At 40.1% G+C, this 72,089-nt stretch overlaps 1 protein-coding gene across 1 annotated transcript; it reads left to right on the top strand.

Annotated features, from left to right (window-relative positions):
• Positions 1-19,503: 19,503 nt before the first annotated feature.
• Positions 19,504-70,981, top strand: PDK3 (pyruvate dehydrogenase kinase 3). Its single transcript, XM_030943169.1, has 11 exons — positions 19,504-19,707; positions 38,338-38,479; positions 45,560-45,631; positions 53,145-53,329; positions 55,422-55,511; positions 58,798-58,875; positions 61,003-61,079; positions 62,291-62,392; positions 62,997-63,107; positions 68,112-68,225; positions 69,252-70,981. Exons 1-11 carry the CDS (start codon positions 19,602-19,604, stop codon positions 69,393-69,395), a joined length of 1,221 nt encoding a protein of 406 aa, XP_030799029.1. The 5' UTR covers positions 19,504-19,601; the 3' UTR covers positions 69,396-70,981.
• The last annotated feature ends 1,108 nt before the right edge of the window (positions 70,982-72,089 follow it).

Genomic DNA, 72,089 nt, shown 5'->3' with positions numbered 1-72,089 from the left:
CCTCCAAGCAGAGCCTCCCACAAAAAAGAAAGCCACCAAAGGCAGGGAAGATTTAAAAGACACCTGATCTCCCAAAGCTTTGTTAAGCAGCATTCTTTAGCCAGAAAGGCTGCCTCAAGAAGCCCTGGGACAGAAATGCGTTTCTTTCTGGGCAGCTCTGTCCTCTTGCTGGTCCACAGATATCTATGGCAACTGTTTGCACTGAGATAGGAATTGTGTTCCAGGTAGTTGTGAGTCAGCTCTCAGGAATTCCCTAACTGGACTAGTATCTCTGGCATTTAGGTAATGTGTTTTGAACATTTCCAGTACCATAATGGTTTGGAGATTTCTCTTCTTAATGCATTTTTTGATGAATGTAAATAGAGTTTGCTTTTCTTCTTTCACAGAGGAAGTGTTTGTGATGTGTCCATGCCCATTCACACTGCCAGAAGTGCTACACAGAGGTGGTAGGGATTTGCATTTTCATGCAAACAGATGGCTCCCTTTCTTGGTCAGTTTTGCTTATGAACTACTATTGCTTGTGAAATTCTGGGGTGCAAGTCTCATCCCTTTCTCTATTGCTCTGTTTCTGTTCAGTGTCTACTTTTGTTCATTACATCAGCTGCTGTGGCTTCTGTGCTTCAAAGGAAATTGTTCACCTCTGATGTGGTTGCTTTGGTTATGGGCAATATCTCCTAAGTCAAACACCCAGAGCTGTGAGACCACCTTCTTTCCCCCCTCTTGCATCAAGCATTCCCCCACACTGCTTGTATTTAATGTGGTAAAGAGAGCACGGTCAAGTGAGTGAGAGGGGCTAATACATTAACACTCATGACTTAGATTGCAGATGATTGCTTATTTTCCTGAAGCTATTTGTTTGCCCTATGTACCTTAGCTTCTACTTTTAAAAAAGAGTTAAATTCAAGTTCTGGTGAAGCAATGCTGCCCATTTCACTCTGGTTTTTACTGAGCAGCTATTGTGTTACAAAAGACTCACCTGGCAACTTGAATGCTGGCTTTTGGCTTCCTTTCTGCCTCTGTCAAGGCTGGGATTGAAGCACTAGAGACAGTATTTCGTGTTTGGGTGCAAAAGTCTGTTATTTCCTGTCTATATTACAGTCTTACAAGTGGTAAATCTTACAACTTATAAGACTTCTACAGCAGTCTACTAACAAGCTACAAAATGGCTTGCTATCCTTCTCTACAAGGTCTTTTAAGGCTAAACTATCCAATTAAGAAATGGTACATAAATTATTTTCACTTTTAACCCAAAAACTAACCACTCATGTCTCACAATGCGGACTTTTTTGTCCAATTACAAAATACCACCCAAACCCATGAAGAAGAAGGTGAAGAAAAACAAGCAGCCACCACCCTAAAACCTCCATCTTCCTTTATACACACTGCTATATTCTAAAACCTTAAACTCTAAGTTTTCCACCCTGTGATATTACACACTCCTATTCAAACTACACACCTGCAATCCCAGTTCCATCAATCAGTTTTGGAGGCCTTCTCCACAGCCCCAGGTTCAAATGCAGTGTTCTCTTGCAGGTCTTTGCACAGAAAGTTTAAAATTCTCAGCATCCAGGGTTCCAGCACTTGGGGATCATTTTTCCTGCAGTGCCAGCTGCCTTGGGAGTTGCTGAAGAACACACACTGTATAAGCAAAGGAGGATCAAAGCCTTTAGGTCATCTGGCAGATGAAGTCCTGCCTGTTGTCTGCCTGGGAAATGATGTTAAGGACATGAAATTTAACCAATAGTTTTCTTTGTCTCTTATCCTTTGGGTTACATGCTGCTTTCCACTAGGCAACCTCTTCTCTCGTGCTCCTTTCCTCCCTTTGAAATTCTCTTATTGGAGGCCCAAAGATGACAGTCTGCTGCCCCAGACCACCTGGGGAGAATGGCCTTTACTGAAATGGAAGATATCTGCCAGTTCCCTTGTGAGATGCTACATTGATTGGCTGCCGGCAGGGAGCCCAGGGCAGCTCTGAGCCCCAGGTAAGTAACTGTGAGTTTAAGATGGCCTTTGCTGTTAGTGTAATTGTGTCAGAAAACCAGATGTCTTCTGGAAGCTGATAGCAGTCTCAAGCCACTCTCTGCTTTTAATATAAATTGCTCAGTTGTTTGGGGCTGTCCCAGCAGACAGCATCCCTTGGAAGGCCAGAGGGAGGTGTGTGTGTTTTGCTCAGATCCTGAACAGCCAAAGTGGCTCCTCACATTGCAAGGCAGCAACCAGCAGCAGCCAGGTGCCACAAGGAACCAGCTCTGAGCCTCACTGCTGCCCTGTGCTACAGCTTCTTCAGCAAAGCTGCATGCATGCATCCTTCGCAAAGGAATGAAATAAAATTGTTCTTGTAATGAATTTAGTGGAGTTTTGAATTGCTTTTGTAACATTAAAAAAGAGACAATCTTTTGCCAGCAACCCATCATCAATTTTAGCCCGTCCCTCCCTGAAGGAAAAGAATGCTGATAAATGGAGAGAGATTAAAAGGATTTCATTTGGATTTATCATTCTTAATTTTCTAGACTTAAACCCTCTCTTTGAGTGGCTCTTTTTGAGGAAGCAATCTGAATCCTTTATTAGTTTAATAGAATTTGGCTAATATTACTGACCTTATCCCATCCTCAAGCAGGATTTCCACCAACAGATTAAACAGATTTCCCTGGCACTACAGCAAATCCTCTCTGTAAGCAGTTGTGGCTGAGATGAGACTTGCTATCAGTGCTCTTCCTCCACGTGAGTAAGCAATCCTATTGAAGCTCTCTCCTAAAGAGCGGTGAGACAAGTGTGACTAAGTGTCAGATGGCTGTTTGTTTTTTGCTTTAAAATCATGTGATTAATTACTTTGAAGTTATCTTATTTCTGTACTCTTCTGCCACCTGAATCTGGATGAAGAAACCCCTGCAATCGTGTGGCATGAATTAAATTGCAGTGAGAGATGATTAGTATCATTAGCTTCTGAGGTCACTGGGATTGCAAAAGAGGCTGAAGTTTCTTTGTGCCATGATGGAAAATACACTTCATCCCCATTTAATTTCTTTTTATTCCACAGTGTCTCCAGGGGTTTCAGTACTATACCATGAAAAGAAACTTAATTCTGCTAATGAAGTCAAAATCATTGAATTTGGGATAATTCCCTGCCCCTGTTAGAATAGAGAGAGAGAAAAAAAAGGAATATGATAAAATAATTGTGTTGCACACACACCCACCCACCCCTTGGTTTCCACATTTCTTCCCAGATGAGGAATTCACTGCAGCAGCCACAGGGTAAGATATGTCACAGATTAGAGAGCAAATCTCCCTGTGCAATGCTCAAGGACTCCACCTAAGGATAAGTGGTCCCTACAGGCTGAGCCCACTCCCTCTTACCTTCTCCAATAACCAGGTTACCAGCAGCCACAGGCTGAAACACTGGCCCAACATCTGGCAGGCCCAGATGTGCAATGGGAGAGGCGAGGCTCCGGTGCCCGCGGGCACTAGGTGGCACACTGAGAACGCGCCCTGTGCTCCGGCACCCAGCCAGCCCCACGGCCACGCCGTTCTCCCGCCAGCGGCCGGCTCTGCTCGGATCGGGCTCCTATTGCTGGTTCCTGCCTTCACTGCCAGGCTTGCGATTTATTATCAGCGCACGAATTTCTTTGCCTTAAGTAAAATATAATGTAATGTAATGCAATATAATGTAATATAATATGATAGGATAGGATATGATATGATTATATAATAATATATAATAATATATAAAAAATAATATTGCCGTCTTTGATTTTGGAGGGTGTATTGTTTCAGCTGCTTTAAGGAATGTCTGTCTGCAGGCGGTGATAGGACCCTGCTGACTCCAGCAGCAGTCACACATCTGGAAGGTTTGGGGGATCTGTGATTTATTGGGGGGGAATAATGCATGGTGCAGCCCCTCCTGGGTACTGATTTGAAAGAAGAATTTTTACAGAATATTTTTGCCACTTCCATCCTTTCACTTGTAGTCCCCAACAGGATTTAAGATTGCTATCACCAATATTATAAACAGTAAGAATCAAGGCTTGTTTGCCTCTTAACCATCCCTGTAGACAAAAAATGTAAATCAAAGCAGGTGATGGCTGCCATTCTCAGTTCTTGCTCAGATCCTACACTATTAGTCCTGCCAGGTGGACACTCCATCTCCTTCAGCATACAGTGCTCCTGTGTGTTGCATAATCACAATTTCAGTGGAATTACTCCTATTGTACCTTTTGCTTTGAATTTCGTCCTTGTCAACACAAGTGAACGGCATGTGAGGCTATATACACACGCAGCTCTTGAGCCCTGCCTCTCCACGTGGAGACACCGTGCTGGGACCTTGGGCTGGTTCTCTAGCTTGTGTTCAAGTCCACTCCCCGCCTGGCACAAAGCAAACAGCTCCTCAGGGATGCATTTTTACAGCTTGTCGGTCTGATTGTGTCTACAGCAACGGTTTAAATTGGATTACTGGGTGTGAAGCAAATCTCCTAATCGCGTTTCTAATGATGCCTTGAGCTGCCCAGGGGGGCTGACCTCCGAGCACTCCAGCAGGATGCCGACAACTACAAGGGGAGATGTGGTCTAGAAGAACACCTGGAACTCCCCCCAGCTGCCAGCAGGCTGCCTGTGCCCACGGGACTAGCCTAGAGCTAGCCCAAAATGTGAACAATTGGAAACACCTATCCTCAAAACAAACCCCTGCACTGTATAGACACAGCCCTGTGGTGCAACTCAGGTGGTCAAATGCATGTGGAGATACTGTTCCTGATGGTTAATGTGAAATTTCTCCCAGTCTTCATGTAGGAGCAGTTCTTGAATTTCTGTCAGTGATCTCTATACTGTATGCTGTTTCCTTTAAATTAAAGCTTGTGGAGAATTTTCCCATCATTCAGTAAGAACAGGCATGCTGTGGGATGCTTTTCTTCCCTCCTTTCTCCTTGGGTCTCTATGAAGTACCAGTCAGCACTGTCCCAGGGGTTTGTTCTTCTGCAGTGTTGGTGGACATGGTACCAGACACCAGAAAAATTCTATTTCATACAGAGAAGTAACACAACCCCCTGCCCTACCCCGTAGTCTGTGATGCCAAGGGGATGAAGCATTTTAAAAGCATGCTGCAAGATGGCTTTAGGAGAATTCAGTCACACAGGGTAGCTGTTTTCAAACTTGCTGGTTTTCACCTTTCACCTTATCATTCTGATTTGTAACAGAATGTATAAAATCCAAGCTCAATGTGCCCTCTAGTGAGAGCCGATTCCTTCCTTCTTCTGACTAAAGAAGTCCTGTCAGGATTTAATGCCCTGGTTTAATCTGCCTTTAAATATGGATAGAGAAAGCCTGTTGATACCACTCAGTCATGGAAAAAAGTTCTTCACAGCAATCCCTTCTGTTAGACAGCAACACTAGCTAGAGATGCCTGTTATCCAGCTCTGTTTTAGTTGGTGGTATCTGGTAACTTTAGGCCTTGCAGTGTGACTGGGTGGCAAGAAGAGGAGGAGGGAGAGAGCCAGGACTAGTACTCACACCTGCAACCTTTCCTCAATGGGTCATTTTCCCTTGGGTACCTTCTCCTATGCTAAAGGATTGCAAGATTTAGAAACACAGCAAGTATTTGTATCAACTAAGGCATACATTACACAGGTACAACTAAGAGGCTGCTCAGCTAAGCAGTACTCAAGTATCAACTATGACTTAAGCTCTTAAATACAGGCTACTTCAGCTAATTACTACAAGTATTACCAAGCATGTAGGCAGCTGTTTGTTGGAGGGGAGTTTTCATTTCCATGACTCTTGGGAGAGGATCATGACCCCTCATCTGGCCAAGTTGCTATTTGCTGAGTCTCTGTCTTCTTTCGGAGGGTGTTGCACCTTTTGCCCCTCCTCAGTATTTCCCTAATTGTAAAGGCAGGAACAGCTAACTGTTACTGCCTTTACAATTTCACTTCTGCCTGTGAATTTACTGTCATATGGTGTTAGCCTACACTCCTTCTTGCAGATGAACAAGAGTGTTCTAAGCAAGACTCAGCCAAGGCCTCACACTGTGCCACAGCAAAAGCAAGCCTTGTGTCACGGCTGAACATCTGGGCTGGTGTTCAGCATCTGAAAGTTAGCTGCATGTTTGTACCAGAACCAAGGTAAAGGCATACTATTGCTCTTTGTTGTGGCACCCAGACTGATGTTATACTGATCATTAACATTCAGGGCCAGGGACAAATTATCATTAGGGCAGATTAGAACACTGGCTCTGGGGAGTTTGGTACCATTATGAAGTTCAGGCTGGACAGCTCATCGTGACACCAGCAGCAGAGTCCTTGAAGTAACCATTCACTATATCACAGGTGGTCTATCAGATAGACATACTGGTTTTGATTGCTGAAAAAATCTAGTGATATAAAATGTCCCACTGGCTCAGACATATTGTCCTGGGGGTTGTGTTAACACCTTAAGAAGGACCAAGTGCACCAGAATGCTTTCAGCAGGACTGCTGGGTTTGAAACAGGCTGTAACAGATCTGAACAACAAATTTTGTGGTGGAGTCTTTTAAGGAGAACAAAGAGAATATTAGAATCTACTTTATGAAAGTTCAGACAGAAAGGAAGAAGACCAAGCTTTTTGGATAGCAGAGCAGAAAAACCCTCACATATCTGATAACTGAAAGAATCACTTACATACCAGGAGATACACATGCAGAGATTGAAGAGTGTGATCTGTGTGGAGCAGCTGGAAAAAAAAATCTTTGATTTGCTGGTTAAAAAGAATGTACTGCAGAGAAATCAATTTAAGGATAATCTCATTTGCTCTTTATTTCTGACTTATATTTCCACAGGCCTGGATATATGCATTTCATCAGCCATCTACTTTAGAGAGGAATGGCATAAATTTCAACACATCTGCTATTTTTGCCTGCAAAATATTCAAAATTGTTTCTGCAGAAGCTATGGGCATCAGTGGGGGACATTTATTTCAAGAAACTTGGAACAATGGATCACTAGTGATTAAAATAAAAATGGAAATTACATTCTGGATGTAGGAGGCAAATGAGTATTGCATTTACAATACTCTGGCATTTGGCATGTATGAACCATCATTGAATAGTTGCATTTTGGAAATTTTGAAACCTGGTTGTCTTTTGAAAAATGCAGATTCAAGCTTCTCATTTTATGCTAATGTGAGGAGAGGTGAAGGAGAACACCAGTTTGTTGAAACAAGTGAATTAGCATGTGAATGGGGCGTATTGGACTTCTCCCTCTTGAAATGGAGGCTTTCAAAGTACAAAGTAGGATTTAAATCTCACACTGTGATTTTTCCCTTCTCAGAGCCCCAAATCATGTTACTTGTAGTGCATTAATAGGCTTTGAGCCTGTACCCCATCGACTAGAGATGCTGTCATTTTTACTAATAGCCATAATCTACAAATCTTACAATCAATGAAACAACCTGTTTTCTCTCCCCCTTCCTAATTCTTCTTTTGGATCTCACTTTCAGTTTTCAGGACTGATGGTTATGAAAACATTTCCAAAGTAAGAATGTGAATGGCAAACCAGCCTGGACTCTCTCCTTCCTCATCAAATCCTTTTTTTTCTGAGGACTGCACTGTCAGCCCTGCCAGAGAGGTTTGCCTTCAGTGCTGATTTACTCCTTGCAAATAAGATGGGCTTGCAGCAATATATTGCTGACAAAGCTAGACTGCAGTGACACAGGAGAATTAGTGCTGCTAAAGGCAAGAGACTTCAGGAGGTAATTTCAGGAATGTTTCACAGCTCAAACAACCTAATCCCATACTGCAACAAGTCAAGCCACCTTCAGCAGACTCTATGACATTTTTTGCTCATGTGAAGTAAAAACTCAGGAATCTCTGCTCTGATTGAAATTCCCCAATGAAAGCAAATTTTTGCCTTCCAAGATCCTCTCCTTCCTCTTCCCCACCTCCATTCCCCCAAATTAGCCATGGTAACATGCCCTGCTTTTCAAATACCTGCTTGTATTTGTGTGATGGAGTGCACATTTGCCTTCTTTCATTGCATTTTACTTGTCTCTGATTAATGATTAAAGCAAAGCAAAACCATGGTAGCTGGTTCTAAGTGCCTCTGTTAGCAAAGAAAGGAGCTTGCAGTAAGTGATGACACCAGAGCTGGACCACTCTGGGCTGCTCTCAAGCCAAGTCCTGCAAATATCACTTGGCAAGATGTTCCTGCCTCACCCAGCCTGCTTTTATTTGCAATTATATTCACATTATCTTTAACATAACATCGTATTTGACAATAACATGGAGATGCTTTGGTTTTAGTTCTCTTATCTTTTGGGGCTAATGGCTGTCTTCCTCATGAAGTGACACTAGTCTGAGCTCTGCAGCAACTGGATGTGCCTACTGCAATATCAGAGAGTGGTGGCTAACATCCCCTGGTGCTGCACTTGCAGTTGGAAAGGTAGCAGGAGGTGCAGTTATATCAGGCTGCTTTAAAGGCTATAAGACTCTTCTTTTGGCTGGCAATGCCAGTGTTTGCCCTTCTGACTAAATCACTGACTCTTCGATGCAATAGCTGCTTTGCTCGCGTAGGGGGAAGGTAAGTCACTCAGTAAAACAAGTGTTTGCAGTCATAAGATTACAAAGGTTGTTTATTTTTGTTTGTTTTTAAAATGGATGTATACTTGTCTTACTGCTCTACTGGGCAATAAAGGTTTCCTAAGCAGTTCAGCGAAAACCTTGATTCATACAGGATTGGTGTTGGTGCTGCCTTGTATTGAGATGTAGTGTCTCCCAAAAGGATTTATCATAAGACACCTGTAATCTTCTCAAGAGAAGGCAATTCAGGTGGTAGCTGGTGGAAAAGACCATGCCATTTTTCAGTTGAAGTCGCCCTGACTGTCTTTCGATAGTAATTGGTGTCACACTCCTTAATCAGCTTTACTGTCTGCTGATTTCAATGAACTCAATGTCTGTAATGGAGAATCAGAGAGCTTCTGCTGTATTGACAGTAGATAAGATCCTGTAACATGGCTGAACAAGTCCCATGCTGAAAGGGGCGGCTCTACAACCCCTCTGGTTCCTTTGCAGCTCTAGAGAGGATCTGTAACTTCTCTCCATTGTTTTGATAATGAGCAGGAAGTCGGCCCACTTCTGTTTCTGCAGATTACTCCCTAAAGTGGCACAGCCTGAGGCTGGGTTTGTGCCCTCGGCTGGGTAAGGAAACTTACCTGGGAAAGGGATGGGGGAGGTTGGGCTGCAGCTGAAGTGCTTGCGGCAAGGTGTGAGCCTGATACAGACATCAGCTGTACTTTCCACTTGCTGGACCTGAGGGTCAAAATTAGCTGGCACTGCAAAGTCCAGCCATTGCAGACAGCACACAGGACAGCTCAGGACTGGCCTATCCAGAGCCATTAACTGCTGGGTGCCCTTCAATTCTTAAGCCTGAGCATTAGCAAGACAGCTGAGTGACTTTTGGCTGGGGTCAGCATGTAGGATCTTCCTCAGAGCTGGCTCAGCTTCTTAGCTTCCTTGAAATAGTTTCCCAAGAGATGTATTAATCCATTTTCATGTATCATGAATGCTATTCTTAGGACCTACCTTTGATTTGTTCAGTGTGGCAAGGCAGAATACAGAGCTGTATTGAGCTGGATGTTTTAAGTGCATTATTCCCCCACACACTGCAAGCACACATCCTTACACAGACATGCCTCACATTTGTCTTTGTCTCTATGTGAACCTACATCAAGTCATAAAGATTGAGTGGAATGTCTGTATTTTACTAAAAGAAAAAAAAGTGATGTGATGTCATATATATGTCCAGTGTATTGGGTTTGCATGGTGGGGATTTTGTAGTGGGAGGGCTCCTGTGAGCTTCTGTGAAAGGCTAGAGAAGCTTCCCCCATGTCCAGCAGAGCCAAGGCCAGCAGGCTCCAGGATGGACCTGCCACTGGCCAAGGCTGAGCCCATCAGCAGTGCTGATCATGTCACTGAGGTAACATTTCTAAGAACAGGGGGAAAAACCTGCTCTGCGAACAGCAGCAATTGCAGGTGGGGGAATGAGTGAGAGAAACAGCCCTGCACACACACCAAGGTCAGTGAAGGAGGGAAAGGAGGGAAAGGAAGTGCTCTAGGCAGAGATTCCCCTGCAGACCATGGTAGGTCAGCTACCCCCCTTCAGCCCATTGAACACCATGGTCGAGCAGAGATCCACCTGCAGAATCCCTGGCTGGAGCAGGTGGATGCCCAAAGAAGGCTGTGACCCTGTGGAAAGCTGGCCCTGGAGCAGGCTCCTGGCAGGACCTGTGAAGAACAAAACACACACTGGAGCAGGTGTGTTGGCAGGATTTGTGGGCATCCACATGGAGCAGCCTGGTCCTGATGGACTGCTCCCTGTGGAAGGGACCCATGCTGGTGCAGTTGGTGAGGAACTGGAGCCCATGGGAAAGACTCACATTGCAGAAATTCATGGAGGATTGTTTCCTGTGGGAATGACCCCAAACTGGAAAAGGTGAAAAGTGTGAGGAGGACTGAGTGACAGAGACAAGGTGTGATGTACTGACCACAGCCCCCATTCTGCACCTTGGGGAGGAGGGCAGAGAATTTGGGAATAAAGATGATATCAACAACAGAGGAGTGTGTGTGGGGTGAAGGTGTTTCTGCAGAGAAGTGCAGCCCAAATTTGACAATTTATCTTATCTGGAAATGTGAGACTCAACAGCTATGCTCCACCATGGGTAACAGCTGTAGCTGTTGCCTTGAGGAGAGTCCCTTTGAGGTACAGATATCTGGGTTTGAGGGTATAGATATCTGGGTTTGACTGTGATGCAGGTTCAGCTATGAGTGCACCTCAAGGGAAATCTCTGCACTTTTTTCCTTTCTTTCACTTAGAAAAGTTACTTTGTATTTAATTCCCATTCATTATGCATGTGTGAGATCAAACTACCAGAAGTCAGTACTCATCAAGTGGCTAAGAGCTGGGAAACATCTGCTGAACACTACTGGAAATGACTTCTAAAAGCAAGCATTCAGCAACCTTCAAAATAAGAATGATCTGTGCTCTTCATTCTGCTTTTCAGTGTGTCCATCACACGCCACTCCAAGCTGCAGCTGAGAAGAAAGGCACTAAACTACACAAATGTGGTAATGTTGTTGCTCATTCAAGTGTGACACCCTCTTGTTTAGCATTCAGTTGCTTAATGAAGTGAAAAGATGACTTTGGATCATCAGTAGTTCCATTCTTATCCACATCCACGTCCATATCCTTATCTAATCTTTCAAAGCTAATCCATCCTACAACAAACTTGTAGGCCTGAGTGATGTTGCAATATGGAGAAAGTAAAACTTTCAGGTTGTCAGGAAACTGCATGGAATCCATTTTTCACCTAAGAAGGGCATTTTATTACTCCTGTTATCTCAAAGCACTCATCTGCAAGCAAACACCAGAGCAAAAGTTTTCTTCCCACCCATGAAGCTGTTGTGCTACAGATCATCAAAATAATTTGCATAATAAGATGCATGTTATGTTTTGTAAGTAGAACAGTTGAAAAAGCTATTTATTTGTTTATCTTGTTAATTACAGGTTTTTTTCAGTTATTATCTTTGAGAAGGCTGTGTATAGAGACACAGGATATTTTGCCAAATGGTGCTCCTGGAGAAGTCTCCAGCTGCTGGCAGCAGGTCTTCAAGGCTGCTTGAAGAAGCCTGAATGGAGGCTACCACACTTACTAGGATCAGCTGCGTGGATATGTCACATGAACACGATGCATTTAATTCTCCATTGGACTGTGTATTTAAAGACAAATTAAAATAGATTCTTGTCTGGCATCAGTATTGAGCTCCACCATATGCATGGATTTGTGCAGCTCGAATTGCAAACTGATGAGACTCCACCTTGTTAAGAGGAACTGGAAATTAGGGTCATGATGCAAGAACTCCTGTACATTGCCTACCAGAAAAGCTTCTCTCTAACCCCAAACTAGTGCTATTATAACCCTGACAAGCTTTCTGTTTAGCTTAGGGCTCATTTGCTATGCCAGTGTACACAGATATAACACTGTGTTTGCCCTCATCTCGACCGGCCTACAAGCTACAGTGTGCACAACATTACAGAAAATCAAGCAAAATATGTATTGCTGTTTACAGGGAAGAGAAACTCCAGAATCCAGCAAGAAAGCAGTGTCAGCAAGAGGTTTGAAATCCAGCATGTCACAAAAATATGATGTTTAACTTGAGCCATGCAAACAAGTTCAGTTTCCTTACTGTGCATTTTGAAATCAGTACCAAATAAAAGGAGTATATGAAAATAGGAATAATAAAAGCTTATTGGTTGGACAAGTGCAGGAAAATGGTTTTAACAGAAAAATTGGAGAAACTACAATAATTTGTTTAATCTTTACATGGTCTTAAATAAAGACTAAAATACCCACCAATTCCTGTGTAAATCTATAGAGTGAAAAAGCCTAATGAACAGTAAGAACTGCAGGTTAATAAAACATATCAGGTCAGACAAACGTGGTACCCAAACTCACTGCAATTGCCTGTGTGTTATATAAAAGTATTCTAGTGCATGCAATGCTTATTGATTTCAGAAAAGCACTTGATATGACACTGAATTAAAAACTAGCATTTGATGCATGGGATACAAGGAAGTATAATAGGGTGAAAAGTAGATTGATCAATGCAGAACAACAAAGTGATGCATCACTGTTCTCTAAGGGCAGAGCTTCTATTGGAACAGGGGCTCTTCTCAACCCATTTTCTACTGCCAAGATCTGGAAGAGGAGGCAATCAGAAAATGCACTTGTGCTTCCCTAATATTGTTTGGCTGGTTGGTTTTTGAGAGAAAAATGACTGATGATTCATTACAAAATGTGTATTTGGACTCAGATTTTTCTTTATTAACTTGTCTCTTGGCACACAGGTTCCTCTGGAAAGTGCAGCTCAGGGGCAGGAATTACATTCTGAAAGATTTTTAACATTAAGAAAGCTCCACAATGACAAGCATGACAGCTCTTCTTCCCAGTTGTCACAGGAGCTGAACTTTTATGCTGTTTTATTTAAGGAATCCATCCAATGAAATTGGTGGATTCTCAAAGGAGAATGTTTTGATGTTTCTATAAAAACTGTGGTGTTTCCTGGTAGTTTTAGTTCTCACCTCATGGGTTGCAGTGAAACCAAAAAACCCCAGTTTCAGATCTGTACGGTAGAGCTGTGAAAGTCCTCAGAAACCTGCTCATCCAATCTTCCAGCCTGCTAGATAGGGTGCCAAGTACCAGCAGAGATGGGAACAACTTCTTGTGAGATTATGTGTTTTTCAAACAAAAAAGAGCAGTTTCTTGTTGAAGATTTGAGTGCATGGAAAACAAATCTTGTATGCAAAATGAACAAAAAGTGCATCTCCATTTCCATCTGAAAATTTTCAGAGCCTGCTCCCTTAAATGGCAGATTTTATTCCATTTATTCAAGGATATGAGAACTTCTCCTGCATGATGAACTTCATGTAGCGAGGTCAACTCCTTTTCAGCTTTTTCCTCACAAGACCCCTGCAAATTTCAATTTTGCAAACAAAAAGGTGATGAGATTCTATTCTCCAAAGATAAAGGTATGTCAGGGTGTGATTGTGGTTATTCAGTCTAAAATAAAGTTTTGAGTTCTCCCCTGGAAGACTCCCTAGCAAGGGAAGGAAAGGGAAAAAAAAAAAAAAAAAGAGAAAAATCATTTCTTTCACAGACACTTCTCTCTTTTTAATGCCAAATTAGTTCTGACCTTCTCCTCAAAGTATATTGTCAATCCCATTTTAAAGGGCCTAGTACAAACCCCAAAGTTGTGTTTCATATGTACCAGTGACTCTTCCTCAGCTGGTGTCCTTTCAAGCTCTTTCTGGAAAAAAGATTAAATGTAAATCCTTGGTACAAGTGTACTGACTGCAGTTTTGCACATTTCATATGCAAGTTAGGACATTGCTGTGGGTTTTTATGTATTTTTGAATAGTAAAGGAAGCACCAATACAGTCTTATAGGGAAGGGGTTGTTCTGGTGTGGTTCTGTGCCACTCAGTTATAGCTCTGCCTCACTGGTTCCAATGGTTCCCTTATGGCAGAGGCAGAACAAAATATGGCAATAAGGACACTACTAAATTCTTTTGCTCTGCATTTACTCTCAGTTATCTCAGTGGCAAGAATTTTCTCTTCTGCATGCCTTAACAATTTCAAAAGAAAATAATCTGTTCATTTTTCTTTAGGCATGAAAAGGTTTTTTTGTCTATTGGAGAGTCTGTCCATTAAAGCTGGACACACAGATGGTATCATCTGATAAGGAGCCAACATCAGCTCCATAGTGGCACCAGCTTTAATTTAAAGCAAATTACAGAGGACAACTCTGCAATTGAAGAAATTGTGGAGTGCATAGTCTAAAAAAACCTAAGACTTCTAAACCAGATAAACCATTTGACAAGCCATGGTATTTTTGGTTGCAAAGAGAGTCAAGATTTTCTTCAAATTGCCAGCTCTTAGATTTGCTGAGTGCAATCTTTGATAGTTTCAGATGATTCCTTTAGAAAAACTGCTGAACTCTGCTGGTCAACTAACTAGGATGAGAAACACTAAATGCAGTGACTACCAAATTTTGCTGGCAAACAACTTGGTAAAAACCCTTTATTTTCTTGGGTATTAGACAAGAATGGCTGAAAATGTAGACTATGGTAGCAACAAGAGATAATACTACATGCACATTCCCAAATGCAAGAACTATCAACCTTCTGAACATTGTGGGTAACAGTCCCAAAGTTACTCACTGGAGTGCACAAATACTAGGAAGTGATAAATTATTAAAAATAAAACCAGATCCTTTTTGAAGTTCAGGAAAGCTTCAGTAAAGAACCTAATCCCTTTCTCACTCCATGTGTTCCCAGTATGGTTTTGATCCACTACTTGAATCTACCCTTGAGAGCATATAATGCCAGGTAGGAAAATACAGTGGGGTTATTGACAAATATTAGTACTGTGAAGAGCAGGGATTTTTATGAAACATCCTCTATACTAGTTTTTCCTGGTCTGTGCTGATTTTTCTGCCATCTTGTAAGAAGTATTTTGGGAGTATAATTTTCTGTGTAAATTTCTTCCAAATAACTGTTATTGGTTATTATTATTGTTCATGTTTCAATTGTATTATCCCCATTCTCAATGAGTGCTTCTGAACTTTAAGAAATAGGGGTTATATACACTTCAATATAGTTTTTTTTTTGGTTAAAAAAAAAGAAAAAGAAAAAACTCAATGAATTCCATTAAGTCAATGTGTCTAGAAAACACTAATAATGATGTTTTCTTGATTTACACTTTAGCATTACTTTTCCCCTCCTCTGACATCCATACAAAGAAGTTCATTATGCTGAATCCCCTGCAGCTAGTTTATAGACCTACTATGTATTCTGCAGTGAAATAAAACAAGCTTTGTTAAGAAGATTATGGCTCTGGTGTTTTAAAGGTCTGAAATTTTCACTGTGAATAAATGTTACTTGGGTGAAATACTACATGCAAATCTTTGATCCCTGAAAACAAGTGCATGTAATACAAAGGTCCAGAAAGAGCAAGATCTGAAAATGTAACAAAAAAGCATCTTTTAAAATCTCCATACCAAGTTTGACTATAAATTTCTGTAGGAGTGAATTTCTAATTTTAACTCTTTAGCACTCTCTCTCTTAGCACTTTAAGGGCTAAGAAAACTCAAACTTAAGGATAATTTTATTTTCTGGTAACTTATTTTTCTGGTTACGAGTCATAGAAGTGTCTCTTATTTATCTCCCTGGCTCTATTGAATTAACATATAAAGACAAGTCCCATACAAGGAACAGCAAAGGCTCTCCCATGTACACTCTGTCAGTAGAGTACCCAGTCCCTCCCTCCCATCATAGCTAAATCACAAACACAGGAGAGGCCAATTTTTAAGTATTGCTACTAAATCCAGTGGTCAACAGGCAGTGCTTGAAATTTCTGAGGAAATACCAAAAAAACTTTGATTTTGCAAATATTCTCTACACCAATTCCTCTGTTTTAGGGAATCATTCTGCTGCAAAACCTGATATTGCTGCTTTTCCCTCTCAAAGTTTCTGTGGTTTGTGAGTTAGAAGCATTGATTTTATACCAACTCTGACACAGAAAACCAACAAAAATTATTAAGGCAAGATTGTTTACTCAGATTCAATTATCCATCTCCTTTGTCACAGTGATGGCCCAACAAAACCAGACTCCATGATGTGTCTGGGGCTCCCTGGGAGCAAGGCAGGGGCAGTGGGGCTGGGTGGTGCTCCCTAAGCCAGGACACCACTGGCATTTGTCCTCACAGCAGGGTTCTGGCCAGTATCCATACCCAGACCCTAATTCCCTTACAGGTGCTGAGGTTTCCAGTTGCCTGTATGCTCACAGATTTGAACTGAACAAGTGACTAAGTTGTGCTGGCTACTAAACAGCCGTGTAAACCTGAGTAATCTTTGACCCCTTGGTTAATTCTACTTATTCCAGATTTGAATCTAGCTGGAAAATATGAAAATAATACCCTCAGTAAAAGAGAGATGATAAAGATACCAGAGAAGTTCAGCAGTGTTAGATGTTATCAATGTTAAAATCAAATTTTCTTAAGAGGTAAATAATTTTTTTCCTGTATGCTTGTAGGAGTTTTTTAACATTTAAACAAAGATGCAGGGGGGCACTCACAGAATGAGTTCAGGAATCTTTTCTGCACCAAATATGTTCTGAAATACATAAAGAAGGCAACTATGAGGTATGAGAAATCCAACTGGTCCAAAAAGCAAAACTCAGCTTATCATTTAATCCTATCGATTCCAGTAGCATTTTGTATTTTGCATGCTTTATGCCACTAACTTCTCTTTATTTAGGTAGACTGTTTAAGAACTAGGTTTATGTGTATGCTTGCTGCTGTCTTGCACTGGTAAAACCATAGCCCTTCCCATGTGCATTTTACGGTCTCTCAAGCAAGTCTTGCAGTCTTCTCAAGCACAAGGCCATGAAGAGCTGCTGGGTGGGTCTGGGATTTGAATGTCTCTGCAGTGTGTGTTTGAACAGTTTTTGGAGAATTTGATCTGTTGGTTATGTCATCAATTTCTCCAGAGCTGAGAGAAGCTATTGGGAGTCTGATGAGAAGAGCACACCTCTGTTTTGCAGTGACTTTGTGCATGTCCTCATTGTGGTTTTAGTCTGTATCACCATCGACAAAAACAATTCCAATTTTTCATATGGGTTGGCTAACATAGGATTAAGAAATTTCCAAAAAATGATGCTGTGATGCTTTATATTGCAAAAATGATTTTGTGTTTAAAAAGATAACTCAATAGTTAACTGTTTTCTTGTTACTTTTTGAATCTGAAATCACACTAGAATTACTTTAAAATGTGAAAGATACATAAAATCAAGTGGCTTAAATGTTGATAATGAATCATATTTTGAAGTTGCTAATTTCATCCTAATTTGGGAAATGTCGTTCTGTCTTTAACAAAAAAAGATATTGTTTTCTGCCAGATAATTCCACAACTGATTTCAGAGTTATGCTCTAAATGAATCACAATCAAATCCTGATGAATATATAACAAAAGTTTTAAAACACTTTTTCCCACCTGCCAAAAAAGCTTCAGAATTACAGTAGATGATTCATTTTGTCAGTCTTGATTACATGACATGCCTCTTCAAGCCAATCATTCCTATAAGCTGCAATTGAAGTGATTTTAAAATGCTTTCCAGTTATTTTGTACATTAGGTTGGGATTTCTCAGTCTCAAATTCTGTAAGGACAAAAATGACAGAAAGGATGGAGAGAGATATCCAGTAATTGAAGAGTACTGGTTTCTTTTGCAAATCAGTTATAAAATTAGAGTAATGCTATCTTGTACCTGCTGAAGCTTACGTTGAATTCACTGGAGAAAAATAAGGAATTGGTCACCAGTTATTTTTCTTAAATGTACCTAAACCACATCATAGCAAAAACCAGTCAGTGACTGCATTCAGTGATACATTTTGATTTTCCAATACCTCGCTTCACTTTTGATTCTAGTCATCAAAATTAATTCTAATTGTATTCAGATGCTTTCTCAGATAAAAATGGGACTTTTTCAGAAAATTTCAACTATTCTCACACACAGTGAACTTTATTCTGCCAGCCTCACACCTGCTGTACAACTCAGTGGATACCTGAGGGCTGTATTTTGGCTGGAAGGCAGCAGGGCAGGCACCCTCTGATGGACCAGTTGAGACATATTGACTGGTCCATATGAAACCTGGACAGAGGCTGTAGCCAGGTGGGGCTCGGGCTCTTCTCCCAGGCAATGGGAGGACATGGTCCTAAACTGCCAGGGGAAGGTAAGGTTGGACATCAGGAGGAATTTCTTCACAGAAGGGGTAATTAGATAATGGAGTGGACTGCCAAGGTGTTGTTGCAAAATGTGGAATATATAAAATTTGCTCAGGAAAGGATGTTCTTTGATGTTTGATTTGTATATGCTCAAGCTTAATCAAGAAGCAGGAGATTTAATCTGTGAAACAGATATCAGCTAGCAAGCAAGCTCTAAGTGATGTCCAGCTGTCAGAAAAACAACTTTGGAAAAACAGCTGGTAGAATTGCCTTGTTAAGGTTTAGGGCTTGACATGCTGTGATGATCTCAAATGTAGCGAGAGGTTAACAAAGCTTGGAGAGAAGGATGTCCACTGATAGTGGAGACAATGCAGGGCCACAAGGACATCTGGCAGAACTCCCAATATGAAGAAGAAACTAATTAAACTAACTCAGCTGAGTCAGCTCCAGCTGGGTAAGAGGTAATTCTGGCAGGGGGAGATTGGGACCGCTGACTCACTGCCCACCAAGCCAGCAAGGCCACTGTACCAGAGGAGATGTCTAATTGGAGTAATTAACCAATAGAAGAACAGTGATTAATAGGAGAGCTATGTAACTTGTAGCCAATGACCACTAATTCTTTTGTTTGCTAAAATCTATAATTAGTAAAAGTTTTGATACTTGGTGTGCTTGATTCATAGAATACCACTGAGCACTCAAGCTTGCCCAATCCTGAAACAAAACTCCTCAGCTGAAACGGCCCTCGGAGTCACAGTCACTGCCCTCAGTCCAAGTGGCCCTTGGAGTCACAGCACCCTCAGCCAAAATGGCCCTTGGAGTCACAGTCCTTGCAGGCGTTTAAGTAAAGACTAGACGTGCGGCTCAGTTCCATGGTGTGGCTGGACATGGTGGTGGTCGGCCATAGGCTGGACTCGATGGTCCCAGAGGTCTTTCCAACCTGACTGAGGGCAGTGGCTGTGACTCCAAGGGCCATTTCGGCTGAGGACACTGTGACTCAAGGGCCATCTGGGCTGAGGGCACTGTGACTGCAAGGGCCCTTTCGGCCGAGGGCACTGACTGTAACACCGAGGCGGGCCTGACCGACCCGGGGCTCCCCCCACAATCCCACCCACAATCCGACCCCCGCTCCGCTCCCGCTCCGCCCCGTCCCTCGCGCGCCGACGTGCGCGTGCGCGAAGCGGGCTCGGCGCTCGCCCCTCCCGCCGGGCCGGGCCGGGCCGCGGAGCGCGACGGGCAGCGCGGAGCGGCCGCCCCAGGCAGGAGCCGCCGCCGGCGGGAGCGCAGCGGAGCCGGGCGGGCCGCGCCATGCGGCTGTGCGGGGCGCTGCTCAAGAACCCCATCCCCAAGCAGATCGAGTACTACTCGCGCTTCTCCCCCTCGCCCCTCTCCATCAAGCAGTTCCTCGACTTCGGTGAGTGCCGGGGCCGCGGGGTGGGGGCGTGTGGGGGTCTCTCCCGGGCAGCGGCGGCCGGCGCGCAGGGCCCGCTCCTCGGCCGCGGCTCCTCGGCCCGCGCCGGGAGCGCGGCCGGGGCCCTGCGCCGCAGGCCCCGCGCTGACACCCCTGGGCCCGGGCGCGGTGGCGGCTGCCGGTGGCCGGCAAACAGCCGCTGCTCGCCTCCCCCAGGGCCGGGAGAGCCGGGCTTGCCCCTCCGCCAGCGTTATCCCCTGACACCGCTGCCATTGGGATGGGGATCAAAATAAGGGCTCCTGACCTGATGTTTTGTGAGCTTAGCGAGTGAAGGAGAGAGTAAGTTAATGGTCTTAGCGTGAAAATTGGAATCTGCCGTGCTGAGATCGGCTTAATTAAAGCTCGGGCATGAACTCTTATCCGCACTTGTATGGGAGACCTGTTTGTGTAAAATTCAGGAGCACTTCAGGAGATGTTGCTGATGATAAATAGCATTTTTCTTTTCAGAAGCCCTGGAATGAAATCCAGGAGTGGTTTGTGTTGTTGTTAAAAAACATGCTTCCATCTAGATAACAATAAACCCGTATCTGTATCAGAGGTTATTTGACTCTTGCTCTCTGACACTAAAGTTGTTGAGATTTTTTTATCGTATAAATATTGCTGGCAGAGTCGATGTAAAGGCCGTGTGTAACATCGTGAAGCTTAACAGAGTGTTTCTTCATTCTGCTCTTACAGTAAGGGTACAAAAGGACAAAAATAAGCTAGTGCTCAGCCAGAAAGTGATTAAAAGTGAATACAATTGCACAATTATGGTAATGGTATTAGTGAAAGAATGCTGTAAGTACGGGAAGCCAGTAATGGGCTTGATATATCATCTCAGTGAAACAAGATTTTGTACCATTAAAAAAAAAACAAAACGCAAAATCGCTTGTCTCTACTTAAAGGAGAACCTGACTAGAAGCTGCTTTCTCTGGTTTCTGCTCACCTGAGTTTGTTACCTCTTCCCCACCCCTTCCTGTACTGCTGGGCTTCTTCTCTAGAATTGGTGCTTCTTATGCTGTGTTTTTCTGTACTGGCAAGAACAATGGCCTAAAGCTTAGAACATCTTTATTTTAGCCCTGGCACTAAACAAATTGTGTCACCTTAGCCTATTTGAAAGTTCGGTTTGTGAATTGTTGCTGGGGAAGTACTGGTGATTGTGAGCCTTTTCAGTTGTGACTAAAGAGGTGTAAAGATTTCAGGATTTGCTTTAATGACTTGGATGTTCGGACTAAACTTTGCTTTTTGGTAAGGATTTCTACAGTTCTATATTACCTTGCATTACTGTTTGCCTTTGGACATGTCTTCTGTGGCAGCCTTTTCATAATGCTGCATTTGTTTTGACATTGTAGTTCCTGTATTACTTTATGGTCTCGTGATTCTTCAGAAGAAGTATTTTCATTTTACAATTTTAAGTCTGGCTTCTGTTACTGGAAATGAACAGAATGAGAACAGGACATTACAGCCTGGCCAGCCTTGGTCTTTAGACGTGCTCCATCCAGTTGTCACTGGATGTGTCATTGGCATCTTCTGTGTGTGTGGCTGTGTATTTAAGGGTCTTCATGTCTTAAGACTGATGGGAAACTATCTAGTCACTGGCATTTAAAGCCTCTGAAGAAAAAAAAGTCTATGGTTTAGTCTTGAAAGGTCACCAGGAGTTTCTAAAATTAGTAGGCTTATGTTATATCAACCTTGCTAAACCTATCACCTTGATCTTAATAAGTTTTATGGGCCACTTAACATCTCCACTTACTCTTTAGTGCCTGTATTTATTCGGGAAAACTCAACTAGGAAAATTACAGAAGTTTAAGCAAATAAATGGAGCTCAATGTAGTTACATAACTTACGTGATCCTAAATGTTTGCAGCTTTGGGTAATTTCAAGTTCAGCTGGAGTCTTCATAGGCCTGGAGGAAAAATTGACATCAAAATGTAAGTGATAGTGCAAATGTTTTCTAGCTTGAGGTGTGGAACGCCTGGACAATATGTACCATGTCAGGGAACTGTGTTATTTATATCTGAGTTAGCCAAAAAAGAATTTACTGGTGTTGCAGTACATGAGTATTCAAGAGAGAAAATATGCCAAGTATAAGGAGCACAGTACTCAAGGTGCAGTTCAGTTGTGTTTGTTCATTTGTAAGAATGTTTGATGGGAAGAAGACACTGTTTTGTGGTCAGCTTATAGAGGCTGTTTAGTGTTTCACTTCAAAAGAAATGGTCTTTTTAATTGAGCTACGTGAATGTAGTGCCAGTTTTACAAAAACGTGGCTGAATTTTCAACAAATGTTGAAGAAGAGTAAGCCCAAAGGAAATGTGTGAATAACCCGCTCCTGGCTTCTGATTTTGTTGTCTGATGCACATTTCTCATATGGAATTTGCACTTACTCTGATTTGGATTTGTGTGAAGAAAGTTTTTTGACTTAATTTCTGACAATAGTGAAACTACAATGTGTTCTTTATGTCTTTTTTATATTGGTTGTATTGGTTTAGACTAAGTTGACTTAGTAATTTGTAAAATTATGGTGAGCTGGGGAAGAGAAACTTTGTATTCCTTGTGAGGTGAAACGTCTCTTCAAAGATGATTGGTGACAATATATATTGAAGTACAGCTTGGGCTTTTCTAAATTACTGACTAGCCGTGTGGGTTGTATGGAACACAGTTGTGTGCATAGTGAGGCCGTAGAGTCTCTATTCTTTCCAGTGATATAAATTAATGACATTTATTTTAAAACCTTCTCTGCTTAATTCAGCTATTTAAACCACTATAACAGACAGTTTGTTTAAAGTAGCTTGCTAGTACTAAAAGCCTGTGAAGCAAACCAGAAGGCAGTAGTTCAGGCAGTGACACTTGCTTGGTTTTTGTAGCTGAGTCCTGTTAGTGTCCATGCTCTGTTGAGCTTGCAGCTGTCTCTGTAGCTGCTGTGAGTGTGTCAGAGGTTACTGTGCCGTGGGCTTGGGACTTCTGTGTCACAAAGTCTGTGTTCACTCTGTGCAGCATTTTCCTTTCTTTCTATGTGTACACTCTGTTTGCACACTCCTGAATTCTGTTCAAGCCGTTTGGTTTATTACAAAGTGCATTTCCCAAGGTTCTTGTACAATTTCATTCCTTTGCAAAAGAACGACCTTCTGTAAATGTGTTTCAATATAAACAAATTTTGACCTTGTTTAATGCTAGCATGTCACTCCAGGTTTATCCAGGCCTCCATATTATTCTGCTCTGGAAAAAAATACAACATCTACCAACTGGATTCAGATGTGTACTTCCAAACTTCCGTAGTTCCTCTGGAAGTTTTTTGCTAGATTTCCAAGTGCGGGCATACCTTAATGACCCAGACTAAATTAATTACTAAAATATCTTTTCTGAAATGAACTTGTGAGCTCACATCATAGAGATGTCATCTAACATTCAGGTCCATGGATCTTTGTACATTTTGGGGGCTAGACTGTTTGAGGGGAAAAAAATGCCCATTCTGGAGATTCATATTGATGGAGCATCTCAATTTAGCCTTGCTTCAGCATGTAAGGTGGGCCTCAGACAATGACAGGTTAATCCAAAATACCCAATACTTAATCAGCAACCACACACATGGGTAACCAGTTGGTCAGTCCCTTGCCTGGGGTAGTAATAACCTGTCTGAGGAAAGTAGAGTGGCTTTTCTAGGAGTGTCTTAGCATTTAAAAAAGCCACCCAGAGACGTGAGCTGCTGGTGCCTGCCCTGCCGCCTGTCCTTGGCATGAGCCAGCCTGGGAGAGCTGCAGAGTGCTGAACCCTGCCCCAGCTGGCAGCAACCACACAGCTGCTCCTTCACATCGGGCTACTCAGTTGTCAGTAAAGTTACTGACAAGTGTTTTGTCAAATGAATGGTTGTGCTGCAGAGGTTACATATAATTAAGCACAAATGAAGAGATGAGTGAAGTATAAATGGTGTAATCATTTGATCATGCATGAAAGAGTCATTTGGAGCTGTGTTAGGGCTGTGTTGTGAATGTGTGCCAGGATACTGTACTCATGTAATCCTCTCATTGCTGCTGCTCAGCTGACCAAGTGTCTGAGACCTGAGTCTGAGGTGTGTTTTGTCAGAAATATGAACCAGCTGTTTCTGGGCCTTGTTTGCTACTGAAGCTCTCTTGGTCAGTTGTACCTAGCAATATTCTGTCCTTTTTGTTTCATGTTTCAAACAAATGCATTGGATTAATTGTGTACCTAAGGGGTTAAACTTGTTGTTTTGTTAGCTCTTTGAACATGTCATGTATTAATGTTCACGTACCACTAATGAGTTTGGATAAAAAAGCTGTGCTTGTGCTGGAGACTGAAGATAGTAAATCACAGTGAATTCTTGTGGTGGAATGTGACTTGGGAGATCCTGATTTTGCAGGTTATAATCAAAATATTTGTGGTGGCTGCTGCAGTTAGTGGCACTGAAAAATATCACAAAGGCTGTAATTTAGTAATTTTACTGTACTGAGAACAGCTGAGCAGGCAGCAGATAATCACAATGAGTGCATGGAACTGTTGTGCCCTGGGGCTTATCTGGAGGAAAACATGATCAATAGATCCTTCTCATTTTTCAAATACAATTTTTGGTATGGAATTGTTTCGTTTATGTCATACCTATTAAACTTACATGTCTTGGGGAAACACACAGGCCTCTTCCAAAATGACATAAAGAGCAAATGAGGTATCAGTCAGTATTGCTGTTGGTTGCTGCCATTTGTAGGAGCAATATTAAATGGGGGTTTTGAAAGAGTGTTTATGCCTCATGTTGCCTTCTTGGCAGAGGCATGGATCTGAACTGAAAGCCTGGAAAGGTAACTGGCAGATAAAATTTGAACAACATGTAGGGTAGGAAAGTAGAGATCAAAACCTGCCTCATGTCTCCAAATATCATTATTAATCTTCTTATAGAAGATGGCTGCTGGACGATTTTCTACACAAAAAGATACTGGAAGTTTTCTATTGTTTTTTTTTTGTTTGTTTGTTTTTTGGTTTTTTGGGTTTTTTTGGGGGTGGGTTTTTTTTTTGTCTTTTTACTAGAACATTAGTGGAGAGACTGTGCATCTATAGCACTTGAAAAGTTTAGGGCTAAAAGATATTAAATAATTACCTGCTGTTTGTTGGTTATGGCTGTGCTTTTTCTGCTGCTCTCTGTGCATAGTTCTTAAAACCTTACACTTGCTTTAAATGGATCTTCAAAACAAAAATGGCCTCTTAGCACAAATATTAACCATTGCTATGCTGGCCACTGTGTGGGATCAGGAAGATGAATGTTAGTCAGACATTACTGTCTTTTATTTTCATCTGACCGGCTTCAGCTTCCATCCAGCAGTTTCATTAGAGCTTTTGTTGGTAGGTGGGGATCCTTTGATGCCTGGAATATTTGTACTAGATGGTATATGTACATTGTGGTGGAGTTATCTTTCTTGATTTTGTAAAGATAAATATATTAAATTAACTATTTGCTGCCTTACAAAAATACCACGGAATTAACTTTTGTGACTTTTCCAGAATTTTCAGTATTGTTCTTCAAATATGTCTTTTAGAACTTTAAATAGAATCCCTTTAGGAGTTTTGTGGAACGCTGGGATAAAATTGTTTTACTGCTGTTTAGTTTTTACCTTGAAAGGCTACCAGGGACAGCTGGATGTGCAAGCTGGATTGTCTGCCTGCTTTTGTTCTTGAATTCTTTTGCAGTTACCACTTTTCCAAGTCCAGTGCTTCATTCCCTAGATCCTGGGCATGGATAAAGTTTACATTTCAGAACATTAAAAAGGGTTTCCTCTGAAAGGGCTGTAGCACAGCAAGTAAGCTGGAAGCCTTTTTGATACAGCTGTTATTTATAACCTGTTCCTGTTTACAACTGCCAGTTGTTGGCAGGCAGTGATGTTCCAATACTATATATAATATTGAGGGGTTTTATAAGGCCTAGTATAGATTGGTTGGAAGGTCTGGAAGAGTCATTGTGGTTAGGTAACTTTGTTCAGCACTCACTATTGAGCTCTGGTGTGACAGACATATTTGTGTGTGGGAGTGCTAATAATAGTGTAATACTAGATTGTGATGCATTTCATTTACAGAATTACCTCTGTCAGTCACTTTTACAGGCTGTTTATTCAATAAAGGAGTAGTTAATTTCTGTGAGTTATTGAGACTTTATATATTCTGAATTCAGTATTTTAGTATAGTTCTAGTACAAATTCCATAAATTGCTGTAGATGATCAAACTGGATCACCAGGATTATTTTTTTCTTCCTCATAGAGCCTAAGCATTGAAAATTCTGCCTTCAGTACCTGGTTTGGCTGGCCACTCTTGCCTGTAAGCATAGACTAGTAGTCTGCAAGTGAGCACCCTTCAGCTGATGGGATTGCTTGATGTTTGTTTCCCATAGCAGCAGCAAATTTCTCAGTCTGGGTTCTGTTTGTTTCTGTTTGTCCACTGATCAGAGGAGCTGTGCAATCCTCTGCCTTGGGATGCTGGGAAGGGAGTGATCTTTCCCTGCACATGGATGTGTCTGCATGCCTGAGCTTTTTTTGTATTCCCTGAAGATGGTGTGGTGTGTAAGCACACAGCTGAACGCCTTGGGTGAAAGAGAGAGGACAAGAACTCCCCATCTGCATGAAGCAATAAACAATGGCAGTGGGTTTGTTTATTTCTTTCTAGCAAGTAGCAGAAGCAGTGGAGAATGCTGCTTGACAGAAATTGAGAGCTTGGGAAGCTTCTTTCTAGAGGGACAAAAAGATAGGATTTGTAGCTTTTGAAGATCTAAGAATGTTTGGGACATGTTTTTCTTCCAGCAATTCATAGAAATTGTTGAAATGCCTTCTTTAGAGTAGACTAAAACTAATAGGGAGGCATTTGAAAATCTGAAATTAAATTTTTATTGAAATTAACATGAATTTGGTAGCATTCCTTCTCTGGACTGGAAGAGCTGACAGCCAGTGATTTAAAAATAGCATGACTTCTACAAGCCAAGAAAACAGGCTGATGGGGTCTTTCCTAAGATATAAGGAGGAGTATAAGATGATCTGTCAGTTTGAGAGAGAGCAATTCTGATGCGGACAAAAGATAGGAAAGCAGCAGAGCAGTGTTACGAGCAGTGTTGATTAAAAAAACCTATGAAAGCTGGAAGCAAGGACATCCTGTCTTGGGTTGCAGTACAAATAACAGCCAAGGTGAAAAGTCATGGGATAGAAAAGCACATAAAGAGATGTTGAGATAGTTTAGAGTAATTGGGAGAATGCTGAAGTGAAACATTTACTTGATGAAAGTAAGTACGTAATGATAAAGACTGTTGAATTAATCTTTGCTTTGGTCTTCGGAAGAAGAGGAATTGTATCCAGAAACATAAAGGAAATCACAACTCTCCCCTGACCCAGATTTTAGATAAGCTGAAATATGTTTAGATCCTCTTGGCTTAGTGGGTTCCAGTGGAAGTAAATCAGTTCTGTGCGTTGTGAGTAGCTGAACACTTTCTTTTGCAAACGTGTGTGGCCTGGAGCAGCTCGTGCTTATGGGCTCCATGGAAATAATGAATGGTGATGTCCCCAGGGCTTTGGAAGTGGGAAAATACACTGCTTGTCTTTCTGAGAAAAGGAAGAGGAGGAAATTAGAGTTAAATCAGGTTGTCTGAAGTAGCTGAAAAAGAGATGGAGCTCATAATGAAGTCATACATAGATAAGCACCAAGAGATAGTGAGGTAGTCAAGAGACAATAGATTGTGTTGGCCTGGTCTAATTTCCATGTTAATTTGGTGTGTGCTAAGGCAGTAACAATTGGTGCTGTACCTGGCTTTTTATGAAGTTTGGCGCAAACAAAACTCCATGTACAAAATAATGGAGTAACTGCAAGGTGTGGTTATTATATCAGATGTTCAGTGTTATGGTGGGTTGACCCCATCCAGTAGCTGAGCACCCACCCAGGTGCTTGCTCCCCTCCTTCCACCCCCACTGGCATGGGGAGAGAAAAGGGGGACAAAAATGAGAAAACTTATGGGTTGAGAACTAGACAGTTTAAGTAAAGCAAAGAGGAAGAGAAACAAGTGATGCACAGGCAGTCACTCACCACCCCCAGAAGGAGAGCTGTGCCCAGCCAGTCACTGTGTGATGGACATCTTGGGGGACAAAGCCAAGCACTTTGTTATTTCTGGGCATGACATCATGTCACATAGAGCATCCCTTTGTCCAGCTCAGGGTAGCTCTCCTGGCCCTGTCCCCAGCCAGCCTGGGACCCACCCCCAATCCTGCTTGCTGGGATAGGCAGTGAGTGCAGGAGAGAGAGAAACCCTTCAGAAGCTGCGCAGGTCCTGCCGGTCCTGTTCAGCCGTAGCACAAACGGCCCCTTCTGGGCACGGGGAGGAAATCTGGCTCCAGCAGCTGGCTCACACAGGTGTTGGTGGAGAACATGGCATAAATACTCTATGTTGCACTAGCAGTCCTTGATCTTCACAGGACTGTGTTGTGAAGAGTGAATGGTATGTCTCCCGTCCCCCTTAAATCAGCATAATCCATCATAAAATTAGGCATAGGTTTAGGAATTGTTTTATCGAATTCCACAGTTACTAGATTAGAACAGCTTTTCTTGTTGCCAGTTTGCAACAAGATAATGCTTAATGTAATGGCCTCTTTAAAAAGCTGCCTTTTTCTCAAAACTGCTGAAATATTTTACAGGCTGCTACTTATACTTTAAAAATGTTTGGGTTTTTGTGCTTTTCTGGAGTCAGTTAAATGTAATTTTTCTTTTTGGAAATATTAGGTTGAAAGGATGAATTAGAGCACTGAACTGTGACTCAAGGTATAGTTCTCCTTTTTCTGATGCTTTGTGTGTTACAAGAGGCTATTTTATTGGCTTTTGTTTCCTTTTAAACCTTTCTATGTAAATGTGACATTCTCCTGCGTTTCTTTGTTCTGTTTAAATTTTCTGTTAGTTTGTAGTCAACGTAAAAAAAGTGACACAGTATTATAAATATTTTCACTGACTTAATTCATTAAAATAGTAGGCTTGTGCCAATAATTGACGTTTTTCAGAATTAGGTTTAAGACTGAATAGAGAGAAAGGCAAATTTTTTTCGCTAAAAATAATTTACATTTCAGCTGCTACTTGTTTGGTTTAGTCCTGGTTTTGCTTTTCTGAAAGATTTTTATGGATTGCAAAAATACCTTCAAACTAATAACTAGCAATGACGTAGAAGAATCCTCTAACCTTTTTTATAATGTGGTTTGTTAATGATCAAAAGTGTTTTGAAACAAGATGTTCAACAGTCTAATACATTTCACCTCAGTGAGACTGAAGGGAAACTGGAGCATGTGGTATTGGCAGTATTTTTATGTAATTGGTTTTAACTGTGTGAGTCTTTGCTCATAAACATTAATTTTATTTATGCCAGGGATTTGGAATAGCTTTTTCTTTGGCAGGTTGTCAGGAACTAGAGGATAAAGCAGAGATTTGTATTTTTCTGGAATGGTTAGAGAGAATTATGGAAGTTTTTCATAAAGGTTAGGAAGGAAGTTGTCAAAGTTGTGAGAGCTTAGGGAGAGTGTTAAAAGTTTGGAACATCTAATTATAATCTTCAATGTGATATACATTTTTATCTCTTATGGGAGGAAAAGGTGATTATAAGACCCAAGAAGCACAACTCAGTCTTTTCTGGTCAGTTTGTTGCAGGAGAAGCTGATCAGGGCATCAAAATGGGAATAAGGTTTCTTTGGCTTGGTGCTTTAAACCTCATTGTACATCTAAAAAAAAGGTTTAAATTAATTTTAAAATTTTGCATCTCACCAGAGCAAAACATAAGATGTGCTTCATCCAGGGTCTCCTTTGAAAGCCCAGAGCCCTGACAGGGGAGGTCATGGCTGTGTGCCCCTCTTGCTGCTCTCTGTCCCTGCTCAGGTCTCAGCAGTGCTGCTGGAGGGAGCTGATCCAGCCTGCAGGGCCTCGGGGTTTTGGTTCTGTTTGTCTGGTTTAGAAGCCCCTTGTGCCTTCCTAGGGAAGGAGTCTGGGTCGCACAGGTTGTTTTAAGATCAAGAACCTGATCAGGGCCGTGGTTTCCCCTGAGAACATTTTGGCTCTTTGCCTGTCATTATTTGTGGGGAATGCCTGTGATGATGGCGAGACAGAGCTTTGCTGCTGAAATGATTCACCTGACTTTCAGCCTACTCCCAAATTGCTCAAAGGAAATACAGCCTCGGGTCTCTAGTCTAAAAATAGTACAGCCTGGTAACTGGTTGAGTGCCTCTGCACTAAACTTTATAGATACTTTTGATTATTGTGTTGTCTCTTGGCAAATGCATTGAAATCCTCAAAAAGTTATTTTGTTAGAACTGAGGGTAAGCAGCTAAACATTAGTTTTAGATCAGGAAGCCTATTTTGAAAATTCGCGCTTTTATTTTAGTTTGGGTTGTTCTGTTTAACAGTACACAGTGCTGGTTTCTGATGATCCATTTCTCTTTAGAGGGGCAGATGTGTCTTCACTTGGGTGTTTTCTGTGACAGGAAGGCTGTTGGAGTTAAAATCAATGATTTTAGAGTATTGTGCATCTGTTAATTCCTCCTGTTGATCTGTTTCAGATCAGCAGTAAGTTAAGCTGCTTTCCAGCACAGTGGGTTTCATACAGAGCACCATTTACTTGAAACAGGCTTATTTGAGTTGACAAGTTATATATTGTTGTTATTATTATTTATTATTAAATTGGTGTGTAGCTAATATGATAGTAAATGTAATGATTCACTCCATGTTGAGCCGTCCAGCTGTGCTAAGGACAGCTAGCTGGCATTTTTTCTTTACCTGTGTTTATATGAAAACATGAGCTGACTTTTTCTCCATGCCAGTGGTATTCCTTAACATGGGCATAGTAATTAATACACATGAGACATAAACCAGCTCACTCTTAGGGGTTTTGGAAATAAGTGGAGATAAGTATTTTTTTCTGTATACAACTTCAAGAGTAGTTGTATTTAATTTTTAACTTCTTAAGTTCAAAAGTCTAGACCTTGAATATGAATGAGATTCGGTCATTCATGCAAAGGATATGGGCTAGTGTATTCTCGTGAGTGAATGCTGTGCTGAAATTTTCCTTTGGAGCAGAAAGTTGCAGTTGCCATGCCAGTTGAAGAGTTCTTGAATGTGGTATTTGAATTGCATTAATTGGAAATGGTTTATTAAGCTCAACTGTTTCAATACTTCAGCCCTTGTTTTATCCATGTGCTGTGTCATGTGACTGTTGGAAAATTTAACTGGAAAGCTGCATAACATGTGAGCCTCCTAGTTTGGATTGCACTTAGCAGTGGAATGGCACAGAGTGCAGATCAATGGCTCTACAGTGGTAATAACTGACTTCTCATCTGTGAACATAAACCTTGTAGATTGAGAAGACTCAAGCACCCCTGTTGATGTGCTTTCCCCAAGGCTGAAAAGGCCCCACTAGTCGTGGGAGTTGGGCTGAAGAAGAGAAACAAGTATTTGGGAAAGATTACTTGCAGACTTCAGTTCCTCTGGCTTTAGGCTGGTTTTCGGGCACTAGTTGTTTGACAGAACTTAATGGACTTCATTAAAGTAATATGTTTATTATGGTTCAGTTAGATATTAAAAATATTTTTTGTTTCTAATTCTTCAAGTTTCATTTTTGAAACTTTGGAATTTCTCTGACTTCTGTACTGACGTAGAACCAGTCTCTTAAGGTACTAAGTGAAAGCATGCCCTTAAAACAGGACACTTGCATGAAACAATTGCAAGGCTTGGTGGAAGTAGCCTTAGAGAGCAGTAATGGAACTTGGGCTAAAGCTTAATCCTGAGGTATCTAAAAGGATTCTGAATACCTGAGGTAGTGTGGTTTGCATCCTGAAATTTCAGATCCTCAGTCTGCAGGCTACCTGAGTGGGAACAGCTGTGCAGGCTGTGGTTGCTATTCTGTGGCACAGCATGGTAGATCCAGTTTCAAAATACAGATCTCTTAGATGCAGTCTGTGGTAGGGAGTGAGGGTCAGCAAGAGTCAACATCTGCTGTTATATTCTCTGTGTTCCTTTTCCACTTGCTTTCATCATCTTCATTGGGTTTTACAAAGCCCTGTTTGGTAGCAAGCAAACAAACCCTGTATACTTTTTGTATTTTTAATACTTGGTGAGATAAATATCTAGAGACTATGCTGAAAATATAATCATTTCCATTGGGGCATAGGAATGATTTTAAACTCAAACTTGTTTTGCTGGGTTTTGCTTTGTAGCCACATTTATTGGGACTGTGCAAGCATAGCTTGTTTATCTTTTGATAAATAGCCCATGTTCCTGAAATGGTGTGTAATCACTGAAATTCAACTATTCTTCTTAAGTTCTGTTTTCCTAGCTTCAGCAGCAAGTTATTAGTTTTAGCTTTTGCTTAGTCTCCTCTGATGCACTGATATTTTTGAATATTCTTTTGAAGATTTATTCATCCTTCTGCTTCACTTTGTTTTGTTTGCCTATACAGGAGCTATGAAATATTCTGGAAGCTCAAGAGAAGAGAGTAGATATGGCTGATCACTCCTGCTTTCCTGTCTTTCTTCCTTTATTTTCCCCTATCTAAAAGCAACTGTAGTAGTTTCTGATCTTGTTTTTATAGATTCTGGATGGAGTTCCTTGTCTCTGGTATACAACAGGTGCGACTTTGCTTTTGAGTTTTAAAGTAGTACAGTGTCTGTCTCTGCTGTTAGTACATAATTAATGGAGAGAACCAGACCTCTGCCTGCAGTGCAATGACTGTTTCTTCTTTTTCTTCTTGTGTCTTCTTTTCCTGCCTCCTCTGACAGATGAGTTAATATTCAGAAACTGCTGATGCTTTTATGATGTGACCTTGGCAGTGCCAATGACAGCCTGGGGATGTGGCAGTTGTATTAGGTTTTTGAACTAGGTGACTTTGACCATCATTGTGAAGGACTGTTTTGCTGGAGTCTGCTCTCAAATGGGTATTCATGAATGTGGGAATCTGGCAGCTGAACTGAGAGCCTTGGAACCAGGGTTCATGGTCTCGTTCTGCATTTCTGCCCTCTTCTGCAGCGAAATGGAGATTTGTGTAGGGCCTTCTGTATGGAACTAATCCTTTTGTAATGTGGATCTTGGACAGTATAGTGTTGCTCTGGCAGTTGGTAGAATTTGCCAGAATTGGATCAGGGCCTGCTGCATGTGTATGAAAAGCCTCTGCATTGTTCATGCTTCTTGTTGCAGGAACCAGAACAAAAGTTTTGTCTAAGTGGAGCTTTGCAAGGGTTGTCTAATTTGTTTTCCATTTCTCAGCACTGTGGAGTAAAAGTGAGAAACAGATGAGAGGAGTAAATGTTAGAGAAGGGTTGAATTCAAAGAGGAGAAAAGAGAGTAACAGCGAAAACTGAGAGTAGAACTCTGTTTCCTGAGTTTCCTTTGAATGGAAGGTCCACCAGCGATAACATTGATGTGTAACACTAAAACATTCCACTTTTAATCTTTTCCCTTCTGATGGCATTACATTCAGAATTTCTAATGCATTCAAGTCTGCTTTTGTGACCTGTGCTGCCTCAAAGGTTCTGAGTCATATTTTATGGCTATGGTTTTTTTCTTAAGTATTTTTCTCCCTATCATACCTGTCTAATTGAATAAGTGGCATGATTCATTTTTGGTGGAGACACGTAACACTTTTTCATATCTGGAAAAATTGATTTAATATTAAATGTTATCTTCTAGGTGAGCTTTTTAAAAATTTTAATGTGTAAGTTTACTTATATCCTCAACTTAAACTTTTGCTGTGGCAGTCACATCATTCTTCAGGTGTATCATATTTCACTGCCTAAGCAAATCCACCTACATTCACTCTCCTGAACAGTGACCATTCCAAATGCAGCAGTGTTTGTACAGGTACCACTCCCAAAGTATTTTTACAAACCATGCATGTGTCTATCATGTGTAAGGCTGCTGCACTGAAAAAATAGAAAATTAGAAAATTCTTCAGTGACCTTAGTTTGATGTCAAGTCCAGAAGATTGCTGTTTAGATCTTTGTTTGACTGATGTATTTTCTTATTTTCATGATGTTGAAGGTTGTGTCTGTTGTCAGTCCATTACACTGACTTGTTTTTAAACAAAATAATCTCAAGCTTGGCATCACAGTTTCTCCTTGGTGCTAGTTTTGAGCTGAAGGTTTGAAAGTGGCAGAGAGGGGGCCATGAATATGCTTTTCTGTGTGACTTTTACATAGGGTAACTGATGAGCCCAGACAGGTAAGATTGTTCAGAAGATTGAAAGTGGTAGAATGTTTATTAAACAGTTCCTTTTTTAAACCTGTGGTGATACTTGACATTTCTTTCAGTTTTTGTGCTAGCTATGCATGCAATAGTAATAACTTGAGGATTAGTTCCTTCACAAATATCTTGCTTTTTATAGTAATTTTTCTGTCAAAGTAGCTATTACTGTATAACTGAATTTATGCAGTCTATGCTGTGTTTTTTCAAACTCTGACTTGCTTCAGAGTTATTCACTTTTTCCTTGTTTCCCTGTGCAAATTTGCACTGCTTTCTCTTTTCAAGTGGTTAACAAAATGTGAGGTGATCACTTTCTTTCTCTTGGGTCATGAGAGAATTAGGGCTGCAAAGAATGTTAGGCCATGTTCAGTCTAATCACATTTCAGACACTGAATCAACTAGCTTAGTGTAATGTGGGGTAAATGTCTACCTTCACTAGTAAAAGACTTGCCTAAATTAGATCAGGTTGCTTTCCTTTACAGTGCTTACCATCAGGAAGTTTCTGCTAATTAAAAGTTGGATCTTCTGCAGTTTGAGTCTAATGCATGTTTGGTTCTTGATGGACAAGGTTGCTGCTGCCTTCTCTGTAGTGAACTGAGAGACCTTGGAGAGCATTGCTGTGTTCTGTATTTATTTCTTCTTAGGTAAATCCATCAGATTCACTCATTCTTGTGTCACAGACTGTTTTATTGTTATTATCTTGATTTCTGTTGCATCCATCTGTGCTTTTAGAAGACACTCAAAAATTCATGTAATTTACTAGTAGAGTGGATGCTTCTCCTTTATCCCATTGGATCAAATTCTGGGTTAAGCTGCAGGCACTGTAGGTACGATCTTAAGAGTTTTTTAATCAGCTTGAAAGTGTAACTTCATTAAGAGTAAAAATCTGAAGATAATCTAGCCTCTTGACCCTGAATTAACACCTAATCCCTTAGAAAGCATAATTACTTTATAGGGTTATTTTCTACTAGGAAGAATAGTATGGGATTGCTTTGTTCCCTGCAGTAAAGCAGACCTGTAACAAAGTTGCATCCTGCCTGGTTTGTTCTTTTTGTTGTCTTAATGTGATTCTTGTTGAAAGAAACTTGTTTCAATGCCTGACTTTGGTCTGCACAATTATTCCACTTGAAGCCACAAAACTGAATTATTGTTCAACTGCAATCAACTGTTTTAAAGACAGTGAGAAACAAATGGTGGTGGTGGTGTGTGCAAAATTCTGAACCCCATGTATCATGAGATGCCTTGCTCGACGTTCTTCTTGGCCTTGTGGATAGGAAGTGTTTCACTTTGCCTCTGCTAGTATTTCCATTTTCAGTTTCTTAAAAGCATACTTGTAAAGAGTTTAGATTTTTTGAAATAAAGCTAAATACAGCCCTTGGTGCCTAGTGCAGTGTAGTTTCCAGTAGGGCATAGGATGACTTTTCTTTTTCCATTTGAATTCACGAAAAGGTAAGCAGGTCATTGTTTGATATATTTATGTTCTTAAATAACTTATTGAGGTGTAAATCAAGGAAGGATTATTCACAAACGTAACTTGCACTTTAACCCTGAGAGAGTGATTTCAAATTCCTTTGAATTGAAACTGATAGATTTAGACTGGCTTTAGCCAGTGCTGTTTCAGACAAAAGCCTGCTGCTGGCAATGTGTATTGACCCAGCTAGAGTCAGAACAAAATCAAGAAAGATTTCTGTATATGCTGAAAAATAGATGGAATGGCTAGATCAAAATTAAAGCCAGCCTTTAAAAAAAATTAAACTGACTATGGCTGAACATGCAGAAGTTTCATTGCAGCTTATTAGAATGCTGTTTCTGGAAATGTCTTTAGAACTTAGACTGACTTTATCATATGCGCAATTACAATATAATTTATAATAAATTACATTAAGAAAATACCTAACATACAGACTAAGGGATTTTCTTACTTAGTGTGATGTCCCTAATTTGATGGAAGTGATTGTAGGAACAGCAGCCCAGGAGCAGTGTTAGGACACAGTTTGCTTTTGCTTTGAAAGCTGCAGGATCTCTAATTCCTGCTGCTCCCAGTGGGTAGCCATTCTCTCTGGCCATGCAGTTGCTCTCTGGCAGGCAGGTAACTGACCTGGTGCTCAGTGCTGAAGCAGCTCTGTGGAGGCTCTCAGGTAAACTGAGTTCACTAAGGAGCTGATACAAGGACATGTGCCCCAAACCAAATAGATGAGCTGAACTTAGGCTGAAGTAAGCTTGTAAGCAGGGAAGTCTTAAAAACCAGAGCTGCCTTTCCTCTTCCTGCACTGAACATGCAAAGGGACCCCGAAGGGCTCTAAATGCAAGTACCTAAAATGTAACTGTACAACAGGGCAAGGCAGCTCCTTAAAAAGAGATGGCTTAGAGCTGCTGGGGTGACGTAGGTTGAATAAAGATGTGCCCTTGCATGTGGGAGGAGAGGATGTGGGTCTCTTCAGCAGTCGTGCTTGTCTGTAGCAGCTTTTGTTTGCATTGCACAAACCTATGAGCTGTGGGTTCTTGCTCATAATTTTCTAATTTACTGCATGGGCTGTCATTCATTCGTTTTGCTTTTTATCACCTAGAGAATCACTGCACTTGCTCTCAGTCACTCTTGGGAAGAAGCAGTTGTTGTGTTTGTTCTGAGGGGTTTTCCCGCTCAGAATGTTTAGGCTGAGCTGAGTCTGAGTCTTTCCTGCTGTCCAGCCTCAGTCTTTAAAGACCTGCTGTATACAGTGACCAGTGAACAAACAAGTGTCTGTCCTCTGTTGTAGGTGAATTGGTATCTAACTTCCTTGAAAGATTGAACTCTGAAGTCGTTACTGTGCTTTGCAGAAAACAATGTAATGTCTTGTTTCCTTTGTCTAATTTTGACAGGATGTGTGTATTTGTAATTGAGGTGTGAAAAAGGGAGCAAGTAAAATAGGTCCAAATGTTTACTGGAAGAACTAGAAGGGAATTGGTAGCACTATCAGAATTTAATGATTGATGATACCTAAATGAGCAAGAAAAAAAAGGGAAATCCTAATCCTTCCTGCATGTTCCCCAAGCTAATGTTAGGGTTTGGGAACTAATCCATCAATGCATGTTACCTATGCAAAGAAGGTGAAAACTCTGTGATTATAATGGGACTGTCTTAAAAAGTATCTCTCTGATTGTGCTGGTTGCATTGTACTTGAATCTTGCAAATTGTAAATCTCAGTGATTATGTGCCTAGCAGTGCTTTTAACACTTTCTGGTTTGCTTGAACATAATTTATAGCTCTCACATTATGCCTTCACTCAGAAATTTTGCAGATGGTTGAACTGATTATCACCACAAAAGACCTTTGGTCTCTTTCTAGATGAAAGCAGAATCCTGGCTGTTCATTACAAGTAAAACATGGACTTTAAAAAAAAATAATTGACCCGTAATCTTTAGAGATTAATTGATAGGACTTTCTCCACTTGTTAAAGGATGCAAAACACAAAAATCTGTGTTAAGTAAAGTCTGATTTTCCATCTTGGGCGAATGTCTTAATATCTTGTGCTTTTAAATATTTGCAGTATCCTTAGTAACTACTTTAGCTTAAGATTGCTCTTAGTCATGTCAGTCTTTGAATTTGTATAGGATGGCTTCAGAGAATGAATGCTGTTACCACTAGGTCTGCAGGAAGATATTGTTATTTTGCTGGATCCATTTATTTGCTTTCTGACTGTATGGTTGGGATTTTTTTGTGTTTTTTATTTTCAAAATACTAGCCTTGATAAAAATGTGTTTTAAAAGTGAAAGTTAAAGATAATCTTAACTGAGACCTTTCCAAATGAGGGTGTGGTGATAAGCACTGGACTTTCCTTCCAGGTCTTTAGTGATAATCTTACAGGCCAGTCCGAGGGATGGTGGCCTGTGCTGGTCTCAGCAGGTGCTGCTCAAATGTTAAAGTACTAAAGGTTGAAGAACTTGTGGCATGAAATGTCAGCAAACTGTTGTCATTGTTTTGTCCTTTTGTTTGCACTCCTTACCCTCTCTTAGATGTGCAGCATTTACTTTTTAAAAGCTAACTTTAATGTAAAAGTTGTATTGATAAAAGCTAGTATTTTGGGGTCTTATTTCCAGGTAATATCAAGTATTTGATATTTGAGGCATTTTATTTCTATGATGATACTTTTTGCGAAGGGAGAGAAAATGAGATGATGTGAAATGTGGAAAAATGTCAGACAAAAAGGGTTAAACTCTAGGAAGGTAAAAGTTTAAAATGTGTCTCATGAGTGAGAAGAAAGTAAAAGTGAGTACTGAAATTGCTTTAAAACTTCTTATTTTCACAAGTGTTTTTTTAAAGCTTCTAACATTAGGAAGTCTAACACTTGATCTGCTGCAATGTTTTTCCTTCCTTCTGCCAGGTCGTGACAATGCCTGCGAGAAGACCTCGTACATGTTCCTGCGGAAGGAGCTTCCTGTGCGACTGGCGAACACCATGAGGGAAGTCAATTTGCTGCCTGATAATTTACTGAACAGGCCTTCAGTTGGGCTGGTACAGAGCTGGTAAGTTTAAAAAAAAGTGCATTGGAAAGTTATTGTAAAACTAACACTGTTTGTATTGTTCTGCTTGCAACAGAGAATCATTGAATTCTTGTGAATCGGTCAGTTTTCTGCCTTGAATTGTTTATAGTGTGTCTTGTCAAATGAAGTTTCATTTTCTTCTAATGTTGAGTATATACCCTAATCTGGATCCTAGCTAAGAATTTGTAAGTTAGTCTTGTTAGTTAGTAAAAACATACTGTTGTCTCCCAGGTAATTAAAATTAGTCCATAACTTCCAAGAACAAGCTTTTTAAACATTCCTTACTGTATTGCACTCATGGCTTCTTGAAACAGCTGCTCTTTCTCCTTATTCTTCCTTTGTCAAAAACACTGAGAGAAAGTTAAAACCTCATCTGTTTTTCTCACTGCTAAATCTTGAAAAACAATCTGATATTCAGGGAAGGTATGGAATGGGTCAAAAATCTGGTGTGGAATGGGTCAAAATCTGGTGTCATTCAGTAAACAACCTTCTCCATTGTAATAACTAGTGTGGATCTAAAGTGATTCAAAGTCCTGCCATCTTTTCCACAGTAATTAATTTCTAGCCTAATTGCATGTTTGCTGAGATTTAGAGACTGCTGCCTTGGATGTATAAGCACAAAAAAATCGTTGTTCATGGGGTATTTATTGTCCATTTACCTGTTAATATTTTCCAAATACTTTTTGTAAAAATATTTTTGCAGTATACAACAGAAGTCTCTTTGTGAGTAGCAGCTTATTTAACAGTAAAAGCAGCTAATGTTGTAGGCTTGTGTTAAATTCAGTCACAGCCTTTGAGCCAAGAGCTTCTGTGCTGATTGTATGGTGACTGCTGGCTTGGGTCTCCTGTTTATCAAGCTTCAGACTTAGAAAATATAAATTAGGATGTATGGAATTGTGTTTGTCTTTGCAAGATAACAGTGGATGTCTTGATGACCACTTCAAGTACAGTGATGAAGTGCTTCAAGTGAGTGTAAATGCTGTGGGGCCACACAATCACTTTGTGGTTAGGTGCAGCTTGCAAGGTTTGAAGGCTTGTCTGTCTGTCTGATGTCACAGGAAGTTGTTATGCTTGTAGAAAAGAGTAGATAATATGCAGGCCTTCTAGGCTTTTCTAATCTGGTTGACTTGTGAACCTCTTTTTAATGAAATATGGACAAATAGGTGAATGAAGAAAAGGAAATAATTTTTCTGTAGTAACTGCAGCATAATATTTCTAATCCAAATGTCTGTGCTGTGGCTTGTCCTTTTGCCCTGCCTCTCCAGAGCTAAGCAACATTTGGATCCCTGTGGCAAAGGAACTGAATGTTCAGAATGGAGGCCCCTTCAGAATTTTTGCTGAAGAGATTTGAGGACTCATAATGAATTCTATGGCCACGATAGATAACTACTGATTAAAAAAAGGAAAAAAACTCCAAGTAAAAAAAAGTAGCACCATGTGTTATATGACAGTGTGATTTGCACTATCACAGCTGTAGACCAATAGTTACCTGTTGGACAGGCTAAAAGACCAGACTGTAATGTGCTGAAGAAGTTGCAATGGACATCAAGCCCAGAGATGGAAGTTTGAAATGAAACTGTTTTCTGTAATTTTCTTCTCATTGTGATCTATAGCTAACTAAGAGTTTTTGTGGAAAGCAGTATCTTCATTGAGATTGTGAGAACATTTTTATCATCTTATGTCAAAAATAAGATGATAAAATAATAAATAATAAAAGTAATAATAGCATAATAATAAATAATTGTAATAAAAGTAATTGTAGCATTTTTGCCCCTGATTATAGGCATGGATTTTAAAGAGCTTAGTTCTTATTTTTCTGTTCAGAGATTTTAAATTGCTTAATTAAACATTTACCTGTAGTTTGTAAGTCCTGATGATAACCCTTGGGAAAAATTTACTTTTAAATTTATCTTTTAAAAAGACCAAACCAAAGGTTTTATTAACTTCAGTGTGAATTACCTTGAGTGTTTTCCTTAACCTAAAGTTTAGAGATACTATCAGAGTGAGATTCCTGAATTTTATGTAGTAGAATGAATAAATATAAATTTAGTTGTTCAGCTGTTTTGTGAGCTTGTAAAATGAAAAAAACCCCTCTTCTTAATGCAGTTCAAAACTACTTCAAGAAAATCTTTTTTTGAGGATCAGATTTCACGATCCTTTGTTTTTGCTATGCCATAGGTTCAGAAAGCTTGGCAGTTCATTAACAGGGAAGCAAAAATCTATTGTACATTTGCCATAAGATAGAAAAACATTTAATTCCTTACTCACTTTAATATATTTATTTTCTAATATTCAATAATTTATCTAGTCACAAGCACGTTTGTTTCATTTTTGCTATGATTTTACGCTAGAAAATCTGCTTTTATTTGCTTTTGGTGAGACTCCAAATTAGCTGGAGCTTTAACATTTGAGTTCCCAATCTATTCATTAATGCCAGCATGCCAAAAATTAATACACAATGGTCCTAATCTTTAAGATGGGTTTTATTAGACTTATAATTTAAAGTGCTCTGTAAATAGAGGAATAAGAAATCAGCCCTGCTTACAGTGCAGCCTGGATCCTTTCCCATCAATCCCCTCTGCTTCCAGCCATCAAACATTCTGGGTTGCTCAGTTTTCTCACCCTTGAGATTCCCTTGGGAGGCAGCCTGGTTTTGCTGCTCCCTGCTGCAGGCAAGGCCTGTTCTCTCCTTCTCCCATCCATCTCCATGGCCATGCTGGAGGCACTTTGCTTCCTGTGCTTCTCTGCCTATCTGATTTTACAACTGATTGCTTGATTGCTCTTGGGAAAGGTGCTCTGTTGGTTTTTTTCTCCTTCCTTTCTGGGCTCCTCAGCCTGATGTGTGCAGCACTGAGGAGAGGCAAGACCCCTCTCCTTCCTTTGTACTGCTCAGCTACACTTTCCTGAATAAAGCTCCCATTACCCAGAGAGTGAACTCTGAACAAACCAAAAATAATAGTTTTGCATTTCAGTAAAGGTCAAACATCAGCTCTGTCCCAGTTTGAGCTCGTAGCTTAATTTGTGTGTATCGTTTGCAAGGAGTAGGAAAGAAATCAAGTGACTCAAGACTGAAGCACAGTTAATATGTTCTGGCTGTGAGCTGCAGTGATTCCAAACAGCAGACAGATCAACAATCAGCGCCTTGTTTTCAGCTTCTAAAATCAATGGGCAGCTTGCTTGACCCAAAGAAGTGGGCTTGTTTTTGGCCAGCTTTGAGAGAGCACTATAGCTAAAGTGCAGGTAGGATATTGAATATATAGCAGAATTGTTTAATAAAAGATATGGTCACTAATGTGATTTAGGAAAATAGTTACAATAAAACCTTACAATGAATAAGGTTAGAGCTTATAAAATATCAAAAGTAAATGTGAGGTTTGCACAGTATATTACTCAGTTATATGTAAAATTCACATTTTTTTTAGCCCTGGACAAATTTCTCTATTTTTTCCAGTGCTTTTCCTTAGAAAATGCTATAAATTTCCATTTCTCTCTTGGGAAAGACCCATTAGAGAAATATGTACAGTTTGGGGATTAATAATTGTTTTTTTTATTTTCTACATTGAGACTATGCTAGCAAGATTGTGTTACCATGGAGATTTATCATTTTAGCGCTTTGGTATTAAAATGATTGTAAAGGAAAATCTTAGTGAAATACACATCAAGGAAAAATCAGAAGTATCTTGCATGATTTTTTTAAAAAAATAAAATCCAGAGCTGACATTATGGGCTTTTGCAGTGCTTTCATGTATGAAATGTGCCATTCTAAAATTATTGCATTTGGCAGACTAACAAGAATTAGATCTACGTGGCAGTAATTAACAGAAGAACAAGGCAAAAGGGTGCTTGAAACCAAAGAGCTTGCCCAATGAATTGTAGTGTATTGTGATAAAAAATTAAACAACAGAAAGACAATATGTTTGAAGGGCATGGACTTTGATTTCTGCTTTTGATGACTCACCAAATATAGCAAAATATAACTGACATTCTCTTTTTCTCATATATGCTGGAATTTTTTTTAGATTTGTATTCTGTATAGTTGTATTGATTTATTAATGATACAGTAATTAATGCACTATTCTGGTACTTTTTTGTTCTTTCTGGCTGGTAATTGTATGTGAATTATGTTTAAACATCACAAGGTCTTGCTTTTCATTGCTTTACAAATCCTGTAGTTACCATCTTCATTTATCCCTCTCTGCACCTACAATTCAAATTAAAACAAAATGCAAGGAAGTAGATGGATTGTATGAAAAGAAAATAACTTTTTCACACACACTTTTACAGGAATGGACTGTATTGCTGGCTGCTCACCTTCCTCAGAGTGTAATGGTGGTGGTGGTTATTAAGACCAGAGTTTTGAATTTCCTTTAAACATATTTTTTCTTAATTTGGGAGAGAGGGAGTGGGGTGGGGGGTTGAATTTGGTGTACAAACTGGAAATCACACCTGCATAAAAGAAAAAGGTGTTCAGCATTTGCACCTCTGAGTTTCTATTCAGAGACTTCAGACACAGGGTATTACAGCACCCCAGACTGGGTGATGTACAGTGTAGGCACTGAGCAGTGGGTTAGGATTGTTTGACAATAAGTGACTTTTTTCTAGCTTGATTTAATCATGGGCTTGGAAGAAATTTGAGTGACTTTGGTTTGAAGTTCACCTTTTCTCTGAGCTAACTTGCTGGGTACCATACTTTTGCTAATGAACTTGACTTCTAAAGGGGTATTTCCTTTGCTTTAGAATCAGAAGGAGAGATCTCTAAAGGAAAAGCATTGCCTGTTTCCCTAATTTCTCCAGTAATGGCAGGCAACCAGTCAAATCCACGCAGTACAAAAACCAGGTATCAGGTGCCTTCAGTACCAGCAGCCTTCATTGCTGTTTTATCCTTGTGTCTGCACAGGATTGCTGTGGTTTGACATTTATGGTAGGAGGTCTGTGTTAAAAACAACCTTTGTGTTGCTTCTCAAATGTGGTAAAGTTTCAGAACCAGGACTTTGATAGTATTATACAATGACAGGTGGGGGTTGAAGAACATGTACCTCTCTGAGTGAGCATGATCATGATTTAATTGTTGTTGCATGTGAATCAGCCAAGTTCAGAGTGTGATGGTTGTGAACTGGTGCCATCTCTTAGCAGCATAAAATAACATCTTTTAAAATAAGCACTACTAAAGGTGTGAGCTATGTGCCCTTCTCATAAGTGACAAATATTTGGGGGATTTCTGTAATGGTTCCTGATGTTTGCAGGAGGACACAAATGCACTGAGGGACATGAGCTGCTCTTCCTGTACTGAACATGGTGAAAATGTCAGTGTCCCTGAGGAGTGTCACAGTGACCTGTGGTTGAAGCTTGAAATGGAGGTGGACCAAGTGGCATGTGGTTCTGGAGGGAGTCACATAGACAACAGTGCTGGCCCAAGCTTTACTGTAGCTTGAAGATGCAGGATGGAGTTTCATACCCTTATTAAGCTGGTCTTAACATAGAACTGCTACCAAAAGAGCTTATGCATAGGTCATTTTGTTGAGCTGACCTAATCTACTGGGTAGCTGCTACTGAAAAGGGAGAGGCTTGGTTGTGTGTTTTGCTTTTCCCTTGGGTAAGCTCTGTGGTTATCTTTTCTCTCTTGTGTTAGCTTTAGATGTTTAGACCTTTCAATTAGTTGTTTTCATGTGCAAGAAAGGTTTGTTTGGTTTTTCTTCTGTCTATTTCACCTCTGCTGGGAGTTGGAGTTGTTGACACACACCTGTGATTGCCATCTGATTAGTGTTGATACTGTAGTTGGAGTGGCAGTGCTTAACTGTGGTGGTGTTCACAGGGGTCTTAGGATGAGGGAAGAGATGAGAATGTTGACTCCATGTTTCAGAAGGCTTGATTTATTATTTTATGATATATATTATATTAAAACTATACTAAAAGAATAGAAGAAAGGATTTCATCAGAAGGCTAGCTAAGAATACAAAAGGAATGAATAACAAAGGCTTGTGACTGATTAAGACAGTCCGGACAGCTGGACTTTGATTGGCCATTAATTAGAAACAACCACATGAGACCAATCACAGATTCACTTGTTGCATTCCACAGCAGCAGATAATTATTGTTTACATTTTGTTCCAGTGGCCTCTCAGCTTCTCAGGAGAAAAAATCCTAAGGAAAGGATTTTTTATAAAATATGTCTGTGACACTTAACCACGAGTGAAAAGAGGGTAGCATTGAAACCCTCCCTTTTATGTGTGTGATTGATTCCTTGTGTGATTATTTACCTCAGGAAGCAGGTCCTGGGTTCTGTGGTCCATAAAGCTCCATCTGAGCTGCTGAATGTTGCTCCAGGGGTGATGGCTGGTCCTGAGGCACAGCACTGTGTGTGGGGGCAGAACTTGTACTGGTGGTGCCAAGGTCCTACAGAGCAGGCTGGCAGCATTCATGTTGAGGGCTTCTGGTTTGGGTCCTCTGGGGCTCTAAGCCTCAGTTAATCTCCTGTGAACCAAAAGTCTGAGCAGGAGAGAGCTGTGTTGTGTAAGAGGGGTTTTTATGAAACCGAGGGTTGTGTCACACAGAGGAGCTGTGGGAGTGTGTGAATGGGTGTGCTCTCCTGGAGAGCTCTGGTAGGACCAGCTTGGTGCAGTCCTGTTATTGTGCCTTTTGGGGAGTGTTCCCCTGAGCTTTTGAAAGAAAACTTGGATTGCTGTCTGAGGAATATGGGAAAAAACTAACATCAGTACAGAGTAGATGAGCGGAAAAATCAAGATACAGGGACAAACTACCTGAAATTACAGATGTACCTGTAGAGAGGTTTTGCTTCTGTTGACTTCAATTGCATTTATATAGCAATTTTCCTGAATTGCAGACTGTAAGGTCATAAGTAATACTTTTTAACATAATATAACATATTGTAGTTGCTTTCTTTCCCTTTGTTGCAGCATCCCTCTTACTTTTAGTCTTTGAAGAGAACTGTGTACTCTGCATCTATTACTTTTACATGACCCTGTAGTCTTAAAACTAAAGAAATTAAAAGTATTTTATGTTTAAGTATTTTAATTCTCTTTTTATAATTTTTGCTTATTTCAGGTACATGCAGAGTTTCCTTGAGCTTTTAGAATACGAAAATAAAAGTCCTGAGGATCCTCATGTTCTGGATGAGTGAGTAACTTATTTTTCCTAACAGTTCCTTTTCAGATAATCTGTCTCAAATACCAAGTGGTTTTGTACTCTAGGAAAACAGTTACCTTATTTGTAAGTTAGAATGTATATGGCAAAAGCTAAAATTGTAATCTGGAGTAGAATGTAAGTATCTAAGTGCTTTTGAACAGTATATTTTGTATTTATGCAGACTGGTAGTTTAAGAAATGGCATGAAATACTTCCTTCAAGACTGTATTGAGAAAACAACATGGGTGTGAGACTATACTTGCATATCAGATACTTAAGAGTAAAATGTCCTTTTAGTATACATTGAGCTTAGTGCTCTATTGTAAATAAAGTATGTTAATACATTAATAGTTTGGGTTTTTTTCAGTTTGAAAGCATTCTGATGTGTCAGTCATTGTTTTTATCTAAAAGCTTTTCTAATGGACTTCAATTAGTGGTGTTCACCTACCTCACAGAATAGCATTACTTGAAAAGAAAGGAAAACTTAGCCAATTTTCTTTATCAACAAAATCACATTGAAACTACCATTAGAATGTTTCCTTGAAATGTGTATGCATAAAACAGAGAAGAACCCCACATGTGAGAACAGCAGGTGCAACATACACATCAGAGACTTGAAAACAAAACAAATAAAACACACACACACACAGAGCTGTCCAACACTAGGGTCTGTTGTTACCCTGTACCTATAGCAGTCAGCTTTGTTTCAGGATATTACTTCTTGCAGGGTTTTTGTTCCATTAATTAACTTTCTTAAGGTAGTTTGTCTTTTGGATTTCTTTTTAAGCTCTGAAATCCTGCATGATCAAGCAGTGCTTTAAAGAGAGTTTCACCGAATGTCTTGCTCTGTTTGTGCACCGTGCAGCCTGTGTTGTGCAAAAATGGTGTTTTGCCTTCAGCAAACTTCATATACATACATTGTGTTGTTACATTAGGTTAAATAAGGGCTTTGGGAGGTGCTGCATTTCAAATGTTGTGCACTTTTGGTTGTGAGCGTGTTATCTGAGATCTTCACACTTTAGCTTTTGTGTTTCAACCAATACATGTAGGGGAAGCTCAGGTGCAAGAGTATGAAGTTCCCTGTGTGGCAGAGCTGTAGAAGGAGCCATATGGATTAAAGACTGACTGAGTTGTAGTGCTATTGAACAAGGGGAAAGTAACCATTTACTCAGAGTGAGTACTGTGCTGGAATTCTGCCTGCAGTTCTGGGTACTGCCTTTTAAGAAATTAAAACACTCATGGGCAGTACTGATGTGAAGGGAACAAGATTTAGAGACTTGGGTAGTTCCACCTCTGAATAATGCTGAAGGCATTTGTCTAGACTGGCAAAAAAAGATACTGGAGACACTGGAAGTCTGCATGTGCCAAAAAGTAAGGTCACTATAATAAGGAATAATGGGTTGCTCTAACTGAAGAACTGGAGCATTAAAAAATGTCTGGTTTATATTAAAGTTGAGCATGTGTGCAGGGCAAAAAGTAAAGATTGTAATATTAATGAGAACAGACTGAAGGCTGTAGACCATCCATTTTAAAAGCTTTTATAAATAGATTAGATAGATTTAGTGACATTCTCTAGGTATGCTTATTCTGTAGAGAATAAATCAAATCAATTTTTCAACCGCCTCTAGCTGTCACATTTTGTGATTCTGTATTTACATCATCAGCATGTTTGCTGATGACACAGGAATTTCTGTTTGTGACTAGTTTATCAGCAGGCTCTCCTTTAAGGGGTTAAATTACCAAAACTTAGGTGTCTACTGCCCTTTGAGATGGCATGAGCTGTCCTAAACACCTGAGTGAGCTTGGCAAATGTAACACAGGTCCTTTTAAGCCTGTCATGTCCAGGATGTGTGGGTTGAGGTTGTGGTTTTGTAACTTCTGAAACCATCTTTGGCGTTCTGTATATAGGTAACTGAATTTCAGCTTTTTATGAACTTCAGAGGTTCAAGGTAGATCGCAGTATAATAAATAAAGGCTAATGAGTAGTTCTCTTTGAGATCTGGTTTACAGTCTCATAATTAACACATCAATTATCTGATTCTACCATATGGATATGGCATTCCTGATACTGTTTCATGGCAACTGCAAATATTGTTTGCGATGCTCTAAATGAGTATGAGAACAAATATTTCATAATGAAACAAATATCAATATCATTCAGGATAACTGTTTGTTAAAAGCTTTGAAATCTTGCACTTATTGTATTCTGTGTAATTATGTACATAGAATAAGGATGCATGGAATTTATTGCTACCTATTGAGGTGAAGTTCAGTTAGGGCGTTTGACAGTAAGAGCTGTCTTCTGTAGTGCATCTGACCTTTGAAAAGACATTAAAACTGTATTATCTGATTAAAGAGCAGATTTGTTCTGTTTGGCAGTATTGGATAGACTATGTAAGATTAGAAAGTCAGATTTACTTTCCTGCTGTGGGATGTCATCTCTTCCTAACTTACTGAAGCCTACTAGCCACTTTAATTGCATATTGAGCTGTAATTAGACTTTTAAAAACATTCTTTACAAACTATGTCTTTCAAAAATACTCTTAACTATGTCCATATTTATCTTAGGATACCACAGGTAAATCTAACAAATTTCTCAATTCCTGTGCCAGTATTCCATGTTGCTGCTTTCTAGCCCAATGCAAATTTCATGTCTTGTGGTCAGAAGCCCATCAGTATGGTCAGAAAGTATCAGGAATGCTGCTTTTCACTGGGGAAAACCCCCACAATTCTAAGTTAAATTAAGTTTGCATAAAAGTTTTCTGTTCTCTTCTGATTGCATGTATCATTACATATGGAATTTGAGCCTTTATCTAGGAATTTAAGTCCTAGAAGACACTTTAAATGTCTTTAGGGATGCATAAATGGAAATAGTTCTTTTCTTTAACCAGATTGATTTGCTTAAAGAAAAACTTGGAAGATTATAAAGTATGTCTGGTCCTTTAGACCAAAGCCCTTTTTGCTGGCAGTAGCTGTGGGGTATCTCCGAGTACCAAGAGCAACCTATGAGGGGTTGGAGCAGCTTAATCTCTTGGCTCCTTTCCACTGGCCTGTTCCTGTGTGGAACAGGCTCTAGAACAGCACATTTTACTTGTTAATGTTACAGGGTATATGGCTAATAGTACAGAAGACCCAGCTTTGCATCCTTTGCTCACTGAATGCCCATCCTTGTCCAAGGATATCAGGTGATTTAGGCATTTCATGATGGCCCCCATCCCTTCTCCTTTAACTAGCGCCACAGGATGTGAGTCTTGCCTGGGTGGAAGTGCCTTTATTCCAGTACCATCCCAGCAGCTTCTGTTTGGAGCTGAACATGGTCCATGCCTGTCCACCTCAGACACTCAAAAAGCATGAAGAATAACAGGGCAATTGATTTTTAGACATTAAAGAGTGCCTTGTTCTGTCAGCTGAGGTGGACTTCAGTTTCTGTTCTGAGTAACAGTAGCAGAGGAGAGAAGGGGAGCTAAACTGATCATTCAAGGAGGTTGGATATCCACAGATGTGCTCTATCAATGTTGGCAGTAGTTCTTCAATTACTGCTTTCTAAAATGGTGCAATGCTTTTATCAGTTGAACAGAAAACTGTCCCCTGACTATTTGTGGTTTTATCGCTGCTTGGCTAGGGAGCCTGCTGTGGAGTTCTCAAGAGTTTGGGCTCTCTTCCTGGGGAAACCATTTTCTGTATTAATGTTATGGTATTATAGATGTCATCCATGTACTGGCACAGCTGTGTGTGAGGCCACACAGTGAAGTGAATTGGGAAATGGATGTAGTGGAAGAATAGCCCACTTTGAGCTCTGTGCTCCCTAAAATGTTGGTGTGTGGCCAGCAAAGGCAGCAGTGCCCCTGCGGGGGAGAGTGTGAGTGGTTATAGGAGTTGATGCAGAGACTAAACTAGAGCTCATTTTCAGAGTGGCCCAACTTCTCTCTGCTCCTAGTGTATGAATTGGGCAGATGGATGTTCATGAGTTTTACCTTTTTGTGAATGTTGGACAAAATCCTTTGAAGATATTTTTTTCCATTTGCTTTGTTCTAATGAAGCATTTCAGAAGTGTTTCAGTTTCTCTGTTGGTTAGCAGACCTTATGAAGCCTTACTGCAGCATTGCCACATTCCTGTCACTGTCAGTAGTAAAATGGCATGTTACTTTTACCTTTTTGATAACACAGATATCTTTTTTAGCTGTAGAGGGGTCAGGAGGAAGTTTTTCTGCAGTTCTGCCAATCAATGTGATAACAGGAGCCCAAAGATAAGGTGTCCACGCTTGGTGAACGGTTCAAGTGGGCAGAAGTGTTGGAAATTGCCCAAGATGTCACTATCCAGTCAATGCATGCAGGTTTAAGCTGTGTTTCAGAAATTGAAGGGTTTGTAAAAAATGCTGTTCACATGGGCTCTCAAAGGACATTTAGTGCAGCCTCTACACCCCGAGTTTCTCTGCTGGGTTCTCTTTGTGGCCCTCTCAAGGGAGGGTGTGCGGGGGAGTGTCCTGGAGCTGGCAGCCACTGCAGCCCTCAGCTGCCAGCATGTCTGAGATAACATGCACAAGGAACTTGGTAAACAAGAACCTTCCTTTCTGCAGCGTTGCAGTTAAAATAGTGGCTCTGTAAGCAGTTTGAGCTAAGTAAATATTGGAGTTCATCTGATTAAGAAGGTGCTGTTTTGTTACTTTTACGTAATGTGAAATGCTACTTTAATTAATTTTGAACTTTGGAAGTAGATATACTTTCTAGTAGAGAAATCTTTCAGAGTATGAACTTTTACCTCTCTTTCTTGTGATATTCAGCTGCCAGTTAGCAATGATTCAAAAAAGAGCAGCCATATGGAAAAACCCCAGACCATTGCATTTGTTGCATTTAAAAGGGTTTTTACTCATCATTTTTGTGCTTTTCATGTTTCAGGTAATATTATCCATAAGAGACACTAAAAAAATTCCCTTTGTCTTTATATTGACTTTCTTATGCTTGTTTTCTTGTACTGTAATGATGGATCAAAACAGAATAATATATGTATGTTATTAGGAAGTTAATTAATGAATGTCACAACACAAGTTATTTCTTGTATTTGCAGAATTTTTTTAGCCTTCATTTATTTAACACCTGTGGTAATGCCTTAAGTATTCTTCTGTTAATGCAGAAACCACTGAAGTTCACTGAACTAAAGTAGCTTCTTAATAACAATTTCTCATTTGTCAAACCAACTGCATTATTTATTCTTTGTGGTTTTGAAAATACACAGAATTGTGGACAAAAAATGTAACTGGTAAAAAATTTTCAGAGCTGTTCTGGAGTATTCCTAGTTAATCCCATAAACAGTTTAAAAATTCCTTGATATGGTGTCCCACAGTTTGAGTACAGTAAAAGCTTTGTGGCTTTTGGGGATGTAGCAGGTAGAGGGACAGTAAGGAATGAGTGTTAAGCTTAAGGAGGTGTATTCTGATTTCTGCTCTGCTCCTTTGAAATGTGCCTGTATTCCTCTTGTGTTTACTCCTTTAAAAACATCTGCTTAATGGAAACACGAGTGAACTCAGTTATCTTGGAAGATGGAACAGGAACTGTCATATCAGTGCAATAATCAGGCATTCCTTTATTATATATTTAGTTTTATGCTGGCTAAGCTTCAGCTCTGATTTTGCTGGTCTGCAGCAGATAAACCTAAGCCCTTTGCCCTCTGGCATGCTCTGTGCATTGAAACACTTTTGTAGTGGGATATCAGTGAACAATTTGCCCTCTTGGCATCAGGTATATATTTTGGATAGTGGAGGTATTTAAAAACAAATAGCAGAGCAAACAACAGTTAGGAGAGAGTGTTGTCAGTTGTGTTTCAGATGTGACTGTAAACATTGCTTCCAGCTCTGCTCCTTGCTAGGGCCTTGTTGCTCAGAAACAGAGAAGCAGCACAAGTACAGCCAGGCACCAGGCTCTGACATCACCTTTCAGAGGTAACAGATCCCACAGAGCCAATACTCAATAAACATATAAGGTCTATAAACCTTTTAAGCATTAAATGTTCTAAACTGCCCAATCAGCAAGACTGGTAAGTAAGAGAACAGTCATTCTGTACTATGATAGTATTTAGAATGGGGAATTAGGCAGTTAAAACTTCCCCTTTTTTATGCAACAGAGTAGTGTTGAAAGACTGCTGAACTGTTTGTTAACACACAGGCAAAAACTGCTAGCTAGACTAAAGATCAGGAAAAACTAGTAAAAAGGGATCCTACATTCCTTTGCTGATGGCAGTGTAGAGTGGGAGAAATTATTTTAAAAGTGTATCACTTGTTAACAATAGTATAAAAAAATTGTCTTGACTAAGTGGTGCTGAAAAGGGAGAAAACATCTTATTTATATGTGGTGACCAGTGGCTGGTCTTTTTTACTTTTTGTGGTCTTTGTTCTTTCCCTTGCTCATTTGCAGAGGGATTGGACTAGATGACCTTTCAATGATTTCTGTGATTCTTTCATTAGCATTATTCTACTTTTGATAAAAATAATGAATACATTTATTTTCAGTATTTGTTATAAATCTACAAAGAATGTTCTGTTGATGTTTTTTTGGAAAAGGATCTGTAGAATTGCAGATGCAGGCGTAGTTGAACAAGTGTTCCAGCTCTGCTTTCTTTGGAAAGCTGCATTTCACCATTTGTACTTTCTATAACAGCATTATATAAACACTGTGGTGTTAACATTAATTTAATATTGGAGAATGTAGCGGAATTAAGTAGTACTGATTTTCCATGTTTCCTCTTTAGAAAGCTATTAATAATTGATATTTCAAGTATGTATGGGTTTGCATATGGGGGAAAAAAGGATGAGCACATTGAATATCATAGGTGTTGACCAGCCTTGGCAGGAGAAACAGAAATCCTCCAAGCTGTTTCAAAGGAAATGCTTGTTAAAAGCAATGGGAGTTTTATCTAAAAGCTGCCGAGTTCCTGGACGAGAGCTCCGTTGTATTCGCTCTGCCATCCAGTGGTGGCAGAGGAAACTGAGCAGGACTCGCACAATTACCTGTCCTGAGATTCTGACTTAACCCAAGGGATGCCAGGTGAAGGAAATGCATTCAAAGTTCACTGCATGGGTTGGGGTGTTGGGAAGAAAGCGCAGATTTTTCTAAGGAAATCTTAAAGGAGGATCAGTTTTTTTCCCTGAGTTTCCTTTCCAGTCTCTCAGCTACTGTTTGGAGTTGCAGGGGATGACAGTTATGGTAGTGCATATGATTGTGGTGAAAGAGAATCTTTTGCTATCCATCAATGTTGAAGAGAGATTGATTTAATTTCAATGAATATTTGTGGGAGGAATAACTTAATTTGGGGCTCTAAATGTTTCACAGGTCTTGTGAGTGAGAGATTGATCAAATACTTCTTTTTAAATAGGCTTGTTTAGGTGCTATATTTTTGTATTTTCCCTCTGATATTTGTTTCTGACTGGGAGGCATAGTAAAGAGATAATATGGTTATGCTGTTGAGTTTAATTTTATTTCTAATAATCTGTTTCTAATTTTGTTTCCTCCAGCTTTTTAGATGTTTTAATTAAAGTCAGGAACAGACACAATGACGTGGTTCCAACCATGGCACAAGGGGTGATTGAGTACAAGGAAAAATATGGCTTTGATCCATTTGTTAGCAGTAACATCCAGTATTTCCTAGATAGATTCTACACCAACCGCATCTCTTTCCGTATGCTTATTAACCAGCACAGTAAGTAATTGCTTTTCTCTTCCTTGGAAACTCAGTTATTGCTTGTAAACCTGAAGATGAAGCTTTGTTTTGTATTTTTTTTTCCTTACTCATGACTATTCTGTGCTAGTTGTGGCAAAAGAGATACTGGCAGCTGGGTAATTTGGTACTTTGCAATGATCAGAAATGAATCCAAAACACCAGTGTGCTTTCTTTTAGAGCTGTCAGTCTTTGTTAGTGTGGCTGTTGCTTTTTAGTCTTACTGGCTGAGGTGGCTTGTGAAGTGATACGTGAAGTATTTTAGGTAGTAGTAGAGTAGCTGTATCTTCCTGTTCACAAAGCTTTCAACATAGTTTGTAGAGCTCATATTTATTTCATAATGAAATGCAAAGATGCCATACATTTTGAATAGGTTATGTACTATACATACTGTTTTTTCCAGCAAGTTAGCTAGACTTTCTTGCCTTCTAAAGGTGTTGAGTATTTCTAACTGAAGTTTTAAATTACATCTTGTCTTCCCTTACTTCCTATTTATGGATAAATGCTGGAATTAGTCATCCTTTGTCATTAGGTTCTGTTTCATTTGTTGTTACTAATAAACTCACTTTTTTTATATTCATATTACAGAGTGAAGGGAGTTACTTGCACAGCTCCTATTAACCAGTATGTGCAACCATGCAGAAAGTGATCTGTGTAAAGTTAAGGACAGTCTTCTGATCTGCTTTAGTGTGTCTTGTGCCTTTTAGCTCTAGAGCTTCATTCTCTGCTCAGGGTTTTGCTTTTCTGAGCCCTTAGAAATTGTTGTATGCTTCAGATAATGCAGATGCTGGAGTATGAGGTGTTTTACTACAAGCTGAGTGTCTTTCCAGTAGCCTTTCATGTGACTAACAAATGCCTTGCTGCCTGTGTACAGATAACTTGAATGTGGCAAAGCACAGAAAATGAGATAAATGTACAGCTTTTTCTTTACTTGCGCCTGGGCAGAGAAGTGAGAGACATAAAACCAAGTTAAAAGGCTTTCAAAGAAGAGTCCTAGCAATAAAGTACAAACATTGTCCTAATACAATTTTTGGGCTGAGTGCTACTGTAATTTGCAGTAATCCCAAAAGATTGAACTTGATTCATTGAACTGAACTAGCTTTTCCTGTGGATCCTCCTCTTTAATTGTTCTGGGCGTAAAACTGCTTGTAGATGCTTAAAGTTTAGTTGACCTTGTATAGTGTCTGTGTGTTAGCAGTGTTAGTTGTTTGTCTGTGATAGCAAATATTAATCTTGAAGCACTGAAGCAAAGGATAATTGGAAAGCAGAATGGAAATCCAGGTTTTTGCATGGTCTGCATTTCTGTTCCTACATTCCTGGCAGACTGTTTCCTCCAGAACTGTTCTGCAGGACACAGTGCCCAGTGTGTGAGCTTGCTGTGCCCCGGGTAGGAAAAGCTTTCAGAGCTAGATTTTTGCTCACCTGATGATGCACCTGCTTCATGTCAGAGCTCACTAACTTGCTAAATTGGCAGAAAATCACTCCTGAAATAAAGTACAAAACCTTTCTACTTCTTTGGGAGTTTTCTTTAAACTCTTGGTGAAGGGTCTGGTGAGTACCAGACCCTTGTACAAAGAGGGAGTGGGGGATCATACAGCTGAGATCCAGGGAGAGGAGTGAGTGAGACCTCTGTGCCAGCTGTGAAATTGCACCTTAGGTGAGTGTAAAAGGCTTCTAATGATGCCTTACAGTTCCACAGTCCTTTTTACTGTAATGTTTTCATTGTTGTGAGTGCTTCTGTTCTGACATAACAGTATGAATGGAGTGCTTTACATTTTAATTTTATCTAATTTTTGATAATCTGCTTTGAAATGTAGGTTTTCACCTTAACCCTCCTACATCATGAATTCTGTTTTAACTAGTCTTGACTGTAAAAACTGAAAATAAAAAAAAAGGGAGGGAAGATCAGCAGTTAGACATGTAGTCTTCTTAAATGAGGATTCTGGCAATTTGCTGGAGTATCTTTTTACAAAATGATGCCGTATCCACTAAATCTCAGATGCCATCAGATTCCAACTTTCTGGCCTGCATCAAGGGTAATAAATAATTTACTACCATTTCTTTTTTATTTTAGCACTTCTGTTTGGTGGAGATATTAATCCTGCTCATCCCAAACATATTGGAAGTATTGATCCTAATTGTGATGTGGCAGAGGTGGTTAAAGGTAAGATGAAGTTAATATTTTTGTTACTGAAATCCCCTAACTTAAAATATTCAGAAATGTTTTGTTGAGATAAAAGAAATTGAAGGGGATTTAAATCCATTTCTTCTTTTCTTATTTTATTAGATGAAAGTTCTGCTCACAATAAAGCCCTGGGCTTATTGAGACTTTCTAATGTCTTCATTATTGAGAAGAGAGAAGCTTTTGGTTTGTTAACAGAACTAAGAAGACAATTTTATTTTTAGTAGCTTTAATCTGTATTTTTAAATATCAGATGAAGTGTCTAAATGTTTTGTTAAACTTTAGATGTTTTCTTCCTGAAAAACTTAGAAGCAAGTTCTCATGTACTGCTTTTGTATCACATGCTGGTATTACAGAAAACTAAGAGTAAGTGGAATTTCAATTTTGTTTAGCTAGGTCTTTTAGTAAAATGTCCTCAGGTGTGCAGGTATCCCAGTGAAACTCCACATTGCTCTGTCACCTGATCATACACAGCCTGTTGTGTCTCCTGCAGAGGACATGGATGTGATGGTTGTACCTGACTGACCTGGCACAGTCACACTGCAAGTCCTGTTTGCTCTGTGTTGTGAATGTTTACCTGCTCTCAGAATGTTAGCAAGGAGGCATGAGGCAATGCCTCCTGCTTCAGGAACATCTCAATGGAAGGTTCACACTCTGGGTGTGTCTGTTTGCAAATGCAGGTCCTGCTGTAGGAGAGAATTCCAGGCTCTGTCCTTTGCTGCTCTTTGTGCAGCTGCAGAGTGGGGTACAATGTGTTTTTATCCCTTCACTTTCTCTCAACCTTTGGTAAAGTCAGAGGGAAACCTTTCTTATCTCAAAGTCTGACCTGCATGATAGCTCACTTTGTAATGCTTTTTACAGCTTTTTTTCTAGCTCTTCTTGGCTCTTAAGGTGGCCTTTTTCAGCAGCTTTTTTTTTTTTTTGGTTGACCTTATTCCACTTTGGCCCCAACATTTTATGTGTTACAGCCAAGTTGTTTATTTAGCTTTGCCTGCTAATAGCAATATTTGAATAAATTTTGATCATCAGATTCACAGTTGCTGCCTTTGATGGGGGAGTGCTTAGTGTCAGAAGGTGCTAAGTCCAGTTTTCAATCAAGTACCTGAAATAGATCATACACACCACTGACCAAACAATGTCCATTGTTGCCTTTCAGAGAAACAAAATGGCCTTAAAGACAGGGGATGTATAGTCCTGTCAAGGTGATTAGGCCTTTTCCATGTAGAATTGGTGGAAGGATTAATTTATGTCCTGTATGCTGTGCTAGCTCCCAAATGTTCTGGTTCACAGGCAGCATTCTGAGCAGTTTATCAGTTAAAATGTTGATTTTGGTACTATATGTGGCAGCTATTAAGCCCTGTATGCCCTTCAAAACAATGTAGAAGTGATTAAAGCAGCCACATCTTGCTTCAAGCAGCTGCACCAAGTGCTGTGTCTGTGCTGCCTGAGGTGGCTCTGTCTTGCTGACTGTCCTGCAATGAGACTTGAGCTGACAGCAAATTCAGGTTTTTCTCTGGAGCCAGGATTTTAGATTTACCAATAGATCTCTCACTGCTACTGCTACTTAATCTCCATCCATGCCATGAAGCATGCTTTAAACTTCAGTCTCTTCCACAGTCATAGGACTCTACCAGAGGACTCTACCTCTTGCCTTTTAGAGGAAGATGAAATGTTAGACTGCACTCAGACTGTTTGACCCAGATTTGCTAAGAAAACAATAAGAAATATTTCAAATACAGAATTACAGAATGAATGGGTCAGGTTGGAAGGGAGCACAGCAAATCAATTGATCCAGCCTCCTTCCCTGCTCAAGCAGGGCCATCCCAGAGCACCTGGCACAGGATTGTGCCCAGATGGTTCTTGAACATCTCCAGTGAAGGAGACTCCACACCCTCTCTGGGCAATTTGTGCCAGTGCTCCTTCCCTGCAGAGGGAAGAAGTTCTTCCTCATGTTCAGGTGGAGCTTCCTGTGCATCAATTTCTGCCTGTGGTCCTATTGTTCAGCATCACAGAAAAGAGCCTCCAAAAGGCTCCATCCTATTGGCACCTCCCCTGCAGACACTTTAAAACAGAGATGAGCTTCCCTCAGTTGTCTCTTCTCAAGGCTGAGCAGGCCCAGCTCCCTCAGACTTTCCTCATAAGAGAGATGTTCCAGTCTCTCCATCCTTGTTTCCCTGCACTGGACCTGCTCCAGGAAATCTCTGTCTGTCTTGTGCTGAGGAGCCCAGAGCTGGACACAGCCCTCCAGACACCTCACTGGGGCTGGGTGGAGGGGCAGGATCCCCTCCCTGCCCTGCTGGCACTGCTGTCCCTGATGCACCCCAGGATCCCCTTGGCCCTCTTGGCCCCAGGGCACTGCTGGCTCATGGACAGCTCATTGTCCATGGGGCCCCCAGGCCCTTCTCTGCAGAGCTGCTTTCCAGCAGGGCACCCCAGCCTGTGCTGGTGCCTGGGCTGGTCCTTCCCCAGGGCAGGACCCTGCATTTGCCTTTTCTGAATTCCAGACCATTCCTGTGCCCCTCTGTCCAGCCTGTCAAGGCCCTTCTGAAGGGCTGCCCAGCTCTCGGGGGGATTGGCCACTCCTCCCAGCTCTGGGTCTGCAGTGAGCTCCCTGAGGAGGCCTCTGCCCCTTCCTGTAGTCACTGATGGAGAAGTTAAACAATATTGCCTGGTATTGAACCTTAGAGGGCACCTCCAGTGACAGAGGGTTACTTAAACTTTCTACCTGTTTTTCAACAATACATAAAGCCTGATTTAGGCTATGGGAAGGTATTTTCATGGGGAGTCATTTTTGGTTCAGTAGAAGAAATGAAGAATCTTCTCCAGCTTTTCCCCAAGAGACCTTGAAAATCAAGTACTGTAAATAGCATTTTGTTTGAAGAACCTGAATTTGTGGCTGTAATGTCATCCTGTTTTGTTTTAGCTGGAAAGAACAAGTATTAAATTGTGATTAGAAAATAAAAAATAAGTAGGTTTTATGGTCAGCCTAAGATTACATCTTTCTATTTTTTAAGCCCTGAACAAAGAAGAAAAATAGGTTCTCTCCAGTACTGTGCTTTTCTTTGTAGAGCCTTAGATAGAGTTTTCCCTTTCCTGACAACTGGGCTATGAGTGTAGAGAGAAAAAGGGATTAGATTGGATACCAGCTTTATGTTTGTAAACTGGTGCTCCAAGTGAGTGTTCTATTTGTGGTCCTTCACAGGGAGGATGGACACTGCTGGTCATGGCTAGATTTTGATAAATCAGTGTTTGTTCTGTTGTTTTGTAGATGCTTATGAGACAGCTAAGATGTTATGTGAACAGTACTATACAGTGGCACCTGATCTGGAAGTCGAAGAATTCAATGGTAATTATGAAATTAATTTAACTGATGTGTGTAAGAAAATGTGTTTCTGCTATCTGTGATTCCTAGTTTTGTTATTTAATTGTAAGTTATAATTTGAACTATGCAGTTACTTTTGTTCTAATGTGTCTACGTGGGCATCTGAACTATAGTTTATCATTATGATGTGTACTTCTTTATGCTGAAAGCAGAGCTCTATCTGCTAAATTCACTATCACTTTAAAGAAAATAAACCAAGACTCCTCATAACTGACAAGGAAACATGCCTGCCTTCTCATCTTCTAACACAGCTGAAACTTGTTTTATTCCAAAATATGCTTATAAATCCATGAATTCCACTGGCACTCTCAACACAGTAGTGAGCCCTTCTGTGTAAGATGGCAAAATTGGAATTTTTATTAAGTAGTCTATGCTTTAAATCCTATCGTAAACTTCTCACATGGAAATCTGTTTCAAGTTGATTGCAGAGATGATAATTGGATGACACCAAACTGATGAGACAGGCTGTGTCAGCATATTGACTGCTTTTTGTTCATTATTTTAGTAACAAAAGGGAGCTTATTTTTTTTTAATTAAAAAAAAAAAAATTCCTGAGTGATCCTCTGCCAGATTTTGGACAGCAGCCGAACATAAGACTAAGATGGCTCCAAACTTCAGCAGAAGAATGCAAAAGTCTCAGAAATAGGTAACACTCAGTGGGAGAGTGTGATACTTGGAATGTGTGTTGCTCAAAGTACCACTGAGTAGTGTAGAAATATTCCTCTGCAGAAGGTGATGCTGTCAGCAATGATGCATTGCCACCCATCTCTCCCAAAAACAAAGGACCCAATCTTCCCCTTTTAAACTGAGTGATTCTAGAGATAAAAGTACTGAGTGTTGCAGCAGAGGAATCAATCAATGCAAAATTCATCTGAAGGCATAAGTAAAAAGATCCAGCAGTAGAGAAAGTAAGTTGCTGGAGTTAAAAAAAAAAAAAAAGTGAATAAAGAATTACGTGTTTTCTTTAAATCAGCTTATTATCAACATGAGGAAAGCAGCTTTGCAAATCACCTTGCAAGAGCAACAATGACTCATTTTCTCTCTCTGTGCCTCAAACAAGTGTGAGTCAGTTTGCCTTGGTTTCAGTGAAGCGTAAGGGAATGGGAGTATGGACAGACAAAAGTAACAGAATAAAATATCAAGTTGCCTTGCAGAGCATTGTTTTGGTCTTCTCCTTTTCCTAGGAGTTTTCATTACCATGTTTCTTAAAATAATTACTGGGATTGTTACCAGCCTTCAGTGCCAAAAGGAATGAAGTTGACTCCAGTCCTGTTCTTTGTGCATATTTAAATCTTCCTGGACTTTATGAAGCAGACAGTTTGAGACTTCTCTTCAGTCTGAACTGCTGCTCAGTCTGACTCTCTGTAACTGCATAATTTAATGCCAGTAGATACTTGAATGTTCAGGGATGATTTCATCTTCAGCCCCAAAACTGTCCTGAAATGTATTAAATGCAGCTGTAGTATTTCCTGCCCAATCAGTCAGTGAGCACTCTGGCACTCAGACCTGTGCCAAGCCATACCCCTCTGCTGGAGCACTCACAGTGGGACAGCAGTGGACAGACAATTCAGTGATGGCTTGGAATATGGAAGCTGAGATATTGTTTGAAGTAGATTTGAAAATTTTTTGTGAATACTTATATTTTGTGTGTTTTAATGAAGGGAGAATATGTAGTTGATTTTTAGAATATTTAAACAGTGAGTTTTTCTTTACTTTAAGAATCTTTCTGTGCAGCAAATATGCTTAAATAGTATGTGAGCATGTGAAAGTTTCCCGCTTAAATAGGAATGTTTTCTTGGTTAGGGTACATTACTGTAGGATACCCACCATTGCTTAGTGAAGTTTTGTATCTAAACAAAGTCTGCTGACTGGATGGATTTGAAATCATAATTACCATGTGTTCTTTCAGGTGATAGCAGTGACTAAAATTTATGGTTTTACTTCATGGAACTAATTTTGCACTGGGAGAATTAGAACATGCTTCCATACTTGTCTGTGCCTACATCGTTTGTGTTATTCTGGTAAACAGCAATGCTACAAAATACTGTGCTAAAGAAAAATTGACCTTTTTGTCTCTTTTTTTTTTTTTAGCTAAAGCTCCAAACAAGCCTATTCAAGTAGTCTATGTACCTTCTCATTTGTTTCATATGTTATTTGAATTATTCAAGGTAGGTTGCACTTGTTAATATTTGGGTGGGGGTTGTGACCCTATTGCTGTTGAAATTGTGATTCCTTTCAGTTACAGCTCTTAAATATTATTTCAGTTTTCCTTTCTTAAGCTTATTCTTAAGTTTCAAACACTTTTCACTTTTTTAAAAGCCAAACTTAAGCCCTCTCTTATGCACCTATGTACTTAAAAACTGCCTGGTTTTCCACTACTCCTGTTGTACTTTTGTAGCTTTTTTGATTAACTTAGAACACTCATGACAGTCTGGGTTTGCTGTGATGGAATATTCATAACCTTGCAGTTTTTATGAGCTTGCTTCTTTATTGCATATTTGAGGACTAGGACCAGTGATCCTAATCTATTTGAGGTTAGGATCAGTGTCTTTATTGTGAAAAGAGGCCCTGTATCTTTGAATAGTGTAGATGACATGCTTTGTTCTGGTTTTGTGTTTTCTGAATAATTGGAACAAGAGTGCAAATGGAGCATGTGAGAGCTGTTATATCATTTGAAAGAAGAGGGGAGGTCTCTAGGTGGTGCAGCTGAACACCAGAACTTGAGAAGAAAACTTGTATTTGGCCAGAGAGAAACTTTTTCAAAGTACTGGTTTTTGGGGTTTGATTTCTGAAATTTGTCAACTATGTTCATTGAACTCTTCTCCCATTTTGCCATTTGTAACACTCGTTTTGGAGCTGAACAGATGAGAATTTGTACAGTACATGTGACTATGTTTTTGGTCCAAGTCATTAAACAGGCTGAAGCCAGTAAGTTGTAGCTGTAAGGACTGGGACTGGCAGTGGAAACTCTGCTAACATGAAGTCAGATGGACAGATGGTGACTTACACATGACCCAGGCTGAGGAAATCAAAACTAGCTTTCTGTGGTGAATGTCACTGTTGGTGTGGTGATGGTGGAGGTGAAGGATGTTCTCATTCTGTGGATATATTTACTTGATTTCACACAGGAAAAAAAATAAAGGTCTTGCCTTCTTTTTTCTGACTATATCAAATAAATAAAAAGGTATGTATAATAAGTTGTAATATAAAAATTTAACTGGGCAATTCATTGAATTTGTGTTAAATACAGGCTTTTCTATCTTGTACACAACTGTAGGACAGAGTGGGTGCTACAAAATAAATTCAAGTTCTAACCTGTCAGAAAAATCTTGAATGTTAAAGTTAGAATCAAAGAGACTGTGTTTTCTTTTATCTGCAGAATTCAATGAGAGCCACAGTGGAATTGCATGAAGGTAAGAAAGAAGCCTATCCATCGATCAAAACCTTAGTCACTTTGGGGAAAGAAGATCTATCTATTAAGGTAAATGCCTAAAAACCAATACACATTGCAAACCTGCTAGGTTTAGAGTAGAATGACTTTTAATTTGAAAAAGCAAATTCATTATTGTATTGCCTGCTTCATGTTCATTAGAACAGAATATTTTCAGTTGGGAAGGACCTTACAAGGAGCATCTTGTCCAACTGCCTGACCACTTCAGGGCTGGCCAGTAGCCAAAGCATGTTTGTTAGGGGCAGTGTCCAAATGCATCTTGGTCACTGACAGACCTGGGCCATTGACCATCTCTCCAGGAAACCTGTTCTGCTCTTTCACTGCCCTCCCCATACAGAAATGCTTCCTGATGTCCGCTCTGAACCTCCCCTGATGCTGCAACTTTGAACTGTTCCCACTGTCCCATTGGTGGATCCAGGGAGATGAGATCAGCACATCCCTCCCAGTTCCCATCCTCAGGAAGCTGACCCATGGCAAGGTCACTCCCAGCCTACTTTTCTCCAAACCAGACAGCCCCAAAGTCCCTAACTGCTCCTTTAGTTGATTTCTAAAGTAATTTAGATAATGCTTCTTGATGTTTTGTGGGTTTTTTTCAGAACCTAATGTTTAAAACTCTTCAATTTTCATTCCTTAGATAAGTGACAAAGGTGGAGGTGTACCTCTAAGAAAAATAGACAGATTGTTTAACTACATGTACTCAACAGCACCCAGGCCCAGTCTGGAGCCCTCGAGGGCTGTGCCTTTGGTAAGCAATTGCAATATGTATTTAAATGTCCCTTTGCAATACTCTGATTTTACATTTTCCTTCACTGCAATCTGCTGGATCAGGTTTTCCATTGAGAAAATGCTTTATCATTAGCAAGTCTTTCCAGGTAGAAGAGGAGAAAATGAATTCTGTTATCATCACTTAGTCTGTGGAACAGAAAATTACTTTGTTTTGTCTTGACATTACATTCTTGGAAACAAGCATAAAAAATCTGCACAAGCACAGTATTTTCACAGGTTAATGGGCAGGATCATTAGTGCTATATTACTGAGCAGGTGAATGACCTAATGAGCTCCTCTTTGATGTATAAATTACTCTTAATCTAAGTTTACTATCATAAATGAATTAAAAAGCTGGGCCACACTGCTCAACACTTGAGAAGCACCTTCTGGCAATGCACAAGCTTATACTGAAGCTTGAAGATCATTTTTGTCAAAGTTATGGACTTAAACACATCAAAAAACATTCCAAATCCTGCATGTGGTATGAACGTATTTGGTATATTCCTATTTAATTGGAAATATCTTCTGCGATACTCCTTTCTCAGATGCATCAGGGCCATATTTCAAATAAAAAAATACTTCCCCATAGTTTCTTTTAGGCAGGGAAATTATTTCAGTGGTGAATGTGTAGATTCTTCTAGCAAGCATGATTTAAAAAAAATATTAAAATACTATTTCTGAATTGTTTTATTAAATTGCATATTGGCTCATTGTGATAAAAATTGTATACTGTTCCACTTGACTGGTTTCAGTAAGTGCATTAATACAGATACTGTATTTTGCCTCTTGTGGTGTCTGTTGCTGCTGATGCAATCCTTTATTTCTAAGCCTGTTGAGAAGTTGATTCTCAAGAAATTTCCTTTCCCTGCTCAGGAGCATTCTCATCTAGCATGTTCCTAAGTAGTTGGGTTTTTTTCTCCCCTGCTGATACTTCTGTGCTTCAGGTGCCTTCAGATGGATAATGGGGCAGAGTATGGAATCACAGGATCATTAAGAATGGAAATGACCTCCCAGGACTGAGTCCAGCCTTTGACCAAGCACCACCATGTGAATTTAGCCACAGCACCAAGTGCCATATCCAGTTATTTCCTAATGCTTCCAGGGATGGTGACTGACTCCAGTACCTCCCTGGCCAGCCAGTTTCAATGCTTGACAATCCTTTCAGTGAAGAAATTCTTCCTGATGTCCAGCCTGAACATCCCTGGCACAGCTTGGGGCTGTTCCCTCTTGTCCACATGACTATTTTGGATATAAAATATTTAACAGTAAACTGAGGGTAAAGTCACTTCAGAGTGACTCAGAGGTAGTAAAGTTCCTCTGAGCTTATGAGCAGAAAGTCTTTGTGGTGCTGCCTTGGTCCACAGTGGGTACCATTGTGGCATGGCAGTGCATTGCACTGGGTTTACCCCTTTGCACTGTAGGAGGTGTGAAACCCAGTCCTGTGTCTGCACTGACTTGGTCCTGATCCTTCACAGCTCCTACCTCTACAGCACATCTCAGTCTCATGTTTCAAACTTCTGCTTTTTCATAGAAAATCTTCTTAAATGTGAGAGGCAACAGGCCTTAATTCAAATATAAGCTTTTTTCTTTGTCACAAATGGTAGAATCTCTCTTGATGCATAATCTGCCTTTGTTCTGACTTTTGATCAGCAATTTACCCTATCAGTCTACAAGGATTTCCTGAAACTCGTTCTCAGGATAAACTTATACCTTGATTACCAGTTGTATTCACTATTAAACTCTCTCTTCCTTTGTAGCTCTGATTGTAAAATGTGTTCATCTTAGGACTGACACAATTCTTTTTTCCTTTTTTCAGTGCATCTTTAGCAATGCATTGCTATATTTACTTCCTCATCTTCAAAACTGCTTACTTTGATTCTGTGGCATTTATCTTTGCTATTCTTCTATATCCCATTTTCAGGCTTTATTATCCTTTCCCAGTCTATGTCACTGTAGTCAAACCTACAAAGGATCCCCCTCTCTTGTGAGTCTGGCAGCTTTTGCCCTGTGAGTCTGACCAATGCCTGCACAAGACTGAAAGTTGAGAAAAGCTGTTCAGCTCTGTTATTTATATGTGTGTGCAGAAAGAAAAAAGTCAAACTCTGAGTCTGTGCCAAATCTTGCCATTAACAAGGACTCACCAGTGAAGTTTGACATGTTATGTGTTATGGCCCAGATCCAGTTAAAAACAATTATGCAGTGCTTTGTATGTCAGTCTGGAAATAAAAATCCTTCAGCAGAAAGGTTCCACATAATCCTCTTTGATGTCCATGCAGAAGGAGTCTCTTTAGTGACAAAGACCAAGCCAGTAAAGAATTAGAGTGCTGCAGAAGTTTGGTAGTGTGTCATCCTTGATTTAGGTAATATTCTAAGCTAAGCTGGGGTGAAGTGTAAACAGACATATTTTTCTGTTCTAACATTTTTTCACGTTGTTATATGATCCCCGTCTAGTTTATGAAACATTCATGGAATTGGGCAGTGGAAGAGAGGTATCCTTCTCTTGATTGGGGAAAATTTTTGCTCCCTGTCATTGCAAATGTTGTTTAAATCCTGCTGAGAAACCTTGTTACCATGGCAGCATTCAGATTCTAGTGGGTTTTAGGTTCATGTGCACTGCACAGAGTACAGATTAAACACATGGTCATGTTTAATGATAGTAAGTTTTCTTAAGGAATTTAATGGTTCTCTCTCTGACAGCATTTGTTTATAGTAGGAGAAACGTGGCTTAAATTAGTTTTAATTAAAATCTGTTGATGCTAGTAACACAGAAATGTAATAACTTCCTTTTTGTTTAATGCATACCATAACATTTAATGATAAATTTGCTCTAAGGAGTTTTCCTTTCTCAAGGCAGGTGTGCTATCACAGACTGTTCTGTCCCCTAGGTCAAGCACAGATGTATGTAGTAAGCACCTCTTGTTAATTGTCTTTTGTAAAATAGACCCTTGGCAAGGCCAGGATTTAACAAGATATCCATCTGGGGTCTCTTGTCTGTAATTCTTGTGAGTTACCTGGTTTGGACAGCACCCTAAAGGCAGTGCACAGAGAGCTGACAGGAGATGTGTGAAAGAGGGCTCTATGAAATAATGATGTTATTGGCTAGCACAGAGCATAAAGGAACAGGAGACTAACAGAAGTTGGCTTTTAAGGAGGGGTAGTTCTGGAGTGAGGCAAGTATAAAGTGTTTTCAGTGTTGTTTGATACTGCCCTTTACTTGAGTTGGTCTTTGGGGTATGGACTGTCCACAGGTTGCCTTTTGATTGCTGTGCTTTATGATTTCTGTAATGTATTTATTGTCCAGTCTCTAGAGGGGGAAGTCAGCTTTTAAGTTTTTTTGTTCTTTCTAAGACAGCCAAATCAATTTTTTAGAGGTTAAGAAAGAAATCTCTGAAGTTTCAAGGCCAGGCGTTTGAAAGTGATGCATGTGTCTCTAGTGGGAGATGAAATTTCTCTTTGAGAAATTCAGAACATGATGTTGGGAGAAGTGCAGCTAAACAACTGTTTTAACTCTGTTAAGGGAGACTAATAGCTATGACAAGCAGTGTGAAAAGGGCATACTTGGCATTTCAGTGTCTTATTTTGCTCAGAAGAACTAAATGAGCAACTGTAAACCAATTTAATATTAAATTTAGAATTATGTAAAAACAAGGGGAAAATGGCCTAAAGATATTGTAGTAGATGACAGCAAGAGAATTTGTGATGGACACTATAGTACAAGTTCTTTAATGTTCACTTTTCCCTCAAGGGATTTCCTATAAAGTGATACCACATTTTAGCTGTACATAATGCTTGCAAATCCTTCTTCTTAGCATTCTCTTTTTTGTATCATTTTAGACCTTTGTTTATAAAATTCAGGGCATGTTTATCACTTTCTGTTAGGTTGCTTTTGTAGAAGTATTATTGTGGAATGAATTTATTGGTCTTCTGAAAGCTTCAAATGTCTATTTTTTTGTAGTCCACCCATACAACCTTGCCTTGTATATGTTTGGGGTTTTTTTCCAAATGCTTATGTGTTTGGAACAGTTCCTTTATTGCACTGGATAGTCCTGGAAATTTCAGATGGGATTTGGGTGCATAACCAGCCACTGTGGTTCTGAGCATACAGCCAGTCATCTGAAAGAGTCATGTGTTGAGCAAAATCTTACTCCCTGGCTCCAGTGAGAGACACTTGGAGGGTTTTTTTACAACTTTATTGACAAGAGAAGGTTGGAAGAGGTGCCATGTGATTGATCTTGTTGCAGGCATGGTTATGAGTATTAGTTTTGTCAATTTAAAATCTAAACTTTTAACCCATCAAGTCCATTATGCTTTGAAAATTATGTGGACTGTACTCCATCTCAGTCCTCAGGGGATCATTCAGTGCTGTGGAATCCTGATCTTTGGTTAAACAGAGAGGATCGTTTGCCTTCTGTCAGTCTGTGTGTTCCTCTGCAGGATTCTGCTGATCTCTGTGGCACTGGGGCATCAGCAGTCACTTAACAGTGTGACCCAGATGAAGTTGACAAGAGTTGTCTCTGGCTCTCTTGTGTAGTCTCTTAAGTCTGGAGACATTTGAGAGAATGATTGCAGGCTTGGGGGAGAAAAAATATGTTGTCAAAACTCTGATTTTTTCCAAAGAAAGAATGCAATGGTCAGCAATGGTCCTCGCAGTGAGGAAGCTGTGCAGAGCATTGGTTTGCTTTGCTGGTTGCTGGCAGCATGTCTGGTATGCTGCACCTTCCTGCCTCTGAGAAAGTGCAAATGGACAAGGCACTTCCTGCAAAGGACTCAGCCCTTTTTGTACTAAAAACTAATGCACAGGAAAAAAGGAGTTTGCTCAAAAGGCACTTGGAGTATAAGCTGAGAAATAAAGGAAAGCTTCAAAAATAATTTTATACAAATCTGATATTTAGGTATCCTCTCTTTTGTAAATTAATGCAGAGATCTGTTGCGTTTTTTAACTTTTCATCATCTTTTGACTTTGGTTCTCTTGTTTTTGCAGGCTGGGTTTGGCTATGGATTGCCAATTTCCCGTCTGTACGCGAGGTACTTTCAAGGTGACCTTAAACTCTACTCAATGGAAGGTGTGGGTTCAGATGCTGTTATTTATTTGAAGGTATGAATTTCACCCTTTTTTAAACTAGTAATGCAGTGCAGGTTGTTTGTAGCAGGTTCTCTTCACTCTTCAGCTTGTTTTCAAATTTTTTTTGCTATCTTTGACAGTTTTACCTGAGTCAGTTACATAAAATCCTAAACTCCAAGATTATATATAGTAATCTAGCACTAACACTAGTTAGTTTGCTTTTTTTTCAGTCCCTGTGTTGGATTGTTGCATTTTGTTAATCTGTCATAAGTAGTGAATCTTCCAAGAACTGTGATAAGAGATAATTTTGGTTAGTGCTTTTTGATTCTGAGTTTTGCCACAATAGAAATGACAAGGCTATTGGCCAACTCCTGACTAGTAAATATGTTCTATTCTATGCAGTTCTTGATGCAATAGACTGTATTGATCCTGTTGTCATTTTTTGAGACAGCCCAGGCTATTTGGGGGCTAATGGTTGACAGTGCTTGAATTCCATCAGGGAGTTTAAACAGAGTGTATAGCTGTGTAGGTTTTTGCTTGGCACTATCACTGTACCCTGTTGTATATAGCAAGTGAGTTGTGGACTCCTCTGCTTCTGATGGGTTTGATCCTCTGCATGTGTGTGTGGAGGAAAACTGTCTGGCCTTTCTCAGAGGAAAAAGGTGGCCCAGGGCACTGAACAGGTCAGTGTGCTGGCAGAGCCCAAGTGCACTGGGGAGGGGACGTGTTGGAGTAGCTGTCTGCTTTATGTCAGTGACAAATCTCACTAAAATGTTTCTGACCAAAACTCTTTTTCTTGCCATCTGTGTAGACACCACTCCCTGGAAAGAAGGGAAGTATTTTTCAATGCTATTATTTTCTTTTAACTTTGACTGGGACTTTGAGTATAACTAGAGCTACTAGTCGCAGCTCAAGTATTTTCAAAGTAGTGCTGTGACATGTAACACTGGGATAACTGTGACACTTGTTGGGTGCAGAAGTTGTAACTGTAGAACTCCCAGAGTATCACCTTGCTCTGTATCTCCAGTGATACCTAACCTTGCTTTTGTTTCTCCATAGGCCCTTTCAAGTGAATCATTTGAAAGACTTCCTGTTTTTAATAAGTCAGCATGGCGGCACTACAAGACCACACCTGAAGCAGATGACTGGAGCAATCCCAGCAGTGAACCAAGGGATGCTTCTAAATACAAAGCTAATCGATAATTTGCCACCTTTTGTCTCTGTTGGAGATGACCTCTGCATTCAGTATAAAGTCTCTGCTTTGTTCCAAAATCCTTCAAACCACAGTAGCTAATTACTTCCAAACAAAGACCTGATCAGGGCATTGAAAAATACTAAGAACAAAGTGATGATTGGGACTTGCAGGAAGGCACTGAGCACGTTTGGTATGTGAATCCTGTGTACTTCACCAGAATATGCTTGGTTGCTTCAGTCATGCATTGACAAAATGGGATTGCACTGTGATTGCACTTAGGAACACAATGTTGTAACAAAAAGATACTATTTGAAGTGGCCAATTCTTATTCCAGTGTAAGGATTGGTAGATGTGCAGAGACCCTGAGTGGTGAATAGTATCTTGCACAGCAATATGGTGTAAGAGAAAAATTCTGACATAGTTAAACGTGTGCTTCATGCAGCATTTGTATTGCACAGTGTCACCCCTAAGAGAAAATCCCTTTGAGCTCTTCAGATCTTATCTCTAGTGAGTTTATAAATGCATAGTTCTAAAAAGGGTTGTGCAGCTTTAAACTGATGTTTTCTCCAAATTCCCAAAGCCATTTGTCATGTGCATACAAAAGTTGTGTTGTTATAAGACGGTAGGACTTCCACTCCTTGGTATGCAACTTAATGATTTTCTTGACACAGAAATGCATTTCTATGCATTTTTCCTTGTTTTGAGGAAAGCTCCTAAGCAGTTAGATCATCTCTTCATACAAGAAATTCTGTCAATACAGGGGCAGGGGGTAATTCAAGTTCCTATTTGCTTATCATTTTAGGGGAATTGGGGAGGGGAGAGAAATGCTGAGAGGCCAGACAGCCAGTCATACAAATGAATTTGCCTTAAGAGTGTTGGTTGTTTGAAACCTGATTAGTTTAAAACTTGTAAATAGTTTGCAAAGTTATTTATACATTCAATGTCTGACTGCAGTCTGGTAATCTGAATTTGTAGTGTATATAAAGATGTTGTACACCAGCCTTTGGAACATGTTATTGGTCTAAGTACATGAAACTGGAAATACAGTAGAAATGGGAGGGACAAAATGTGGCCAGTACCTGATTTAAGTTAAAAAATATCAAAGATGAAAAAAATCCAAGTATTTTCCCCTTAAATTTATCATAAGGGTTGTTGCTGACTATTACAAAACTGTTCTTCACAAAGTCTTTGCCAAATGCTGTTTCTGATACTATGGCCTTTCAGAAAAACCTGTGAAATTTAGAAGCTCTGGTGATACATTAGCTGTGGCAATAAAGAAGATGAGTTGTAAGCAGCTCTGATGCACCCTCAATTTCTCTTAAGTGTTTTGATATTTTTTGGAAAGATAATAGAGATTTTAGCATGGAAAAATGAAATTTGTTTACTAAAATTGTGGGGGAACTGTCCCTTTTGTCCTCCCAGTATTTATTTTTATAAAGAACTGATTTATTAGGGAAATGCTGAGAAATTCCTAGGTATTTAAAAAAAAAGAAAAAGAATCTTAATTTGACTTTACAATAGTACTTTGCACTTCATAGCACATCTCATTGAAGGATTATAAAGTGCTTTGAGCAATAAACTCCATAGAGCCCCACTTCTGAGCAGTCGAAGTTCTTGCCTTGCCTGTTGCAGTGAGTTCCCAGAGTTGTGTGCCAGTGCTGAGCTCCCAGGGCTGGAGGTCCCGTGGCTGTTCCTCACACAGGGATGGGATCAGGCCCATGGAGCACTGGCTCCTTGTCTCCATGGGCTGCTGCCCTTCCCTCGGATCAGGGGCAGCAGGGCAGCTGCTGAAGGCTCTCCCTGTGCTCAGCTGGGCAGTGCTGCCCTCAGAGCCCCCCTCTGCCAGGGGAAGGAAGAGGAGGGGGCTTATGGGGGCCCTCCTGATCCCAAACTGGACTAGTTTGGCCCTGGCCAGAGGATCCTGGCAGGGCACAGTGAGGGTGTGACACGTGTGGCCTCCAGAGCAGCACCTTGCAGGCACTGCTGCAGAGAAGGCAGCTGGTTATTCAAGCAGTACAGCTGTGGAGAAACCAGGGGAATGGTTTGACTGAAACACTGGTTGCAAGTCACATCTACTAAAATTCAGTCATTTATCTTCTGCCTCCACCTGTAACTTCATACTGTTTTTAAAATTATTTCAAGTTGTGTCTGTTTTATAGTAATTGCAGAGGAGATTTTACTTAAAGATAGAAACCTGTGATGAAATTAATATTTCCTTGGTTGTATGTTGTCAGTTTTTTCTAGAACATTACCCAAAACATTCCAAGGAATAGGGTGGTCTGCATAAGAAGCTTGAGTTTCAGCTTTTGTTAGAAATTGTATTTTGAAGTAGTAAATCCTGACCTCGTACTTGTTTTTGGCTGTCTCCTTATACATGATGGGGAGAGGGAACAGAAAGCAAAGGAAGGATGCTGACACACTGGACTTGTTTCTGTGTAGGCCATGGGATGTAAACCATGGAAACTGTGAACAAAAGCTGAAGTTACTGTGGAGGAGGATGTGCTGTGTTAGTGATGTCACTTGATCCACAAAAACAACTGGCTGCTTGCAGGACTGGAGTGCTCCAGTACCTGAAAACTGAACTCCCCTGAAATGACACCCATTTCCAAGAACCCTGAGCTTGTACAAACACCTCAAAACAGCTGGAGCACAAAGAATTAATTTTCTTTCCGTTCCCCAAGGTCTTTATGGGAGCATTACAA

This window comes from Camarhynchus parvulus, chromosome 1 (genome assembly GCF_901933205.1).
Source record: "Camarhynchus parvulus chromosome 1, STF_HiC, whole genome shotgun sequence".
Taxonomy (NCBI): domain Eukaryota; kingdom Metazoa; phylum Chordata; class Aves; order Passeriformes; family Thraupidae; genus Camarhynchus; species Camarhynchus parvulus.
The sequence above is the reverse complement of the archived record's forward strand: the minus strand, read 5'-3'. Positions and strand labels throughout refer to the sequence as shown.

Bases quoted from the DNA above. Each gene is read 5' to 3' on its own strand.
- PDK3 (XM_030943169.1), top strand. From the start codon at position 19,602: ATGCGGCTGTGCGGGGCGCTGCTCAAGAACCCCATCCCCAAGCAGATC. The intron at 63,108-68,111 runs GTAAGCAATTGC...TTGTTTTTGCAG, and splicing joins CCTCGAGGGCTGTGCCTTTG to GCTGGGTTTGGCTATGGATT. The intron at 68,226-69,251 runs GTATGAATTTCA...GTTTCTCCATAG, and splicing joins ATGCTGTTATTTATTTGAAG to GCCCTTTCAAGTGAATCATT.